General features: G+C 43.8%; 4 protein-coding genes across 4 annotated transcripts; 3 read left to right on the top strand and 1 right to left on the bottom strand.

Moving 5' to 3' along the window:
• The first annotated feature begins 293 nt into the window (after nt 1-293).
• LOC310875563 (uncharacterized protein) lies at nt 294-9,120 on the top strand. The gene is made up of 4 exons (XM_083788839.1): nt 294-367; nt 5,474-7,279; nt 7,738-7,899; nt 8,300-9,120. The coding sequence occupies exons 1-4, from the start codon at nt 322-324 to the stop codon at nt 8,383-8,385; spliced, it is 2,100 nt and encodes a 699-aa protein (XP_083644965.1). The 5' UTR covers nt 294-321; the 3' UTR covers nt 8,386-9,120.
• A 2,977-nt stretch (nt 9,121-12,097) lies between these two features.
• Nucleotides 12,098-35,631, top strand: LOC310876098 (serine/threonine-protein kinase DCLK2-like; the record flags this gene model as incomplete). The annotated part of the gene is made up of 19 exons (XM_083789544.1): nt 12,098-12,385; nt 13,095-13,190; nt 13,801-14,226; nt 18,793-18,996; nt 19,688-19,781; nt 20,006-20,123; nt 25,446-25,572; nt 25,691-25,804; nt 25,950-26,032; nt 27,262-27,331; nt 27,638-27,743; nt 28,393-28,450; nt 29,131-29,250; nt 30,398-30,544; nt 31,906-32,039; nt 33,927-34,004; nt 34,153-34,249; nt 35,116-35,196; nt 35,341-35,631. Coding segments are annotated over exons 3-19 (2,346 nt in total), but the record flags the coding sequence as incomplete, so codon positions are not given.
• Nucleotides 35,632-35,642: 11 nt separating this feature from the next.
• On the top strand, nt 35,643-36,506 carry LOC310875846 (uncharacterized protein). Its single transcript, XM_083789245.1, has 2 exons — nt 35,643-35,809; nt 36,030-36,506. The coding sequence occupies exons 1-2, from the start codon at nt 35,717-35,719 to the stop codon at nt 36,480-36,482; spliced, it is 546 nt and encodes a 181-aa protein (XP_083645371.1). The 5' UTR covers nt 35,643-35,716; the 3' UTR covers nt 36,483-36,506.
• Nucleotides 36,507-48,015: 11,509 nt separating this feature from the next.
• Nucleotides 48,016-54,824, bottom strand: LOC310876194 (proteasome subunit beta type-6-like). The gene is made up of 7 exons (XM_083789643.1): nt 54,667-54,824; nt 53,564-53,631; nt 53,040-53,105; nt 52,318-52,383; nt 51,933-52,062; nt 49,414-49,558; nt 48,016-48,294 (listed from the first exon to the last, which is right to left on the bottom strand). Exons 1-7 carry the CDS (start codon nt 54,745-54,747, stop codon nt 48,167-48,169), a joined length of 684 nt encoding a protein of 227 aa, XP_083645769.1. The 5' UTR covers nt 54,748-54,824; the 3' UTR covers nt 48,016-48,166.
• Nucleotides 54,825-55,371: the final 547 nt, after the last annotated feature.

Here is a 55,371-nt window from a genome sequence, read left to right as displayed (position 1 = left end):
TACTATATTAGTTTCAAAAGCTTTATAACATGTTGTTATTCCTGACAAGCAGTGACAGCAATTATAAGTGCATAATTCTATTGTAAGCTGTTTCTGTTAAGTTGTGGTGTAGCCTACTCTGCAATAATTATTCCCTTTTAATTGCATTCATGTTTTATTTTAGCTCTGGCAATGAAAACACATTTAAAGTCCCATTTAAAGTCCCATTTTGAGAAAGAATCGTGCAACACTATGCCAGATGCCTATAGATTCGGGGCTGTTATGACATTATGATATTGTCTTCCATCAGAGTGTGAATTCAAGAACAGAGTTGTAGCAGTGATGCAGACCACCATGTTGAAACCAGTGATCAAGTTACACAGGATAGGTATGTATATGTACTGTTTTACTAAATATTTAGTCTAAGGTTAACAATTAATCGAAAGTTCTGTGGTGCAGTCATTGGGCGGTTTTCTGTGAATGTAAATGCTGTCTGCGTGCGTGGCAGAGGAACGCGCACATGTGGGTCGGTTAATAAAAAAGTCCCCCCGACCTCGGTAGCCATGAACGTCTCTGCTTTTGCATGTGATGCGACAGACAGTGTAATACAAATATGCCATTGCCTGGCCCTGTATCTCAAATGGTCAAATAAATATTTGATTAAGGAATAGAATTGCCTTTTGTATTCTTTCTGTATATGAGCAAAAAAAAAAGAAGGAAACTCAGCTTATCAACTAACCGGTTAATCGATTGATAAGGTTATCAAAATATCAATTATCAATTCATGAATTGATGGATAATTCTCATCCCTATAATTTTGCCTAATATGTACATACTGTTTTATTATGTTCACTGTAAACATTTAGTCTGGTATGTATGTACTGTTTTATTGATTGATTGATGAAAATACATTATTTTATAATGAAAAACAGAGAGCCATTATGCTATGAATATGCATGATCATGAGCAGTGAGTCAATGATGAGGGGGTTCCAGGTGGTCACCAGCTGAATAATGCAGAGTTGTTAACCAAATTTACCCCTTATAGATCTTTAAAAAAAAAAAAGTTAAATTTTATTTAAGACAAACTAGCACAATAAAACATGTTAACACCATGAATGAATAAAGAAAACAAAAAAGTAACGCATACAACAGCAAAAGAAAGGAACACAAAAACAAACAACAAACAATCCCACCCACCCCTCCCCCCGGGACCAAAAATGCCACAAAATGCACACCTGTGTCAGGACTCCTACCACTGTGCAATGGGGGGAAAATAAATAAATAATGACTAAATCATGTCCTTGACCAAATCTGCAATACCAGACCAAATATTTATGTTTTCCTCTTTCGCTCCGTGCAATCTTGCCGTTGACATTTCCAGATAGATGATATCTAGAAAGGTCAAAGCCCATTGGCGAAATGTCAATGTATGAGGCGGTTTCCAGTGCGAAGCAACCATCTTCTTTGCGGCCGTTACGCCAGCAAAGAAGACACGGATACGGGTATTTAATGGCAATTGGCATACATCGTTTAATATGAATAGAAATGGGGAGGGTGTAATGTTAATTTGTAAAATAATCGAAATATTAGCAGCAACCAAATTCCAAAATGTGAGAACACTCGGACACTCCCACACCATAAGAATGTAACTATGGTGTTCGAAGTGCAGAAAGTGCAGTTGGGATTATTTAAAATCCTCATAGCACACAATCTACGGGGGGTCAAGTATGTCCGATGAACAAAATTTAGATGAATTTGTTGATGATCAGGATTCCTAGAAGACAGCATAACATTAGACCACACTGTATCCCAGCTCCAATCTCGAAGATTTGGTATGTCATTCCTCCATACAGTATCGATAGGCAAGGTCCCATAACTAGATTCTAATAAATAAGCAAACAATATGGAAACACAACCTCTTGATCTAACATCACAGATACGTCTGCAAGGGGGGTCTGCCATGGAACCCCATAAATTAAAAATATCCCATAAATTCTGGAAAGAACGTAAACCATTGTCATCAAATAAATCACCCAAAGTATGAATCCCCTTGGAACTAGATCTTTAATTCTTGAGAGTGTAAAATGAAACCAAATGGACCCGCAAGGATCCATTTGATTTCATTGTACGCTCTCAAGAGTTAAATTATTGTTAAAGATCTGCATTAATTAATTTACAAGAAGCCTACACAATTAGAGAGTGTAGAATAATTGTTATTTTGGTCAACATTTGCCTGTTATCTCCTATGGTACCAACATCAATACAACATGGAATTGTGGACAGAATCCTATCCAACGATAACAAAATATTCTAAGTTTGAGAGGCTGAGAGGCTAAATGTCATATCCTTGGCTCAAATGCAGAGTAAATAATGGACCTTGATAAGAAAGGGGGTGAAAACCACTGCCATACAAAGGGAAGGAGTGTTTTTTGGGCTCCTCCATGTATTTTCTATCCCCACAAAGTCCCATTTTCAGGCTTTCTCATCCTATATGCATATGGGATTTTATGTCAATTCTATGTAAAACGGTTCATCTGATTTGGTTGTACGGCCGACATCAGCCATGATGCCCAGACTCAGGTTTCTGTCTGATTTATTGTAGGTATTTTACAAGTAAGACGCGCAAACGCGTGAAGCGAACGCAGCTCGTGTGTGTGTGGTTGTGTGTGTGTGTGTGTGTGTGTGCTACAGCTGCGCCCTGTGTGTGTGTGTGTGTGTGTGTGTGTGTGTGTGTGTGTGTGTGTGTGTGTGTGCTACAGCTGCGCCCTCTGGTGGCGGGCCGGTGGTGTAACAGCGTGACACACACACACACACACAGACATTCAGCCCTTGCTGTCATAGTAAGTGGCTCACTGCGTTCGCAATTAGACTTGTCTTATGTGTGAAACTGAATGAAGGTTTGACCCTTTTTTTTCATTGATCTGTGCTCACCACCACCAAGAAATGTGCAGTATACCACATACTCTAAACTAACTAATATGGTTTTATTAACAGTTTGACTGCCGCAAATTGTTTAATCCAGGGTACGATGCATGCTTTTTATGACATTCCCGCGTTTTGTTTTATGTGTTTAATCCGCCGTATTGTAATAAATAAAAATAAACTCTGTCTTTGCCGCGGAGCTAGAGACTAGATGATTTCGTTTCGATGTCGAAACCGGAAATCAATGCTGTGGGCTGCTAGGGCTTCTGGGAAATTGAGGCCAATGCAAATGAACGGACTACAACTCCTCATGGAGGAGGGTCTTGTGCTGCGGTCTTCCGGCGCACCAAGATGGTGGGTGGTGCGATCGGTTCATAACAAACGGAGGAACCTTTTTTCGCCGGATTTTCACGGATCAAAAGCCCAAATAATTCAGCGTATAATCTAAAGGTAATACAACAATCTCGGCAGCGTAGGATATTTGATTAAAATGCGGGTTACGCGTTTTAATCAGTCAAACTGTTTTAATGTTATGCTATTCCATTCTACTAGGCTTACTCTACTCATAACTCCCATACATATTACACAATGAAAGAACTAGTAGCCTAATCTATTTTATATTATTTCCATGTTTTAATATAGCATTACATATTATATAAATGTTTTGTATTCATTAGCATATGTTTATTTTTCCATTGATATTCAAGTGATACAATATCACCATAAAATAATAGTGACAGTGCCTTTAAACAGAAGATAGCTAATTCGATAACCAGTCACTCTTATTTTGCTTTATTGTGGAATGTTTCTAAACACTATATTCATTGTGATGATGTTGTTTTGCACTGTACGCAAGTAGTAATTGCAACCAGAGGGCTACAGTCAGTCAGTCAGTCATAGATTATTAGACTCAGTGAGACTGACCCAAGTCGGACATTCGTTCACACTTCACACTTGTTGGCTGGCGGACCGGTCGGTCGGTCACAGCATATCGTTCAGGGACTGAAGGAAGAACGATCAATTTCGTGGTCCGTCTCTCAGTCACAGCACTTTGAACGAAGAATGACATATGCATGTCGTTTATCGTTCTTCTCTCGGTCATTCAGTCACCAGCCCCGTCTCCCCTGCAACTCAAACTAGCTGTTCTGTGTGCTGTGGGAGCTGGAAGAGCACGGCCCCGCCCTCCAGGCTTCAGCTCACACTGAATGAGAAGAGCAGCCGGCGAATCCCCGTCCTCGCATTTGCAAATAAACGGACGGCCTCTATGTTAGTGAACGAAACCGGGCCGGTTTCGTGCACCATGAATAACTATAGTTCATTTGATTTGTTCGTTCATGACCGACACAACACTAACAGGAATTTGTTCTATTAAAAAATAGCAGATCTTCAAGCTCATCCCTGAAACAACATATTTTCAGATGGGGGTCGGGGGCCGATTGCATATGATTTCTGGGGTCCTTGACATTAAATAGTTTGAGAACAACTGATATAGAAACATAGTTTTTTTTCAGAAAGCTGTCACGATTTATAAGATGTTTGTAGAATCTTTCCTCAGTTCTAAATGGGTTAATTACAAAAGGTGGCATTATTAATTATTAGTTAAGGTTAGTTAAGGTTAAGATGATAATATACATTATATACAACTCACATAGACTCAAGCTGCCAAAATTTAAGCAACTACAGAAATTAACATTTTCTAAATATTGTTGCATTAGAATTTGTACTAAAACAGAGTAGCAGTGGTTTCACAACTCTGAGTGATGAAATGTCAAAGATTGGAATATGAAACCTAATGAACCAATGACACTGGTGGCCACCATTACTTAAGCAATAAGCCACGAGAGGTCTCAGGTTACCGGGTATTTTACACTGCCTGGGAGCGTAGGCAGACCCGACGCGCAGCGGAGGGTCTTCTACCTCCCAGCCAGTGTAAAATACCCGGTAAGCTGGGGCCTCGAGTGGCTTATTGCTTTTCTAAAACGGTTACAAACATATAGCAATATTAAAACTATTAAATTCACAAAAGTATCTACGCTTTGTGCCACCAGAGCGAGCGACCCAGAGCCAAAACACTTCCTTGTTTTGCTCCGCAAGTAGCCTATGTGACGGGAGAATAGCGCTTGATGTATTTACGGGGCTGCCTGGAGCCACACATTCACAGTCATATGAGCCGGGCGGTGCTTAGACGCCCGCACGGCATGTGTTTGTAAAGCAATCAAGCACTCCCCTTCCCCAGTTCAGCTACAAGGCTGCAGTTTGATACAAAGTGATTGAAGGAGTGGGTTATCGGTGAAATTTACACCGGTCACGTGACGGTAACCAGCCAATCAGAATTAAGTATTGGGACTACCCGTTTTAGAATTCTCATTTTACACCCGGATCCTGTGAGAAAAGGGCTTGAATCATCATACTTCAAAGATTCCATATGGAAATCTTCACACTGTCTTTCTGGTGGAAGTGAACAACTGAGCCTATGTTTTGTTACATATCACCCCCACAATAGTGTCTGTTATTGATGGAATTGACTTAGTGAATCCTGAATTAATGCTAATTAAATTCCTTCATTCCAGATCTGTCTGTGGAGTACAGACTGCAGGTGAAGATGAACTCTCTACAACGTGGGAAAACCATCACCGGAAAATCTATTGTCGTGCGACACAAGAAAGTTCACACAGGAGAGAGGGCATTCAGCTGTGAAACATGTGGGAAGAGATTTTTTAGTGTCGGACACTTAAAACAACACCAGATTGTACATACCGGAGAGAAACCTTACAGCTGCGAACAATGTGGCAAAAGGTTCGGTATGGCCGGACGCTTAAAACGACACCAGACACTTCACACCGGAGAGAAGGCATTCAGCTGTGAAAAATGTGGGATGTGTTTTGCTCATCATAGCACCTTAAAATCTCATGAGCATATCCATACTAGAGAGGAACTTTACTGTTGTGACAAGTGTGGGAAAAAGTACCTTCACAAGGATAGTTTCAGAAAACACCAGAGAATTCACACCACAGAGAATCCCTGGTGCTGTGACCAGTGTGGACAAGGCTTCACTTCATATTATTATCTCAAACTACACCGGCAAATTCACACGGATCAGAAGCCTCACTGTTGCGAACAATGCGGCAAAACCTTCACTATAAAATCTAGCCTGTTGAAACACAATAGAATTCACACTGGAGAGAAGCCTTACAGCTGTGAAATATGTGGGAAGTGTTTTAATCGGTCTGGACACCTAAAAGTGCATTGGCGTGTCCATACGGGAGAGAAGCCGTACTGCTGTGACCAGTGTGGGAAGCGGTTTAGCGGTGAGGGTGCATTAAAAAGACACCGGCGAGTGCACACTGGTGAGAAACCGTACAGCTGTGACCAATGTGGCATAAGCTTCACACAAAACTCTACTCTCACAATGCACCAGAGACTGCACACCGGAGAGAAGCCTTTCCGTTGTGACCAATGTGGTAAAACCTACAGACAAATTAGTCACCTTAGGATACACAAGAGACATCACACTGGAGACAAACGTTACAGCTGTGACCAATGTGCAAAGAAGTTCTATGACTCGGGTAGTTTGCAGACACACAGGAGAACTCACACGGGAGAGCAGCCTTTCGCCTGTGTCACGTGTTGGAAAACGTTCAAGCAAGGGGGCTATCTCAAAATACACCAGAGATTTCACACAGGAGAGAGGCCTTATGGCTGTGACCAGTGTGGGAAAAGCTTCCATACCAGGAATGGGCTCAGTGTTCATCAAAGAAGTCACATGGAAGTGAAGCCTTTCTGCTGTGACTTCTGTGGGACAGGGTTCACTACAAAGCAATCTCTCAACTCACACAGAACAAGCCACAGTGGAGAGAAGCCCTACTGCTGTGATCAGTGTGGGAAAACGTTTACTCTTAAGGGTAGTCTAACAGTACACCAAAGAAATCACACAGGAGAGAAGTCTTACTGCTGTGAACAGTGTGGAAAAAAGTCCACTACATTGGGTACTCATAAAGAACACCTGAGAATACACACAGGAGAGAAGACTTACTACTGTGAGACGTGTGGGAGGATGTTCAGTGTACTGTCTGCTCTCAAACAACACCAGAGAATTCACACCGGACAGAAACGTCCCCGCTTCAGCTGTGACCAGTGCGAGAGAAGCTTTACTAAAAATTCTGGCCTCAGTCAACACAAGAGAATCCACGCCGGAGAGAAGGCTTACTGCTGTGACCAGTGTGGGAAGAAGTTCACTGCTTTGTCTGATCTCAAAGTGCACCAGAAAATTCACACTAGAGAGAAGCCTCATCATCGAATCCCTACTGGAGAGAAACCCGACCCAACCAGGACCACCTGTATTAAACAGGAGGAAGCTGATGACCTCCAGGACCTCAGTAAGTTTCATTGACCCTCATTTATAGTAGGATAAAGTAGTGTGTGTACTATAGCCACAGCGATGGTTGGTATAATGCGAATAATGGTATAATTTAAAAAAAACACCCGTGTGAAGTGAGGGGCGCTCTTATCATTGCACATCATCCATTAATTTTCAATGTGAATTTAATGTTTGTATAGAACAAAATAGCCGATTTGCTCGTCCACAAACTCCACATATGACCTGAATTCTCTGGGAATGTAATGTTTGTGTAAGACGAAAGTACACTCCAGAGAGCTGCTCTGAGCTGCTGTGGGCTAGGGATGGAGTTGGGACATTTTTTCACCTGTACCACTCGTTCTTGAATATAACAACATCAGATTAAGGGAGGAAAACAGTCCGGAATTCTGCTTTAAGAGATCTAAAATCATGGTTGTCGTGGCTTGTTTTTGCCTTCCCCTCTCTGCCTTTGTACAGAGAATCAAGATCCGGGGCGGAAGCGTGTCAAAAAGGATCCTACCAACACCCGGTTTGTTATGGGGATGCCAGGGATCCGGGCCGGGAATTTCCTTCTCTCCGAGCGGCAGCAGGTGGCCATGCTCGTGAAAATGGCTGCTGAAGAGTCGGCCAACAGTCCAGGTAGGTGCTCGTAATGGAGGGTAACATGTCATTGTTCCAACTGATAACCTCTTCAGAATGATTGGTTAAATGGATTAACTCCACAATTCATTCCCACATGTTTTATTGATTTATTTTGAAGACCTGTTTTGTTTAGGGGGGAAATCACACTCGCTTGAAGTGAGGGGCACTAGTCTTATTATCGTACATCATCATACTGTACATCTCATTCTGGCCAATCACAATTTGGGTCCTCACTTTTGTCACCAATGTCTGTGTTTACGCAAACACTCAAAACTAGTCGTAGGAAACGATAGTCCCAACAATGGTTCTGTTTACACAAACCATCAGAAAAACCCTGGTGCATGTTAATATTATGTCCTCCTGTCTTTGCCATTTGTTCTATTCACTTCTCTCACAGGCTCCGATGAGCAGCCTGGAGTCATGGGAGGTGTGATGTCCGACTACCAGTGTCCTCTGGACTTCCAGGAGGAAGAACCTGCGTGATCTTTCTACTTGAATTCACCATAGTTAATATAGTTAGAGTTTCCTTTCAGAGCTGCTGAGTTTAGAGGTTGAGAAATTACCTGGTTGAATTGTAAAAAAAGAAAAGAAGATTCATGCTGATTCATAAAGATGACACAGCTTTTTGGACATTTTCCATAATAGGCGTTGTATGACTTTGTGCCTGGTTCTTCATTCATAATAATTTGATATAGAAATAACCTCTAATGAATTGTGAATCATGTAATGTTTGTATGTTTCCTCTATCATCTTATTCATTCTTATCCCGAAAGATGTATTTAAACTAAGTTCTTAAAGCATTCGATGGAAATTGAGCCCAACATTACATGTCAACTTATATTACATCTTATTGTATCAGTCGTGGTGTATGCTGCAGTGGACTAACCTAAAAGTGTGTTGTGTTGTGTTGCATTGATCAAAGTGAAAACATTGGAACCAGGGCGCCGATTTTCGACATGGCGAAACATCATATCGGAGCTATTGTGAATGAGATGTCCAACAGACATGATTGTGATTATCATTATGATTATGATCATAATTGATTATTGAGCCCAGTGATCTAGTGGTGATTTTTTTTTAAATATGTGTGCGCAGACATACAGTACGTCCAACGCACGTGCATGCATTGGAATGTAACGCATGCGCACAGAACTCCATTATGCCATTTTACATTACGATGTAGCCTACTTACATTTACTTTACGAGTGCATAAATAGTAGGAAACATGTTGTGTAGGAAAAATGACTATAGTTTTAGTTTAGTTTTTGAAAATCTGAATTATTGATGCTGAAAAAGGTGGTATAGGATGTTGAAACTGTATGCGTACATAATAAACAGATGTAACAAAAACAATGTTTTAAATGTAATTTCCGTCTCATACAGGTAGTTAGGCCTGTATACATGTGCATTTTTATTATAATTTCTAGTTTAAAGGACAACTTTGTTTTTTTTCAACAAAGGTTCATGTTTTAGGTTGATATTAGAGAAAGTAAAAGATGTGTGTTAAAAATAATTGGCTGCTTTCTTTCGTTTTAATGATTTACCTGTTTTTGACAGGGGGGCAGGGGCATTTGAACAAGTGGCTAAATATGCACACATTTTTCATTAATATTTATTTTAATTGGCCAACATAAACTTGTGGGATGTCTAATTATAGGTTTGCAGGGGTCCTGAATCCATTCCAACCATTACTTCTTAGTAAACAATAACTCCTGGCTATAAATTTGGCCACGCCTACTTTTCAGGGATCCATCAAATTGTGGTCCAGAAATTAATCTATTACCACTGTGCCGTCGTGCAACCTCTCCTCTATAGTATTAATTCGATACAAATCTGGATATAACTGCATAACCTTTTCCAACTTCTAGAGAGATGATCTCTAATGTTTTATTTTTATCCCACGATTTTGTAACCCATTGCCAATGGAGCGTCGCAGTCCCACCCCCTTTCATGACGACGCCAGGCCCAGGAAATGAATCCCAATGCATTTTTCCCATAGACATTTCACAAAGTATTTATTTAAATACCTTTTAAGCGTTGTACGAAGCCAACTCAAGTCGTGACAAATCATGACAACAACATGAAAAATAATTACAAAGAAGAAAAACAACAAAAAAGTGTTGTAACCTGCCGTTCTTTGTTTGGCCTAAAACATTGTGTTTATTGTCATGATTTGTCACGACAAGAGTTGGCTTTGTCCGCGGCGTAAACGTCTTTAAATAAATACTTTCTGAAAAGTCTATGAAGAAAATGAACTGGGATTTCTTTTCCGGGTCTCTCGAGGGAGCGGGACTGCGACGCTTTATTGCCTAAACTGTAATCCTGGGCGCTAATCTCCCTCTGCCAACCTGGGGAGAGCCCCGAACTGAGCTCATGCTTCCTTCAATGCATGAGGAGTGAGCAGGCCGCTTCTTATCTCCTGACCTGGAGGAGTTTCCCCAGTATAGGACTTAACGCGTGGAAGTGACATGTTATTCCAACCAGTTCCTGTCCCCTCCATCAGGCGCCCCGGCTGACCAGGGGGAGGCAGTATAGAGACCAGAATTACTGCATGTTTTTTTGTGAGGGTACCTACCCTAGGCCGGGGACACGGGGAGAACATGCAAACTAGCGCTAGCACTCCACACAGAGAGGCCCTTTTGTCAACCGCACCTATAGGGTATGGGCGCTGATGACGTGGAAGAGAGAACACCCAGGCCCCAGCACCCATAGCATCCCCAGCGGGAAACGAACCCGGGACATGTAGGCTGTGAGGCGACAGAGCTACCGACTGCACCACCGTGACCTTAGCAGAGTCCCTCAGGTTCTATATACTGTGGTTTTGCTATACATTCAATATCGTTGCTGAAAATAGCCGATCGACAAGTTCATGATGAGTTATGTGCTTATTGGCAATGTGCAGCTGTGGAGGTTTTCCCAGAATAACGGGGTTTAAGTGGGTAATAAATAATGATGTCTTGTGTAGCCTGCAGGTACATAAAAGGAAAACAACACTGCTTGTTTAACCTGCATTGATGAAAATCTATAATAAAAATGTGAAAATTAAGCAGGCAGGCACGCACGAGCACACACACACACACACACACACACACACACACACACACACACATCTTCAGATCACACCTTAATGGCCGTAAACCCTGTTTAACAGCTGACATGACAGCTGTCAGTCAGGACAGTCAGAATAGCCACACCTATACAGATGACATGCAGCATCATCAAATATTTACAAATATTTTTTTTTAATAGTTCATAAATCCAGTCCTGCCTTATTATTTGTTTGTAGTTCTCAACCAGTGGTCCGGGGACCACCAGTGGTCCTTGAGGGGGTTCCTTCCAGGTCCCTTATTGGATCTTTACAATTGAGAGAGTAAAATAAAAAAGGGGACCATTAAGGGTACACTTGGTTTCATTTTACGCTAAAATTATTGTTAAACATTTACTTAATTTAGGTCTATACTCAATTAGATAATGTACAATAATATGTTATTTTGATCGTTCGCCTGTTATCTCTCGTTTAGCACATCAACGGAATTGTGGACAAAATATTTTAATTAAGTATACAATAGTTTTAGGTTAGAAGTTGTAATAGGCCTATAGCAGCAGTAGTATAATAGTAATAGGCCTAGTGATGGTGGTGGTGGTAGTAGTAGTAGGATAATTATGTTAGTTGTAATAATGGAATTATTAGTTAGCCTATAGGCCTAGATGGGTTTTTTTCTTTAGTCTTTACATGATTTTCTTTTCTTACATGGTGTTTTATTTTCTTTAATTGCATAGTAGCCTGCTGCCTATACTATACTGTATATGTCAAGTGCATGTCTCATGTGATTCATTGAAAATGGAGGAAGGTGGTGGAGCTGCTGGTCCTCTTTGTGCTCCATCCATCATTCACCTGATGGAGGAGCTGTCACACTGAGAGAGAGAGAGAGAGAGAGAGAGAGAGAGAGAGAGAGCAGCGCTGCAGACAGTGGGAGAGGCAGGCTGCCGTCAGTGCTGTGTGCGCGGTGTCTCGTGCTCTCTCTCTCTCTCTCTCTCTCTCTCTCTCTCTCTCTCTCTCTCTCTCTCTCTCTCTCTCTCTCTCTCTCTCTCTCTCTCTCTCTCTCTCTCTCTCTCTCTCTCAGCAGCGGCCATGCTGTCTGACGCCTCCTCGCAGTAGATAGAGAGCGCCGTGTCGGTGCAGTACAGTCAGAGGGGACACTCTAGTCACGGAGGGACCGCGGTACGTGTCGTCGCGTGGCGTGGCGTGTGTGTATGTGTTGTCTCCTCCCCCGTACTGCAGCAGCAGCAACACCCGCCACGACACAACGGGAAGGACCGAGCCGGCCGGCGCGTGACGTTATCCACGGGGATGCCGCCCGTCGACCTACTGTAGCCTACCTACTGGCCCACGAGCCTGCAGCCACACACCCGCACACCGGCGACCATCCGGGGAGGAAATTAGGAATCCTCCATAGCAACAAACACACCGCATTCATTATCGGTACGTGTCTCCCCCTCCTCTCTCTCTCTCTCTCTCTCTCTCTACATGACAGATGCAGACTAGACTGTGTGTGTGTGTGTGTGTGTGTGTGTGTGTGTGTGTGTGTGTGTGTGTGTGTGTGTGTGTGTTTGAAAGGCGATGTCAGCAGATGGATGGATGGATGGAGGCAGGGAGGGAGGGATGCTATACATACTATGTATGGGTGGATGGAGGAAGGGATGTGTGTGTGTGTGTGTGTGTGTGTGTGTGTGTGTGTGTGTGTGTGTGTGTGTGTGCGTGCGACTGTGCGTGCGTGCGTGGGGGGTGTTGACCGTAAACCCTGTTTTACCTAGCGACAGAGAGACAGTAGTTAATTATTTAACAGTAAATACAGCCCTGAGCCAACTATACTTAATTGGGCTACATCTGTTGTAGGCTAATCCGGTTCAGTTCAGATCAAGTAGGCTAACGGAAACAGATGATCTGATTTGAATTAAATATATAAGCCTGCGTATCGATCAAGACAATCAATCGATTGATTTGCACTGCAAAGTCAATATAGCGTCATGAACACATTGCCATTTGCCAAGCCTTAGTATAACATTATAGCATACAAGCATCATGTGGTCTATATTACAGGCTGCACATTATGTATCTTAACGTGTCTTATATGGTGGGATGTACATAGAGTCTGGTGATTGAACACTAAATATTGCCCCCCCCCCTTCAGGACCAAAGGGATCTCCATTGTAAAAAAAACAATTGAACCGGCAACAAAAGCAAGCCGGAGAGAGACGCAGCAGCCATCATCAGTCCCACACGGCCGGTACGAGCAGGAGAAGAGAGCGGAGGAGGAGGAGGATGGAGCCAGTGAACCTGGACCACCTACTGAGAGCACCGTCGTGTCCGATTAACGTTAAACTGCCGGGGTCGGTCTGTCTATGCGCCAGACGACTGTAATCCTGCTTAATGGAGAGGAAGAGGAAAGCCATTAGCAACATTAATAATAACATTAATTATTGCCGACGGTCCACCGGTAATAGCTACGGATACCGGCCACACGTTTTATTTTTGACATCGCGCTAGCCGAAGCGTCCGCTTCGGACTTTGCGCGTTTTGTGTGTATGTACGTATACGAGTCGAATGCAGCATGAACAGCCGCAACTGATTGAAGCGTAAGGCTGCAACTAATTACATGAATTTAAGAGAGACACGCTGGCTGTGTCTGTGATATCTTTTTAATTGTCACTATTGTCACTGTGCGGCGTTGGAGTGTAGATTTTGTCCCCACGTCGCCCCCCCGAGAGGAACACGGTGGTCATGAACACACAGGTTTGTGGACGTCTTGTCTGTGAAAACGTTGAGTCGCGGGAGTAAAAAAGAAATAAAAGAAATACGGAAGACATTTTTACTTTTAAAGCTCTGACCCCCTGCAGCCATGTCGCTGACCAACAACAACAAGAGCCTCGAACTGGAGCACTTCGACGAGCGGGACCGCGTGCGGCGCGGCCGCTCCACGCGCTCCAAGCGGGGCGAGTCGCCGTCGGGCCCCGGCTCGCGCGGGAGCAGCCTGGTGCCGAGCCCCGCGCACAGCGCTAACTGCAGCTACTACCGCACGCGCACGCTGCAGGCACTCACGTCGGAGCGGCGCGCCAAGAAGGTGCGCTTCTACCGCAACGGCGACCGCTACTTCAAGGGCCTGCTGTTCGCCGTGAGCAGCGACCGCCTGCGCTCCTACGACGCCCTGCTGGTGGAGCTGACGCGCTCGCTGGCCGACAACCTGCACCTGCCGCAGGGCGTGCGGGCCATCTACACCCTGGACGGCGCGCACAAGGTCGCCGGCTTGGAGGAGCTGCTGGAAGGTCACACACACACACACACACACACACACACACACACACACACACACACACACACACACACACACACACACACACACACACACACACACACACACACACACACACACACACACACACACACACACACACACACACACACACACACACACACACACACGTGGCGGTGGCTCAGGGGTAGAGTGGCCGGATGGTAACCGCAAGGTTGCCAGTTCGAACCCGGGCTCCCCCAGAGTTAGTGTCGAAGTGTCCTTGAGCAAGACTCTGAACCCCTAATTGCTCCCGATGTGTATAGGTTGGTGCCTTGCATGGTTTCCCCCGCCATCAGTGTGTGAATGATGGGTGAATGTAATGCACAATCTATGTAAATCTATATGTAAAGCGCCTTGGCTATAAATGCACCATTTTCTATTTACACACTCACACACACACACACACACACAGGGTTGTCACGATTACAAATGTAAGTTGAAGATTAATTGTCACACAAATACTTTTATTTTAACCGTGTACTGGTCAGCTCCCAGTGACCAACAGTATAAGACTGTGAGTGTACTGGTCAGCTCCCAGTACAACAGTATAAGGCTGTGGTTGTACTGGTCAGCTCCCAGTACAACAGTATAAGACTGTGAGTGTACTGGTCAGCTCCCAGTACAACAGTACAAGGCTGTGGTTGTACTGGTCAGCTCCCAGTACAACAGTATAAGACTGTGCTTGTACTGGTCAGCTCCCAGTACAACAGTATAAGACTGTGGTTGTACTGGTCAGCTGAGCTCCCAGTGACCAACAGTAGTAGACTGTGGTTGTACTGGTCAGCTCCTAGAGAAACAGTAGTAGACTGTGGTTAACTGGTCAGTTAACCACAGTAACAATAGAAAACTCTGGTCGGCTCCCAGTGTACTGGTCTGGCTACTAGAAGATCGATTGTACAGTGGTTAGATCCCTGTGTCCACCAGTAGTTGGTGGTTGTAGGCCTACTGGTTTTACATGATGTGTGCAAGAGAAGGTCTTCTCTTGTCCACAGACATTATGGCCAGAGAGACACTAGTACCAGCGTCAGTGACATTCACAGGTGCACATTAGCGTGTGATTGGCTGTAATGCTTGCTATTTGCCAATTTGCTAATGCATTTGTTACTGGTGGGAAGCTGTAGAGAGCTTCTGAGAGAGGGAGAGAAAGAGAGAGAGAGAGAGCAGCATCTTTAGAGTTACTGGAACTCACTAATCTTTCTCTCCTCTCTCCTCTCTCTCTCTCTCTCTCTCTCTTATATTAATTTGGGGGGAGTCTATAGCAGTGGTCAAAATGCCTTCTTCAGGGTATGTACTTTGTCATATGACACACTAATGGATTACTAGCCAAAACAGCTGATCTACAATCAATCAATCTCATGGCTCCCCTTGCTTGTTTGCTAATGCTTATTTTAGTGCTAGGAAGTAGGAAACCAAGACTCAGCCTTCAGCTAGGAGAAAGGCGCGTGTGTGTGTGTGTGTGTGTGTGTGTGTGTGTGTGTGTGTGTGTGTGTGTGTGTGAGTGAGTGTGAGTGAATTAATGAAAGACATGATATTTCTCAGTGTACAGAAGGGATCAGGCACAGAAAGACACAAACGTCCATGAGAAACACGTCCACACTACCTATGTAGTCTACAAGATCTACAAGCTCATGCTCATAGTGTTGCATGGTCCTAAATACTACATTAAATCAGGGTGCCCAGCGATTTGCAGCTCCAGGGCCTATTTCAAGGTGGCACGGCGCCATCTTGGAAGTAGCTAGAAGTAGCTATAGATGTAGCCAAAACACCCTCGAGGAGATCGACAACAACGGGAGCTATGCTTACTTATAATGCGATGGGACCGCGATGATCTCATCCACTAAAATGGAGGGGGACCACTTTTTTCCCAAACGGAAATTACATTGAATGTTGCTCAATAGACGCTCCCAGCATGTAGACCGGTGCGCTCGGTTATGATATCATTAAAGACGGAACTTTTGATTAATCTCCGTCCTGGGCGTCGAGCGGGATTATTTGATAGGACGGAGACCTCCGTTTTTGCCGCTCGGGGTGTTAATTATAATGTAATAATGATATAAATCTACAAAGTAAGTAACTAAAGTTTTCAAATAATAATTCAGTAAAAGTGCAATAATTGCCTCTGATATGAGTTGTAGTGGAGAGTGGAAGTAAAAGTATTGGAATTGAAAGGTACCTACCTACCTCAAAATTATACTTCATTAAGTAGAACAGGCAGGCCAGGTGGTAGGCAGGCTACCCCCAGTAACTGCAGTAGAGAAAGAGAGGGAGAGAGAGAGAGAGAGAGAGAGAGAGAGAGAGATAGAAAGTGTGTGTGCACGTTCTCATGAGAGAGACATGGGACTAGCCTAGCTGGCACCGTGGCACGTGTGTGATGAATGGAGGATGAGAGGAGAGGTGAATGGTGTGCAGACACAGACACAGCATGCACATAGCATGCACACACTGCACATGCACGTGCGTGCGTGCACGCGCTGCATGTGCAGTGTGTGCATGCTATGTGCATGATAACTGTGTTGAGGTGTTCCCGTCCTTATAAGGTAAAACAGGAAGTCGGCCGTACAGTAACGCTACTGTACGTGTGATTGGCTCGTTGTGTCTTAAAGGTGCACGTCTTAATTAGTGCGATAATACCAGGAAGCCATCACATCATGGCAGTTATGTTCATGGTTAATGCAACAAAACACAACATCCTGCCACACTAATAGCCAGCGCAACACCCCGTCCTTTGTCCGCCTTCTCCTACCAAACCACACCGTTTGCACACATCTCACCATGCACAACACCAACAGCATACCTGTCCAGATATCACGCACTACTTTGCATCCATGCAATATTGTGTCATATTTACAGTACATATACCCATTTCTATGAACCGCCCAGAAGGCGGCGAAATTCTAGTTGAACAAATTCATGTTTGGATGAATGTCTCTGTGTATGAATTAGCTGATTAATTAATGCACTTATTAATTGACTTTGAACTCAGTGTATAAATAGACCCTTAGAGGACATATTAAGTACAATTTAGCCCTCTACCTAGCCTGACTCCTGTCTCTCTTGCCTTAACATCTGCACTATTTTTTCTCTCTTTTTTAACTGCACTGCGAGTTACACGAGTTAATTGATTGTAGAACAGCTTCCCTCCCAATAACAAGTTACACAAGTTACATTTTCATTGTTTAATTAAGTTGTTTTAATACGTTTTAAGACTTCTATAAGGGTTTTAAGGGTCTCCATCGGACAGAGTGGGATAGGTGACACGTTTTGACGACGTCATCCGAAAAACATCCGTCGCATGGCATGCAAAGGGTTCTGGTAAATTGAGGCCCAATGCATTCCAATGGCGGCGGTGGCACGCAGCAGGCGCGTTCCTCCTCGGCTCCGTTGTTGTGATCACCACTTTGGATCGTTTTTCAACACTATGACAAGCGATTACACCATTTTAAAGCAGATTTTCATTAAAAGGAACGATGATGTCTGCACGGTCGTTCTTCAAATGTGGAATCCAGGCAGTGAACGTGGCATTGCGATGTAATTAATTCCGCAGTTAAACTTTTAATATAAAACTCTTTATAAATCGTATCCATTTGGTTCCCTTACGGGTCCAATTGGTTCCATTTCTTACACTCTCAAAGTTACACAGCTGTGAGCGGTCCATTTGGTTCATATCAATCATTTAGCTATCTAGGGGTGCCCTTGGAACAACTTCAAGGACCCCTGGGGGGTTTCCCAGACCGTTGAGAACCGGTGACTTGCATCATGTACTGTGTTGATGTTTGACAACTCCAGTAAAACCAAACACAGTAATTTCGCGATCAATTATTCAAATGACTGAAACGTTTCCTCTGCACTTGTGATGTGAATATTTCATGTGTTTGCCATTGGACCAGGCAGGGTAGTCATTAAGGGGTCTCGGCCAATCCGAGGGCTCCGTTCAGGGACGTTGCACGGAGGCAGACATTGCTTGCCAGAGTGGTTTGTTCCATCAGTAAAACTAGTTCCACCTGTCACCTCCATGCCACCCCCATGCTGCCAGAGTGGTTTGTTCCACCAGTAAAACTAGTTCCACCTGTCACCTCCATGCCACCCACATGTCACATCTCTGTAGTGTCTGACTGCTGACATTATCAGGTCAAACATGCATGCCGCTAGTTAAACTCAAACGCATGTAGGCGGAGGAGCTACAGAAATAAAAATACGTTATTTCTATTTACATTTGCAGAGCAGCGAAGATGTCATCACTCACACATTCAAATAACCAACCAAAGTGTGTGTGCACTTGTGCATGTGCGTGTGGGTGTGTCGGTAGCCCCCCCCCCCTCCTCTCTGTAGCTCCAGACTCAGTCACATAGTGTTACCATCCAGAATTGGGGGTGAAGGGTAAATATAGGTCATTTTCACCAGTTTTCCATAGGACACCTGTAGTAAAAACGGGGTGGTAAAATGATATTTCACTCCAAACTGTTTTTTTTTTTTTCTTTTTTTACAAGCTATGCAGGAATGTCAGTGTCTCCTCCTCTTCCTCTTCCTCCTCCTCCAGGTGAGAGCTACGTGTGTGCGTCCAACGAGCCCTACCGCAAGGTGGACTACAACAGCGCCAGCGCCCCCAGCTGGAGGCCAGGGGTCACGGTCACCACTGGGACCAGCAACAACACCTCCAGCACTGGGACCAGTACGGCCGCCGCCACGGCGGGCGCGGCGGCCGCGCCTCCCGGCGCCTCCGTGGGCAACGGCGGTGGAAAAGGTGCTCACATTTTTGAGGGGCCCTCCTTATATGCCCGGCTTTTGTGTTTGTGTGTAACGCTACCCCCATGGCGATGACGTGATTGTGATTGGCTGAATTCAACATTTGCTCGAGTACAAAGTACAATTATTGGCTCAGTACTCATTCTGCAGAATGTCCCACTTGTTTTCAAATGGATATTAACTTTTGAACATATGGCCAAAATGTATATAAGGGCTGACGTGGTTAATGCTTGTTTTGTTATAATAAACAAAATCTACAAAGCAACTAGTGACTACAGTTTTCAAATAATTGTAAAGTACAACATTTGGATCCGAGATGTATAGGAGAAGTAAAAGTATTGGAAATTGTAAATACTCGAGTAAAGGAACAAACACCTCAAAATCGTACTCAAGTACCAGCAGGACGGGAACCCCTTTTGGTGTTTTAAGTATTATGTTATTACTTTAGCTATTTAAAATCGTCCCTGGAACAACATATTTTCAGATGGGGGTCCGCAGCCAAATACAGATAACTCTGGGGGTCCTTTACATGAAAAAAGGTTGAGCACCACTGACATAGAAACATAGGTTTTTCAGAAAACTGTCAGGATTGAGAAGCCTTTATTTTTATTTTTATCTGCCTCAGGTCTAAATGGGTTGAGTAAATGTACTTAACTTTTTTTCTACTTTCCACCACTGTGACCGTGCAGGCTCCAGGATACGCGGCGGCGAGGCCATGGACTTCATCAAGCCCAAGCTGGTGACGGTGATCCGCAGCGGTGTCAAGCCTCGCAAGGCCGTCAGGTAGGGACAGGACGCTAATCGCTATTATCCTTTATCCAGATAAAAGAATACGCTCACCATATTATGATCGTATCCAGGAGATTTTAAATGTATCGTGAATGTCCTCCGTCCATACACTCTAATATTTTGAACCATATTTTGAATATAGCGGTATAATATCGTCAATCGCAATTATTGTTGGCCACTATAATCACGACACGCAATCCTTTCTATCGCCCCGTCAGGATCCTCCTGAACAGGAAGACGGCCCACTCCTTCAGCCAGGTGCTGGCCGACATCACACAGGCCATCAAGCTGGACAGCGGGTCCGTCCGACGCCTGTACACGCTGGACGGAAAACAGGTCTCACACTGGATTATACACACTAGTAGCTACAGTAGGCCTATACATACAGCAGCATTATTTAAAACAGGTCTCACACTGGATTATACACACTAGTTAGCTACAGTAGACCTGTACATACAGCAGCATTTAAAACAGGTCTCACACTGGATTATACACACTATACAGCATTATTTAAAACAGGTCTCACACTGGCTTATACACACCACTAGTAGCTATACGTAAACATCATTTAAAACAGGTCTCGCACTGGTCAATCAGATTGATTGATTTAAAATTGTATTAGCTCGAATGGGTACAGTCCAAGGAAGGTACAGGTGATTACAAAAAGACTTGTTTACATCAGGGTCCACCGTTTTCAATTGTAGTTCTAGACTATATAGCATTCGGAGATTGTGGAATAGTTGTCTGGCTATGTGAGACTACATACATTCTGAATAAACGTTGTGGTTTTTAAAAAAAAGTAAAAAAGTCTATATTATGCACACGGTGCGATCTGCTGTGAGCTTGTGGATCTGCTATTTTCAGTACTTCTGTATACGTTTGTCAGGTGAAACCTGAATAATGAAAGCTCATGAAATGTAGACGACCTTTTGAGGACCTATAGTCATACCGATGGCCTAGCCCGATTGGCTGCCACACAGTAAGCCAATGGGAGTGTAGTATGATTGCCTCGAAGCGACAACAGCTGCTAATGTTATGAGCTGGACAGCAGGAAAGCCACAACAAAGCACAGTCATTGAACCACGCACAGAACGTCGGAAACGAACACGGCCGCGAGGTTGCAACAGAGAAACATATATGTTACTAAAATCATAATAATATTATGGGGGGACAACAATGACAAAAAGGGGGACAACGGAGACAGCGCCTGTTTCACCTAACACATTATTACTATGTAATCATTCCTTGTTTTGTTTATGAAATTTCTTCGTTTATTTTTGTTGTGCAACCAATATAGACAGCTATATGTATCCCTGACTTGCTGGATACCTGGCTGGGTCCCTGGCTGGGTCCCTGGCTGTGTCCCTGGCTGTGTCCCTGGCTGGGTCCCTGGCTGTGTCCCTGGCTATGTCCGAGCACGAAAATAGCGCTTGGTTGGTTTTCACAACCAAGTGTCACTGTTGCGCAGCCTAACACATATTGATGATTTGGGGTGTTACAGACAGTGACAGTACAGTACAGTAGAGCGGCCCCCTGGGGACCCCTACAACACGGTAACTCTGTAATTTCTCAACCATTTTGGAACGAGGAGCTGCTTGCCGGAACCGGGCCGGCCCCCACACGGAGTTGCACCACTCACTTCACACGGGTGTGATTTTTTGTTTGTTTTTAAATGTATGCATGAAAAAGAATGTCTGAAAATGTTTGATTTAACGTACTTGCGGCCAGCAGTGGATATAGATAGCGGGACATGGGTTGCTTCCCAAGGTCGGTTAGCAAGGACAACGAGGAATTCCAGATGGCAATCACATCATGCCCGTAGACTTATTTAGACCTCTCTGATCTCGTCCAGGGCCGTGTGAGATCAATTATTGATTCCAACTGAAAATATGTTGCTTATCGTTTAGTTACTAACATGAAATGAAATCTATACTTTTAAAACACGTGTGTATGTGTACTTGGCTGCGTGCATGTGTGTGTGCGTGCTTGCGTGTTCAGGAATGTTGATATTCTACAATGACAGGCATGCAGACAGAATGGCCTTATTGTCTGTCTGTTTGTAGTGATGTTGAGTACAGGGTTGAATCTAAAAACTCGACATACCTCCTCCTGTGTGTGTGTGTGTGTGTGCCCGCGTGCCCGCGCGAGTGTGCCCGCGCGCATGCATGTGTGTCTGGGCGTGTGTCCTCTCTGTCCTTTCAGTTTCTCACTTCAAGCAATGGGGCACCAGAACCCCCCCGTCCCCCCACACACACACACACACACACAAACACAGCACTCTCTCGTTCCCATAGCAACCACTCCTGTTAACCCACAATCCCTCCCCATTCCTAGCCTCCTTCGTCTCTCACACACACACTCACACACACACACACACACACGCTGTGCAGTTCCGGAGGCGTTGAGACGTTGAGAAATGAGTGAATAGAGGGGGAATGGAGAGATTACAAGAGGAGAGGAGGGGAGGAGGGGAGGAGGGGAGGGGAGGGTAAAAGGGAGGAGAGGAGAGGAGGAGTGGGGGGTAAAAGGGAGGAGAGGAGAGAAGGGGACGTGTAGGTCATTGGTATGCTGCAGTGGTCCTCCTGCAGTGAAGGAGAAGAAGTGAAACATTGAAATATATAATGCTCATTACTGGAGAGGAGAGGAGAGGAGAGGAGAGGAGAGGAGAGGAGAGGAGAGGAGAGGAGAGGAGAGGAGAGGAGAGGAGAGGAGAGGAGAGGAGAGGAGAGGAGAGGAGAGGAGAGGAGAGGAGAGGAGAGGAGAGGAGAGGGAGAGGAGAGGAGAGGAGAGGAGAGGAGAGGGAGGAGAGGAGAGGAGAGGAGAGGAGAGGAGAGGAGAGGAGAGAGACATACTGACTGAGTTTAGAGTAGAAACAGCATGTCTGTCTGTCTGTCTGTGTCTGTCTGTCTTGTTTATGTGACCCCATTCCATGTCTGTCATTCCGCTCCTGTCTGATTTTAAATGATTTGACAAACACGGAGAGACAGAGAGAGAGACAGAGAGAGAGAGAGAGAGAGAGATCCATGGAGAGGGGGATTTAGAGAGATCTGTGTTAGGTCATTGGGTTGTCTGCACAGCACTACACGCACACACACACACGCACGCACATAAAATTGCACCCGGCAGCCGGTGAAAACTAGAGTTCTCAACAGGCCCCAAAATTAAGGGCCGGCCCTACCTGTCTCCACCAGCTATAGGATTTTTTTCCATCCAGCTCCATCGAGCCTCCATTTTAACATGGTTTTCAAAGCCCTGAATCTCTAAAGCTTTGAGCGCTGTCCATGGTGTGCCGTCGCGCATCCCGGCGATTTGTGACTTTGGCTCGCATCGCGCCGTAACCGCTTCTGACGAGAGCTAAGGCTAAGAGTATGAGCTAATAATACTGATCACTGTTCTCACAACAACAGCCCCCCCCCCCCCCCACCTCACTGACCCGGAAATAAAACAGAGGCGCGTAGAGTGAGAGTGGACGGAAGCTATTTGCTTATGCTACCACCTACCGAAGCCAAACAGAACCTTATCAGTCGACGTCACACAGATGAGCCGATGAGCATGCGCGCGCAGGCCGACAGCACAAGAACCCCACCTCTCATGAGATGCAATGGAAAAGTTCTAACTGCAATAGATACTTCCTTAACGTTAACGAAGTCCACACCCACAACACCAGAGGGAGTGCAACGAACCATGTGCAACCCAGATTCGGCACAAACAAGGGACTAAATTATTTTCGCTCCTATGCTACCAAAATGCAACCCGACGCTGCCAGATCCAAGAAGCTTGCTACACACACCTTAGCTCACGCTGATTGGTTCGAACCGGGATCGGTTCGGTGTTAGCTCAACCCCCTGAGCGATCTCAGATGGATGCTGTCTTGGGGAACATGGTTACTCAATACCGCCCCCATCTGGCAGAGTCAGGTTAACCTAAATGTGGAACGCCCTACCAACAGTCATTAAGACATGCGAATCCCTTGACTCCTTCAAAACCGCTCTCAAAGGGCACCTACAGACGGCTGCAATTCGAAACTGGCCCCCGTAAAATCTGAATCCCCCCCCACCCCCTTTTCCCCCCTCACTGTATATGTTTCTTTTCCCTTTTTACCTCCTTTATGATGAATTCCAGTTCTGTTCTTTGACTATATAGAAGTGTCTATTTGTACGTCTCTAAATGTTTTGATGAATTGAACATGGTGGACCCTCTTGTAAACAAGTGTAATTCCCCAGTGTGGGGAAAGAATCTCTCGCCCTTGAAATATATAATCCTTAGTTTCTGTTGTGTGTGTGAACAATAATAGCAATTCAAAGCAGTTGTCCTCAAAACCACACCTGCAAACGCTCTCATAACAACGCAGGGTATCGCTCATGATCACGGCAGCAGAGCCTGTTTGTGCATGGCTGCACACGCACCTGCAGCACATCAAAAGTATTATTTATGCTCCGTCCCGCAATAGCACACACAGACCTCTAAGCTTACAACAGTCGCACCCGCGACACGAGGTGAGCTTGTATATCAGCTGTTCTGAAGTATAAATGTCTCCTAGGGTGCACCTCACTAGCCAACACACAAGAGGAGGTTAAATGGACTGAAACCAGCGCTCCCCAAAACAACAGGTTTGGAGATCTGTTGGGAATTGATTACATGAAACAATCACCCGCGCCGCACAGTCCCAATGTTTGTAAACAAATAATTCATACCGTTCACGTATTCAACGACAGAAACTCAATTAAATCGTTAATCACAATGATTCTAGCGGCAATTAATCAGCAAGTAAAATGCCATAATGGAGACAGCCTCTCTGGAGTAGTGTGTGTTTTTCTATGAGCAGGCAGCAGTACAAGTATAGTCTGTCGGTGTTGTTTGGGCTGCATTGTTGAGCACTGGGAGAGAGGGCTCTCTCTCTCTCTCTCTCTCTCTCTCTCGGTATGGTTGAGTGCAGAGAAGTTGATCAAACAAAAACAGAGAGAGAGAAAGAGCTATCTTGCGCCACACCCCTTATCCCTAAACTTATTTGCCATTTTTTACTATTTTAATGCATTTTAAGAGAGTTCAAATAGCTGATCTACAAGCTCACAACGTGTCAATGCAGAACCAAAAGCTTCATACCAAATGGTTTAATACGAATAAGTGTATTGTTACACCATGCGCGTGTCTGTCTGTCTGTCTGACACTGTCTGTCATCAACGTTCTATTCTACAGACTCTTCTCTCTGTTCCCTGTCTTTTAATCCCTCTTTCCCCAGTTTCCTTCATTCATAGATTATTGTTTTGTTCAACTCCCCCCCCCCCCCCCCCCCTCTCTCTCATTATTTCCCTCTCAGTAAATCTGGGCCAGTTTGATGAATGACTTGCATTTTGTCCTCAAGACATTCATTTCTGTGTGCGTGCGTGTGCGTACGTGCATCTGCGCTAGCGGTGTTGTCAGCCGAAGACTGGACCACAACTAACACACTGTAATGTAAAAAGAACACATGTATGCTATTATAATTTTATGATCAATAATTAAACCTCCTCGGGTGACAGTGATTCTTTAGTTAAATCAATAATAAATGTGTGTTTGTGTGTGTATGTACTGTATGTGTGTGTGTGTGTGTGTGTGTGTGTGTGTGTGTGTGTGTGTGTGTGTGTGTGTGTGTGTGTGTGTGTTATTCTACCACTGTAGGTAACCTGCCTGCAGGATTTCTTCGGTGATGACGATGTGTTCATGGCGTGTGGACCCGAGAAGTTCCGCTACGCTCAGGACGACTTCCTCCTCACGCACAGCAGCAAGACGCCCGCCTTCGTTAACGGTATCGGACAGGCAGTGGTTCTCAAACTTTTCATTCACTTTCACATTTTCTCTGCCGGCCACTCTACCCCTGAGCCACTTCTAAGCACGGCTTAAAGAATCTTTCTCTCTCTCTCCAGAGGTGAAGTCCAAGGTGTCTCGCCCGTCAGCTCTCCAAAAGATTACAACTCCCAGGATTCCTAGCACCAAGACTCCGCCCAAAACGCCACCCAGAACCAAGTCACCTGGACCAGGTATATATATGAGCTAACCAAGACAAACAACGCTAACAAAAGATTGTTTCTTTCTCCAAGCTTCCTTGTGTATGAGCAGGAAGTGAAAGTTAATTGAAGAAAACTGTAATATTCTAGCATGGCTCCTCCTCTCCCTGCATTTCAGCCAATGAGGGATCCCAGGCGACACAGAGGTCATCGCGCTCAAGCCCCTCCCCCACCAGTCCTGGAAGCCGACGCAGCCTCAAGGTGAGACAGTTTAACTCTCTGAGCGGCCAAGGCGGGATTGTGTTTTTGACGGCCCATCGCGGTCCGTCGCTAGTCGTGTTAGAAGTAATCATACATAAGTTGGTTGCCAATCCTCCAAAGGGTATTTTGGCTACATCTAGCTACATCTAAGATGGCACTGTGCCACCTTGAAATGGGCTCTGAAGCTGCAAATCGCTGGGCCCAGACGTTTTATTTCCAGCACGGAGGTGGGGGGGAAATAGTTTGGGGATAAAGTTTGCGTGCTTCCATCTGTTACTTCTATGACACAGCACAATTCAACTGCAGTCAATAGTGGGACACCGCTGAGAGCCACACACAAAGCTGCAGTTAGGTTCTTAATTAAGGGCGCGTTCTGAATGCAATGCAAACTAATAGGCGAGTGCGCTCCGGTGCGGTATGCAAAGGGAAAGAATTACTTCTGTCCGTGACAATAATCAATCCTACAGTTTGAATTCTGTACACATGCAAGAGCAAAAAATATGATATGGGGAAAACAATTGAAAAAATATATTAATCTTTTATTGTTTTCGACTTTTGACTTCTCTTAATTTAAATCGACTTGTGTAAATCGGTGCATCGATTTTTTAATGAATGCCCTAGTATGGCACAGTTGGATACAATAGCTATTCACGAGATTATCTCGTTCTGGCACAGATTCAGTTAAGTTGCACCCATGAAAAGTTTGACAAAATTCGGTGTTAATTTTAAAAGATTTAGCTATTTAGTCGACCAAGACTAGACTAAGACAATTTCAGATGACTAAAATAGGACTAAAACTAAGTGGTGTGTTATTCAACAAAAGACTATAGATCAGAATTTGCTGTCAAAATGATCACTTATTTGCTCAATGCCAACAAATAATATATTATATAATCTATCTCTGTCTGTGAAGCAGTGGAACATTGTGAAATGCTCACTGCGAAACGGTGGTAAACAACGAGGAATGACACTGTACATTTCTTTCATTAGATTAGACAACAGGCACTCTGCTCCTAATTAGCACATCACTCTCTCTCTCTCTCTCTCTCTCTCTCTCTCTCTCTCTCTCTCGCTTATAGCGCCCTCTAGCGATATTGACATCAGACTTCGGTGCTCTATTGCTGCAAGTCAAGTAAATTAACTGAGATTACAGACATTAATAATAGACCTGTCTGTCTGTCTGTCTGTCTGTCTGTCTGTCTGTCTGTCCTATCTTCCTTTCTCTCCAGATCTCAGCTCATCATGGCTCCTCTGATTTGAATGGATCTCTAAATCAGACTGAAGACACCATCCCTGAAGGTGCGCACGCATGCACGCACGCACGCACGCACGCACGCAGGTCTTAAAGCCCCAAAAAATCCCAAGACTGAAATTGTTTTTTTTGCAAATCTGCACGGATCTCATTAAATGACCCATATGAAATCCTCAGGACTGAAATCAGTCCCCAGGACTGAGAACGTTAAGCCCTGTGCACACACGCACGCACGCACACACACATGTGCCTTGGACATCTGCTTCAATCACGCTATTTCTTCTGCCAGAAGTGTATGTAATTGTGTGTGTGTGTGTGTGTGTGTGTGTGTGTGTGTGTGTGTGTGTCTCCAGTAAACGGTAACAGGTGTGTGTCGTCCTCAACCATCAACGACAAGTACAAGGTCGGCAAGGTCATCGGAGATGGAAACTTTGCTGTGGTCAAGGACTGTGTAGAGAGGTATTTACCACGCACACACACACACACACACACACACACACACACACACACACAAACACACACAAACACAGGAAATTGCATACAAGGACATAAATAGTTTTAGGTGCAGCAAAGTTACATGCACAAAACCAAGGGTCCTCAGTCACGATGCAACAAGCATGTCATGTCACCCAGAATTCCATGGGCACAAAGAGTAGTGTTGGCATCCTAAGTTCGAGACCCCCTCCAACAACCAGTCCGCGGGCCGGGCATGTCCCAGGCTGGACGAAGGAACAAAGTTCCCAGTCCACTCCTGCCTTTCTGCCCGGTTTCATAACGCTCTCCGTAGCGTGTCCCATGGGCCCAAAGTCCACCCACTGTTGTTCTGCCAGCAGAACAACAGTGGGTTCGGTAGCTGCCCACCAGGCAGCGTCGGCTGTCGGTATACTCCTTCTTGTATGCAGGCTTGCGATCGTGTTGAAGCACACAGTGTCCACAGAGGTTGCAAATGCATCTTCAATCTGCACCCGCTACATTAACGGCGGTAGTTACAACGGAGCAGGTTAACGTCATGCCACGCACATGCACACACACACACACACACACACACACACACACACACACACACTCACCTAAAGGTTTCATGTTTGTTCAATGTTTTGATTGACAGGTCGACAGGTCAGGAGTATGCTCTGAAGATCATAGACAAAGCTCGCTGCTGTGGAAAGGTACACAACTACTATCTATCTATCTACTGTATACTACTACGATATTACTGTAACAACAACTAAAATTCCCCTATGGAGATTACAATGCAAATAAAAAGTTCCATGAACCAGTGGACTTAGCGCCCTCTGACGATATTGACGTCAGACTTCGGTGCTCTATTGTTACTGTTAATGGTCCATTTGGTTTCATTTTACGCTCTTAAAAGTTAAAGATCTATGAGGGTCCATTTGGTTCAGCCCTCCATCATTTAGGACCACCTGGAACCCCCCCAAGGACCACTGGTGGTCCCTGGAACAATGGTTGAAAACCATTGCTCTATAAACTGCCAGGGATCTTCCAAATTCACTTTAACATGACTGTTACTATTACTACTGTCTGCTGCTACTGCTACTAATACTGCTATCTACTAGTACTAACAACAATATGATTACCACATAAATCACTGTCGGTGTACACCACTACTTTCAAAATGACCAGCTCAAAAAGACCTACCCACCAAAGAAATATGATCTAATATTATCTCATCTTCTTGTCCTCTCAGCCTGTTGCACAGTTTTAAGCCTTCAATACATTGTACTCTATCTGTGCGTGTGTGTGTGTGCGCGTGTCTGTGTGTGTGTGTGTGTGTGTGTGTGCGTCTGCGCGTGTCTGTGTGTGTGCGTGCCTGCGCGTCTGACAGGAGCATCTAATAGAGAACGAGGTGGCCGTGTTGCGTCGGGTCAGACATCCCAGCATCATTCAGCTCATCGAGGTGGACGACACGCCCACTCAGCTGTTCCTGGTCATGGAGCTGGTCAAGGTATCTTCATGTCTGGTTGAAAACTCATCCACTGCAACTATAAATTCTGACCTGAGATCAGATTCTAAAAATGTCTTCTACATCCTGACAGTTTTCTGAAAAAGCTATGTTTCTATGTCAGTCGTTCTTCGTAGTAGATCTGCTATTTTTCAATAGCTAAAGCATAACATGATGCTAACACCAAAAGGGGTTCCTGCCCAAAATGGGTTAAAAACTCATCGACTGCCACTATTCATTACTGAATTGTTCCGCCAGTGCCACTGCCTTTTCCTAGAGGTACTTTCAGACGAGAATCGTTTATTAACGCAGACGTCGTCGCCTGGATCAACGACAGTTCTGCTCACGAGGGGCGCGACAACGCAAGCGTAAAAAAAAAAAAGAAGCTCAACAGAATCCAGGTCTGGTCGGTCAAGCACGCGCGCGACAATTCTACGGGGCCGCCCTCACGTAAACACGCTTGCCTTGTCGCCCCTCGACTTTTCCGCGCGTACAGAAAAAAACAACGCAGGTCTCATTGAAAATGAATTAGTAGGCGCGTTAATCGCTGCTCATCCTTTACTTTTATTTTGAAGAACAAAAACTGAACCGGAAGTAAAAAGTTAAAAAAAAAGTGTCCTGCAATCTTATTTTAAAGGTATAATGACATTATTCTTACCAACATTTTAACAACATAGTCTTTGTCATGGTCCTTTCAAAGTGTATTAAAAGGTTTAACAGAAAATCCAATCTAGTATGCCATGCCAGGTGTTTTTCTCTCTGGTTCTAAAGCTTCTTCAGATGCAATGGAAAAACACCTTATTTTAGCCAGCAGATGGCACTTTGCCTGTCAATCATCGCCTCTGCACACTTCCACACTTCCACACTCACTCCAGAGGGCCACTATATTTCCACACTCACTCCAGAGGGCCACTATATTTCCACACTCACTCCAGAGGGCCACTATATTTCCACACTCACTCCAGAGGGCCACTATATTTCCACACTCACTCCAGAGGGCCACTATATTTCCACACTCACTCCAGAGGTCCACCATATTTCCAGAGACGCTTTATACTTTTTGTTTGCATTTCATTTGGATATAAACATTTGCATGATTTTCAAAACCTCTCTCTCTCTCTGTCTCTCTGTCTCTCTCTCTCTCTCCAAGGGGGGAGATTTGTTCGACGCCATCACGTCGTCCACTAAGTACACGGAGCGAGATGCCAGTGCCATGGTGTACAATCTGGCGGGGGCCGTCAAGTACCTGCACCGCATGAAGATAGTACACAGAGACATCAAGCCAGAGAATCTACTGGTACACACTACTAGTACTACTAATAATACTGCATGAACATAGTACACAGAGACATCAAGCCAGAGAATCTACTGGTACACACTACTAGTACTAACTAATACTACTACATGAAGATAGTACACAGAGACATCAAGCCAGAGAATCTACTGGTACACACTACTAGTACTAACTAATACTACTACATGAAGATAGTACACAGAGACATCAAGCCAGAGAATCTACTGGTACACACTACTAGTACTACTAATAATACTGCATGAACATAGTACACAGAGACATCAAGCCAGATAATCTACTGGTACACACTACTAGTACTAACTAATAATACTGCATGAAGATAGTACACAGAGACATCAAACCAGATAATCTACTGGTACACACTACTAGTACTAACTAATACTACTACATGAAGATAGTACACAGAGACATCAAACCAGAGAATCTACTGGTACACACTACTAGTACTACTGCATGAACATAGTACACAGGGACAGCATTATTGCTTTCCGACCACAGTCGGTGAAACTCGCCCCACACTCTTCATTTGCGAGCTTGTTTGGGGATCAAAGAGGAGGAAGAACACAGAAGAGCATTAATTACCGTTGTAATGATATTGGAGCCTCTCGACGGGGATGTAGAGTTAAATAATCAATGAGGTTACTCTGCCGTGCCTCCTGGCCATTACACACTGCCTTAACTCTTTTTTTTTGCTGCTAGCAAATGGAGGTTTGACTTATGGAGGTTTGAAAATCCTGCTTTGAACCGAGGTGAATGGAGAGGAGTTGCAACGTCCCACAGCTGGTGGTGACGGAGGCGTTGCATAGCAACCGGATCAATGTTAACAGCTGCTCTGGGGCTCAACCACTATATACAGATTATACGAGGGGGTACGAACATGTAGCTGGCTGATAACGTCCCATAGCTGGAGGTACGAATATATTCGTACCTCGCAGAGAATAATTAATGACAGTGGTGGAAAGTACATTTTCCGTTTACAGCCTCCAATTAAAATAGCTGATCTACAAGCTCACAACGTGTCGCGCTGTGACATGTTGTGAGCTTGCAGTAGTGTAGTGTAAAATAAGTCATTACGACGGCATCAAGGCCCGCCAATATACATTTTAGTTGACAAAATGAACTGTAGATTTAGTCGACTAAAATCGTATGATATTTAGTCGACTAAAACTAGACTAACACCAAAATATTCCAGGTGACTAAAATGTGACTAAAACTAAATGAAAACTATTCAAGAGACTGACTAACTATTCAAGAGACTGACTAAACTAAGAGCAAAATTAGCTGTCAAAATCAACATCCAACCAAACCAACCAAGCCGTGTAATTAATGAATTGTGTTAACAGGTGTGCGAGTATCCAGACGGTACCAAGTCGTTGAAGCTGGGAGACTTCGGTCTGGCCACCGTGGTGGAAGGTCCTCTCTACACCGTCTGTGGAACACCTACTTATGTAGCACCTGAGATCATAGCTGAGACTGGGTGAGTTTCTCTCTCTCTCTCTCTCTGTCTGTGTCTGTGTGTGTGTGTCCAGGGTAAGAAATACCATCACAATATAGAGAATACTAGTTGTAGAGAGACTGAGAATACTTACAGTAATAACACCCATCAATAGGAGATAGAAAGCTAACAGTTTATGTTAAGACCGTTCCTCACCCAGTAATCAGCCCTGCTCCTAATCCAGACAACAGTCTTGTCAAAACTTGACTATTGTAACTCCCTCCTTACTGGCCTACCAGCATGTGCACTTAAGCCTCTCCAGCTGATCCAAAATGCCGCAGCTCGCTTGGTCTTCAACCAGCCAAAATTCTCACATGTCTCCCCGCTGCTCCGCTCCCTCCACTGGCTCCCGGTCGCTGCCCGCACAGAATACAAAACTCTGATGCTGGCATTCAAAGCAACCAAAGGTATGGCTCCCCCATATCTTGCAAGTATGATCGAACCCTACAAACCCTCCCGCGCACTCAGATCAGCCAACGCAGGGAAGCTGGAAGTACCCTCACTAAAAACGCCGGGACAACGATCCACACGTCCCAAACTCTTCTCCCTTCTGGCTCCAAAACTGTGGAATGCACTTCCCATTGCAGTCAGAACTGCAGCATCACTCCCAATCTTCCACCGTAGTCTGAAAACCCACCTTTTCAGACTCCATCATGGCCCATAGCACTTACCCCACCCCCTTAGATAGCATTTCTGTAGACTTATATAGCATTTGATACAGACTTATAGCATGTTATGTAGACAGCACTATAATTGCATTGTATGTAGTCATAGCACGTCATAGTACATATGTATAGCATAGTAGTATATATGTATAGTTTATATGTATAGCTTCATTATATAGATATTCCACTGTTACTTTCTTAGCTTACGCATGTTTCTTGATAAATGTTTTTATGTGATGTATTCCCATGCTTTTTTGTTCTTGCTTAATGTAAGTCGCTCTGGATTAAGAGCGTCTGCTAAATGCCTAAATTGTAAATTGTAATGTTGCGGAGTCACAATGCCCTCTACTGACAACATTGGTGTACTGCTGCTTTTGTATTTAGTTTGTCCATTATGAATATTATTATCATCTTTTATATTACTATTACTAATGCTGCTCAGCTGCAATGCTGTCTGGGGTCAAATCGAATCAAATGGAACCCTTTACTCGTATGCACCTGTACACATCATATTTAACCCATTTTGACCTGACGTAAAAAATTTTTTTTTTAAAGTCTTCTGAAAGAATATATACCGGTATTCAAAGATTTGTGCCGCATTTTTACGATTTTTCAAAAATAGCTAAAGCATAACATAATGCTTAAAACACCAAAAAGGGTTCCCGCCCAAAATGGGTTAAGAACATCTTGATCCTTGTTAACCCATTTAGGAGTAGGACTGAGGCCAGATTCTAAATCATGACAGTTTTCAGAAAATCTTGTTTCTATGTCAGTGGTTCTCAGACATTATATGTAATTGGCCGCCGACCCACATCTGAAAATATGTTGTTCCAGGGACCCCCCCCCCCCCCCCCCCGAGAAGCAAAGATTTGAGTTAAAGCTTGTAGATCTGCTATTTCTTTCAATAGCTAAAAGTATAACATAGCGTAAAACACCAAAAGCTCAATGGCACTTTGGTAGAGGTATGGACTTTGTAGTTACCCAAGTAGAATCATTGGGAAACAGAACAAGTACATGGTGAACATTCAGTATGTGAAACATACAGCATCAGTAAACATAATGGTATGTGTGTGTGTGTGTGTGTGTGTGTGTGTGTGTGTGTGTGTGTGTGTGTGTGTGTGTGTGTGTGTGTGTGTGTGTGTGTGTGTGTGTGTGTGTGTGTGTGTGTGTGTGTGTGTGTGTGTGTGTGTGTGTGCGCGTACAGATACGGTTTGAAGGTAGACATCTGGGCTGCAGGAATCATCACCTACATCCTGCTGTGTGGGTTCCCTCCATTCAGAAGGTCAGACATCACACACACAGGATCTACAATGTTTTAAATCATTCTAGAGGCCTGTAGCATGTTCTAAATAAAACTTCTAGAATGACCCAGAAGACGTTTGCCCAAAATAAATAACACACATCCTCTGACGTCCGTCATCACTCCTCAGTGAGAACAATGTCCAGGATGAGCTGTTTGATCAGATCCTCAGAGGCAAGTTGGAGTTTCCCTCTCCAGACTGGGATACCGTCAGCCTGCCAGCCAAGGTTAGAGCTTTTAACCACTTTAACGTCATTATTTTTAAACTTTTGCTGTTGACAAATAACCTATTTATTTTATGGAGATATGAGCTTTACAGCCAACAGCCCAGACATGAAGCATTAGGTGCGTCAGTGGCTCAGGGGTAGAGTGGCCAGTAGAACGTCTCGATGGGAAAACCGGGAGGTTCCCAGTTGGATCCCGGCACCTCGGACTCCTCCCAGAGCTGAATGAGTGAATGCAATGTACAATCTATGAAAAGCGCTTTGGATAACAGCGCTATATAAAAGCACAATTTACCAAAAGATGGACTAGACTAAAGAACTCTGCTGAGACTTGGCTTCACAGGAATATGCTGGACTTGCTGTCCAGTATGAGTGACAGGCAGGCATGTAACGATATAAACTGGTGACATTCTTTTATCGATTTAATAAAAACATGTATCGTGATCCAAGGATTTGAGATTTGTGAAAAGGGTTCCCGTCATTTACTAGCTAATCGGCTAAATAAGCTTTTCTCTCTCTTCAGAAGCATTCATATTGAAAATGCGAGGTAGCGACGATTTAGTATTGAGCCCTAAACATCCACGTTTTGGCCATCTTGAGGAGGGCAAAATGCACCGATCCGACCGTTGCCTAGGGACGGAGAACGCTGCTTTACGGTAGTGCTGTTAGTGTAGTGTCTGAGTCAATGAAAAACTACAAATTACGTCAATTACGTCAACGGTAAGAATCGTGTGATTTATTACGTCAATTATGGCAAGGGCTAAGCATTATGTCACACTAGTAGAACATACTTGGATTGGACTGTAAACCTGACCGCTGATTACCCGCCAATGGCCACCATTAAAGCTGACCTCTGACCTGTTCCTCAGATGCTGATTGGCCAGATGCTGCAGGTGAACGTAGACGCTCGTTTCACCGCTGAGGAGGTCCTGTCACATGAATGGGTGACGGTGAGGACACGCGCACACACACCGTTCTCCATCTCCTATTGATAAAATACAAAGACAATCTGTGCGTGAACCATACTGTAACACTCTCATCACTGTGTGTTATCGTTATATAAACGTTAACGTTATGCATGCGTATTGGTCCAGGACGAGAGCCCAGCGGGGAGCAACACTGTGACCAGTACGGATGACGAGCAGCCGACCGAACATCAGTCTCCCTCCGGACTGGTCACAGACGAGGAACTGGAACGCCACTCTCCAGAACTGGTCACAGACGAGGAAGCTGAACGCCAGCTACGCCACTCTCCAGTACTGGTCACAGACAAGGAAAATGAACGCCAGCTACGCCACTCTCCAGTACTGGTCACAGACGAGGAAGCTGTACGCCAGCTACGCCACTCTCCAGCACTGGTCACAGACAAGGGAGCTGAACGCCAGCCATGCCACTCTCCAGCACTGGTCACAGACAAGGAAGCTGAACGCCAGCCACGCCACTCTCCAGTACTGGTCACAGACAAGGAAAATGAACGCCAGCTACACCACTCTCCAGTACTGGTCACAGACAAGGAAGCTGAACGCCAGCTACGCCACTCTCCAGCACTGGTCACAGATCAAGGTTAGAACCGTTTGGGATTTTTCATTATAGTTTAGTTTTTAGTTTTCTAACCCTAAGGGCATTTTATCTGTAATTTTCAGTTCGTTTTAGTTTCAGTTTATTTCATTTTTATTATTATTGTCATTATTATTAGTTTTATTTAGTTCAGTTAACTCCCCCCCCCCCCTTTTTGGTGGGGTTATTACGTTAACTTTTGTTAACTATAATCTCCTTGTTACAGATGATGAACAGCATCGTGAACGCCACTCTCCAGCACTGGTCTCAGAGGAGGAAGGTACTGGACACCACCAGTCTCCAGGAGGACTGCTCAGTGAAGGCCAACAGACACCTGACTACCAGTCTCCAGGAGGACTGCTCAGTGAAGGCCAACAGACACCTGACTACCAGTCTCCAGGAGGACTGGTCAGTGAAGGCCAACAGACACCTGACTACCAGTCTCCAGGAGGACTGCTCAGTGAAGGCCAACAGACACCTGACTACCAGTCTCCAGGAGGACTGGTCAGTGAAGGCCAACAGACACCTGACTACCAGTCTCCAGGAGGACTGGTCAGTGAAGGCCAACAGACAACTGACTACCAGTCTCCAGTGCTGCAGACCAAACCACTGCCCTCACCACTGGTTTAGCCCTGATGAACTCTGGACCCCACCAATGCATAGTCACGGATCTTCTTGACCTTTGCCCTTGGTCTTAGGCAGTTCTGTGCGGTTCCTCTCAGACCTTTCCATTTCGATGACCCCTAATAGAACTGAGAGTGTGTACGATTGGAACCAAATGCACCCTTGCGCGGGTCCATTCGGTTCCATTCGTATACACTCTCAAGGTTACAGACCTGTAAGGGTCCATTTGTGAGGGTCCCCCGGATTCCTACTTTGAGAACCACTGGTCTAAGGTTATCTTAAGCATGTCTTTGATGCCAGATCTAACCCTATAACCCTTTATAAATGCCCTAAAAAGTACTGGTTCCATTTCTCCGCTGGGGGCTCAAAAAGTTCCCTCGTTGCTGGTCAAGGGCACATTCCATTTATTCTAATGGACCCCTGTGTGAGTCTGCTTGGATGTGTTCCATTTGTCCTTCTGGGCCTTTCTCTGACCTGTCCACCTTGCCTTGTTGTATGGGACAAGTCCAGTGGTGGAAAAAAGTACTTTACTTAAGTAAAAATTAGGGACGTCCCGATCACATTTCTTTTGCTCATGATCCGATTCCGATCATTTGATTTTGAGCGGCTTTTCCCGATCCGATATGTATATTTTACAGAACACGTTTATGCCATATCACAATAGTACAATATCCCAAATCACAGACATGGACATAATATCGATACTAGGGATGTCCCGATCACGTTCTTTGGCTCTCGATCCGATTCCGTTCATTTGAAAAGGACATGATCGACCCCACTCATGTTGATGTCCTCTTGACACTGAAGTGTGGATAACTGTTTCCTAGGCCGGGGGGGGGGGGGGGGGGGTTCTGTACGGCCATCTTCCACTGGTCTAAGGACATGTACCATTTCACCGCTAATTCCCTACCCCCCTTACCTTCTACTAGGTCAGGATATGTTGGGGCATAATTCCATTTCTCCTCCCAAGTCCATAAACTTGACCTTCACGGTAGCATCGACACTGGACAGCAGGACACGTCCCATTTCTGGAGAACATATTTCCCATTTCTGTGCCTATTCAAGCAAGAGACAAATTCCACTAAACGTCCTGAATCCTAACCCCTTAACTCCTTCATCCTATGCGTGCCACGTTTAAAAAAAGAAAGCAGACGTTCAATTTAAAGCATTTTATGTCGCATAACCTTGCACAGAGGACCCATTCTATTTAGCGTCCTCTTACCGTCAACAGCAAGTTGAAGTCCTAACGGAAGGACACCAGTTCCTGGAATGTTCCAACTCCTAACCTGCACCCTCAAATCCCCTTACTTCCTAAAGGGCGCATCTCTCAACAGAAATTAACCGAAGGACGCGTTGCATTCCAAACCCCCTAGCTCCTTGCTTCTAGGGCGAGTTCCAAACCTCAGTCAAGAGTGGATGGACATGTTTCCAAACCAAACTGCCATGCCATTGCCTCTCCCCCTATCTGCAGGTGAGGGGGGGGGACACATTATTGTAAATGTTGTATATATCGTGTGTGTGTGTGTGTGTGTGTGTGTGTGTGTGTGTGTGTGTGTGTGTGTGTGTGTGTGTGTGTGTGCGCGCGTGTGTGTGTGTGTGTGTGTGTGTGTGTGTGTCTCTGTCTGTCTGTGCGTTGTTGGTGTCTGTGGTGAAATAGAGGAAACCGTAGTTAAGAAGAAAAAAAAATGAAAATAATGTCACAGAACAAAGACATGGCCCTTCAGTGACGCTTTTCCTCCCCAGAAATTACACCAGTGAGGGGCGGCAGGGGGGGGTATAGATATACCGATATCTATAGCTATATATAACATATAAGCTGTTTGTTTCACTCATGATACAATTCATAACAGATGCATGTGCCAGATAATCACCACATACATACAAAACACCAAGAGAGTACAAAAGAATAATAAAAAAATAAGTAGTAGTAAACCAAAGTAGTAGTAGTTGTGAATTAGCAAACTGGACATTTGGACCGAATGTTTCCTTTGTCCTGATGCACGCAACCGTGTTCCCATTCCTTCCCAGCTCCTCCCACCCATCACTGCTGAGATTTCAGGGAGGAAAATCTATGTGGCTTCCGCTTCAGTGACCTGCACAAGTCTGTCACATCATCCTGAGCGCTAAAGCCACAGTCAGGAGGACAGGAATCCATATGATGTACTGTATATCCTGCCCGGGATTCCAAACCTGGGTCCCCTATGCAAACTGTGCTTACATTTCTACTCAAGCCCTTAGTTTGAACTGGGGAGATATGACCCGTATTGTGCCGAATATAAGACGACTCACATTTTGCAAGACTCATTTGTGAAAAATGAAATAGTCTAGTCCCAGATTTTTAGGATATTTCTATTGGAAAAAAAAGTCTTATATTCAGACCAATGGGGTACACTTTGAGGATTTATTTTATTTTATTACACTGACATCTGTTTACACTGGAATTGGCTCTATGCACATATGCCATTTTGGAAAGAACTTGGTCCTCTACCCTACTTCCTTCAAAGGTGTTACCGATGCAAAGATAAGATACGATACTTGTACATGTTGGCTCACTGGAAACACTCTGCAGTGCTACACCAGTGGGTCTCAAAGTGTCCTTGAGTGGGTTCCAAATGACCCCGTACGGGAGTATAACTCTGAGAGTTATGGGAATCCATGAAATTAAAAAGGTTTGAGAACCATTGTACACTAAATGGAACAGAGCCTTAATTAGTATCATCTGTAACACCTGAAGGAAGTAGGGAAGGGGCCCTGAATTAGGAAGATCTAATCTGTGCGCATTTATCAACAACACTGATTGGTTTCTTTCTAGTATTAAATTCACTGTTAAAAGTGATTTGAAAAAGCATTTAAATGTTCAGTCATTACAGATTAATCACAAAATATATACGTTAAAGCCATGAAACAATAAACATCTACTGTACAGCAGCGGGCGTCAGGTACGGTCGCCCATAAGCCATCTCGCCCTCGTGCCGACCGACCTCATGCCGACCGCTCGGTGCCGCGGTTCTTGTATTCTTTATTTTGTTTTACAGAGAATAAGGTTAGAAATAAGTTTAGGTTTAGGCGTAGTCTTACTGGGGTTAAGTTTAGGTATAGGGTTAGGTTTAGACATAGTTTTTACGCCGGGGCGAGTTGGTAAAGGGGCACCTCGTCTGGTATACACCTAATACACAACAGTGGTATATCGGTTGTTCTAGTAGGCGCGGGCGGCACTGAAGTCAAAACAATAGGCCTATATAACTTCCTTATATGGCCATGTCTGAGATCTGTGACATCATGGGGACAACCACCAATCACATCACCTAATTCATACCTCCATCATCTAGTCTATTGTTATTACTGGTTATTGTTAGCATACTCGTTTCATTTTATAATTATTCGTTCTACGGGCAAGACAGGTGTGTGTGTGTGCTGTGTGTGTGTGTGTGTGTGTGTGTGCGCGTTGGGGAGGGGGGTATTTGATGGTCTAATAGACTATTGTGAAATGATGTGAAACACTGGAGGGTATTTATGTGTGCACGTGTGTGTGTGTGTGTGTGTGTGTGTGTGTGTGTGTGTGTGTCTGTGTGTCTGTGTGTGCGTGCGTGAAAATCTTTTTAGTATAACCTGAAAAGGAAAGTCCTGGGTGGGACACACGCATTGAGCTGACCCAGTATTATGACCTTATCATGACCCCTTGACCTTATGACCTTTCCATGGCCTTGTTTGAACTTTTTGACCAGAGCCATACATAGACGGACACAGCATGTACTGTAGTACACGGTACATGCAACACACACACACACACACATACAGTATGCATTTTGAAGGAACACGCCTGTTAAATAGATGGGGCAGTTTAAAGGGTGACCCATGTTTAATCTGAATCCTCTGGTTCTGTGGTGAGGACATGGAAGCTGTCCTAAAAGTACCAAAGGTATAGAAAGTACTCATTATGCAGAATGTCTCATATTTCGAAATAAGCAGATCTACTGTACCTAACCCTAGAACGGCTATTTTTAAACGGCCGAAATGTATATTAGAGCTAATAATCAAATATAATAATCAAAATCTACAAAGTAAGTAACGTTTTCAAATAATTGTAGTGGAGTAAAAGTACAATATTTGCCTCTGAGATGTCGCCTCACAACAGAACTGAGAGGATTCCTGCTCAGAATAGCCTAACGTCGGCCTTTAATTGGCTCTGTGAAAAAGACGCTTTTCAGAAGCCCAGTGGCATATAGCCTACCCATGAAGCTAAATGGTACTGGACCCGTTCCAGTTCATTTCCCCATTTAGCTTCGTTTGATTGGCTTAGCAGCAGATTTGAACCAAAAACACATACGACACCGTCACATGTGTGTTTCCCGGTTCAAACCTGCGCCATCTGAGCCAGTCAAACGAAGGCACGAAAGGAACAGGAAATAACTTTGCCCACCTTCTGGGTGGAAACCTGGGAATATACAGTTAATGGAGGTTGGATTCAATCACACCAACGAAAAGAGGCTCACTGCCTCGTGGTCGAAAGTCAACAACACCCTTAAAACACTTCCATGTTTACTGCCAGTTCAATCCTCTAAATGTAGCCTAATCTATACTCCCGCCCCATGACGTAGTAGCACTTTTTAAGCTACTGTGACGTGGCACGAGGCATGCAGTGAACGGTGTCTGTATGTATGGCTCTGTCTATGACCTGCTAAACGAACCCAATAGTCTTAATACTGTTTTTTGCTTTAAATACCAAACCGACAGCAGCCTTCTGTTGATGTTTACGTTTCCGAGTGGTTCCATCCATTTGACTCACAACGAGTCAGCAGTTACACATTCAAAATGACTCGGATAACTCCAGAGTTTTGAAGCTGAGAAAATCCTATAACTTTATCTCCCCAGGGTATTGTAGTCTGTTAGTAGCATTCGTAGGGTTACATTCTAACCCCATCATCATGGCCGTTACTTGTTTGTCATCGTAGGACAGAACACCGTATAGTACAGTGGTTTTCAGCCTTTTTCATATCAAGGAACATTATTTATTCTGCATTTGAGCAATGGACCACCATTTGATGGAATTAAGCCTCGTACACCCAAAACTATAAGGATTATTTTGTTATCTTTGGATAAGATTGTGTCTACAATTTCATGCTGTATTGATGTTAGGAGACATTAACAGGCAAACGTTGATCAATTGTTTACAATCTCTAATTTGTGTAGACTTCTGTCAAATTAAATTATTATTATTAATAATTGTGTAGACTTCTGGTGAATTAAATTATTATTAATTGTGTAGACTTTTGGCAAATTAAATTATTATTATTATTAATTAAAATGTGACACTCTTTAAGAGTTAAAGATTCATAAGGGTCCATTTGGTTACTAGCGTTCCATCATTTAGCTGGGGACCACCTGGAACCCCCTCAAGGACCTCTGGTTGAAAACCACTGCCGTAGTATAGGTCGATTATCTGTGATTTTGCTTCAGTTACTCCAAAGAGCACAGTGACGACAACATGCGCTCTAGAAGAGTCCCAATCCCGTTCACACCTCTATAGTCTATGGAAGCAAAGCGGTGGAGCTTCCCGTTGAGGCACTTTGACGTGTCGCTTTCATGTGTCTGAATTTCTGAATTAGGGCCGTCGCGATTACAAAGTTGTTAGTTTAATTTGACGATTACACAAATAATTGCGATTAACTATTTAATTGTGTTGTTTGTTTTTTTTGGCATCGGAACATTATGAATAGAAATTTCTGTTTGGCTTTTAGCATTCGTAATCACAAATTGCACAGGGCGGATATGATAAATGACTTGAATATACAAAAGAATACTGACACATTTAATAATTTTATACTTTATACAAATTTACAAATAGCGGAGATGGTTTCTGCTATGTTCGGAAAATGTTTGAAAATGTACGGACATTTCTCAACGTGGAAAACGATTGATGGTTATGCAAGAATAATCGCGATCATCTCAAATAATTGCGCTTAGACGGTTTTGTAATAATCGCGACAGGTAGTCTGAATGGAGGAGTATGTTGGAACTCCCAAAGTAAACTGGCACTCAACCACGCATGGCGAACGTGGGAAAGTGATGCGTCTGACGTCTCTGTGTGTGTCGCATGTGTTCACGCCAATCTGTGACCTTTAGGTATGACGCCTCTTCTATTACTGACTCCACCACCCTCAATCTCCCTTTGCCAGGCTCCCCTCCCACTTTTCTGTAACACATGCAGCAGTTTAATAATGTAGTTGGATGACTGGCTGGGGGATGATGTACAGGACATCATCCTGTACACAGGACTTACACTGTGACATCACTGTTTAATACGTTTGAACGACTGGAGGTTCCACTGTGTGTGAGACGGGCGTAGTGGATGGAAAAGTAACTGAAATCATTTCAAAAGTTAATTGAACCCAGGATGAGTTGTGTGTGTGTGTGTGTGTGTGTGTGTGTGTACGGCTCTTTTTAGACAGGATCATGAGTACAATAGGCAAGATAGGTTTCTGAACCAAGCTGGGCTGTACTTTCCTTGAAAGTATCTATTAAACTACCATAACCGAAGTCTATTTCTGCCAATGCAATCCCCCCCCCCCCCCCCCCCAAGATTAAAATAGACATTGGCGTTGACATGACGTCATTTCATAACGACAAAGGTTGGATGGGTTGCTGAAGCAGCACATTTCAGGCCTTAAGTTCCTTACATATCTGGAATGTTTTTTCATGGATTAATGTTTTCGTACAATATGAACAGTTTGATGTGAAATATTTGCCAACATCCCCCCCCCCCCCCAAAGGTGGGTAAAGACCTTTACACACTTCAAAAAAAGTGCATTGTAACTTTTGGTTGGACGGAAACCTGGCCATGTTGCTGTGTTTCAACAGGAAGTTAAATATCACTATCAAACGACTTCTTGTCCCACCAAAAGTGGTGTCGCTACAGAAGTTAATAGTTTATCTTTTAGAGATATGTATGGTAGATTTATGGAGAACATAAATCATAGAGTTCTGGAGTGATTTCTTTCTTAGATACTTGTGAGGAAACAAGTGAAATACAGTAATGTAGTGAACACAGCAGACAATGTAGACATATATCTGTACAGTATATTGTCTATTAGATGGAAACCTTGTTTAAAATAAAAAATCATAAAGTGGAAAATGTAATCTGTCCTCCCAATGGATCCAATGTTATAATTTTGTCACAAGCTCTCGTTAACTATGTAACCAACTTTAACTTTTTGGTGAAATAGTTCATTATGAAACCCACAGACAAACATTATCATCTACTATTTTGGGCATGACGTCATTATGGCAAATGTTTTCAAATGTACCAACATTTTCAAAAGTGAAATTAGAATTTGCCCCCGACTCAAACTAGTGAAAATAGCAGATCTACATGCTCACAACGCATCGCTGTGCTTGTAGATCGGCTATTTTCACTATTAACTTCTAATTTATGGAATTTATCTTAACATTTTCTTATATTTCTATTTTCTTCATGAAATTACTGGAAAATAAATTGTTGACTTTGTTTGGAATTCATGAAAATGAGTTTTTCTTTGTTTTTCTTTTTTTTGGGGGGGGGGGGAGGTTTTTTTGAAAATGTTTAGAAATAATAATAAACACAACATGTTGGGGAAACCAAAAATAAAGGTTCCCAGTAAAGGAACCCAGTGTTTGGAACCAGTGAGCTAGTAGATTGGTTCTTTCGCTACCTGTGGACAAAGTAGGGCGGATGTGAGAAGATTTAAGATACAAGGTTTCTGTCCGACACCGATGATGATATGTTTGCAGATGTGTGCTAAAGAGGCTGTGCTGTGTACTTGTGTGTTGATTTGAAACGTTTGTTTGATTGTTGGGAACAGCGACATTCATAGAAGTGATAAAGAAAAGAACCTCCACCCTGGTTTGTAAAATGAGAAAAGAGCTGCATTCAAACTGAAAAATTAAAAACAAACCGAGTGAAACGTGACGAGTCAGCTAGATTCATTCTACTCAATCTCATCTCTCTTAATAGGGCCTGCTGCCACTGCTGCCAGGGGCGGCCTTAGGGTTCGGGAGGCCCCATTCGTAACATAATATGATTTTTAATAATTAATTAATTCATAATTAATTCATATATTTTTTTTTTACCACTGGCCTGCAGGCATTATGTGCGGTGTGACTGTGTATTATCGGACTTCAAAGCCTAAACAGCATACAAGTAGAAGAAAACACAAAATCAGCTTGATTAAAAACAATAGGAGGGCCCCTGGTGCGTGCGCGATATTTTCGTGTTTTTATCATCTTTTTTTTACCTAATTTTAACAAAAGCAATGGCCAATTTCAGGGGCTCAAAGTACCGCGCGGTACAGTTTCCTCGAAGGGCCCCTGGTCCACGGCCTAATGGCTAATTTGGCCCTGAGTCCGGTGCATCACAGTTGCACAACAGTTGCAGAGGAAGGAGAAGACGCAAGCCTTTTATTTAATTAGGTGCTATAGTATAAAACCTGACGCCCCAACGTCTTGTCCTTCCTCTGCAGCTTGATTAAACTATTACTTTACTTTTTCTTGAAATTACGGTACAACTGAATTAGGCTATAACTGGCAGGCTGCAGTTTGATAATGGGATGAATCTAGAGTTGCAATACTAATACTATCCATTGACTCCCCATTCATCCAATTTGCATCTGCGATCTGCTTGTATTAAACTACATTAAACTCACCAACATTGCAGCTGTAGCTGTAGGCCAAGCTTGAATTATCCTTTCAATATGCAAAGGTTTTATACACATAACATAACATTGGATGTCTCTAAAGATTTCTGCTACCTGCTTCCTGTTACCTGTTTCCTGGTCATGTGACCGGAGTAACCAATACATGACAGCAGCGTGTGTGGCAGCCAATCAGGACTAGGTCCTCAGTATGACTCATTGTACATTTCAGGTTTCACCTGAAATCTAGGTTGCCTCTGCTACAGACAGTTGGCAGGTTCAAGTCCCATGTCATCAAGGTGCTGGAGGACCATCGGGAGAGGTGCACTCTCCCCCTGTTTCCTGAGAAGTAACGGTTGGGACTTATGTTTGAAAGAATCCTGTCCACCTAACATTTTACAGATAAGAATTAGGTAAAACGTTTTTTTTTTTCTTTTTAAATAGCTATTTATTTTAGCCCATCATCTGACAGAATAGTCTGTGTATGTGCATACACATATGTCGATTATAATCGTCGACAACGGCATACTATGTCATAGTATGTCATTTTTCTTGATTTGAAAAAAATTGTGTAGTTTTTTCATAGTTTTCATCTTTTCTTTTAATCGTCGCAAAAACCATGAACTGTGGGCAGTTCAGAAACCCGTCCACCAGTGACATCATCAAAGGGGAATCCAAGCTAATAGAAACTGCAGGCTTTCTAGTCCTGAAGTTGCAATGCGAAAATGGAAGCCATCGTTCTCACGATAATACAAATCTGAACATTTTTGTAAAGAAATCTTGTTTAAAAGAATATCTGCCTAACGATGATGTCACTGGTGGAAGGGTTTCTGAACTTCCCACATCCCTCCACCTATGAGACACAGACTGGAGTGGAAAAAACTGTGCCATTTTATCATGATTATTAGTGAAGACCTATTATATGAAGATAGGTTGAAAAGTGGTCCTTTAAGGCAACCGGCCGGTTCCACGAGCTGCACAAGGTGCCCTTTTTTCACTTGAGCACCTGTCCCTCTAAATGTCTGTGCACGCCACTCTGTAGACTCCAGTCTCCTCATACTGGTCCCAGTAACCCTCGATACAGCTGATACAGTAACTGTCCACAGAGCCACTGCCCACTGGTTCCTTTAGAAGGTCCAGACAGACAGGACAGCAGAAGGTCCTGGTCAGGCTCATATCCCTGTTTAGTTGTTGTTCTGCCATTTTGACACACAGCCACACTCACACTGAGAGAAAACACACAACACTCTCTTTTACACTGAAGATAGACTGGGAGAGAGCAGCTCTGTTTATGGCTTTTGTGCCTTTATTGATAGTTACATTGAAGACAGACAGGAAAGAGGGAGAGAGAGAAGGGGAGAGACACGCAGCAAAGGTCATCATGAACGGGACTCGAACACGCAGCGCGCTGTCAGGCCAGAGCCTATATTATGTGGCATACGCCTGGGGGGGGGGGGGGGGGGGTACTTTTATGCATTTTATTGATAGGACAGTAGACTGAAAGGAAATGGGGAGAGAGATGGGGAATGACACGCAGCAAAGGTCGCGACACGCTGTCAGGCTGGTAGAGCATCCTAAACAGTGGCAAGAGGAGTGGAATAATGAAGAGAGAGGGAGACTGTATTTCTCAGCGCAGGCATCTGTCAAAAGAAAAAGTATGTATATGGGAGCCGCTGACAGAAGAGACTCTGTAAACATGACTTTGCTAAGATTTGGGCATTGTGGGCTAGCCAGTTGCTTCAAAACAGCGAGGAAACATCCAGATGGGGAGGAATTTCTTTTAACGTTAATTTTTTTTACAACCCCTCAAAATGATTACAGCAGCACGCGCGCGCACACACACACACACGCACACACACACAAAAGCATGCACACGCGCACGCACTGCGCCTTGGTCTGCCCCAGGGTCTCCTCCCAGTGGGACGTGCCTCGAGGAACTCCCTAGGGAGACGCCCGAGAGGCATCCTAACCAGCTGCTCAGGTGAAGAAGCAGCGACTCTACTCCGAGCGTAGAAATGGAAACCAAATGGACCCTTACAGGTCTGTAACTGTGTACAAATGGAAACCAAATGGACCCTTACAGGTCTGTAACTCTGAGTGTACAAATGGAACGGTTCAGGCTAGTAGCTCACAGCTGCCCAGTCTCTGGAATGTTGTTACACCGTTTCTTCAGCAGATGGCTCTAACTGGCATCTTTTCCTATGAGCAACAGAGAAACCACCTCCTCACAGCACATCCTCTACTGATGACATTACATGTGACATCAGTCTAAAGCTAAACCCTTTTCATATCAAGGCCCGTTGGACCACCATTTGATGACATTTAGCCTCTCAGACCCAAGACTAAAGAACATTTTGTCGTCAACAATTCTGTGCTGTTGGCAAACATTGATCAAAATAACAATACATTCTCTAATTGTAAATTTGTAATGTGTATTGTAAATGAAGTAATGCAGATGTTAAATAATAATTTAACTCTAGAGTTTCAAGAGTTAAAGATCTAATTAGGGTCCCTTTGGTTACCAAATCCATCATTTAGCAGGGGACCACCTGGAACCTTCTCAAGGACCACTGGTTGAAAACCTAAAGAGCTGCAGCCATTTATGCAAATGTAATAAAATTGAATTAATTTATATAGCCAGGTCCATTTGTTGACCTGGCATCCGATAGATTCAATTGTGATGTGAAATTACGCCAGACTTCAGCACTATTAATTAAAAACTACAAGTTCAACAATCTTTTTGATTTTCTTTGGTGAAGAACTTTGCAAATGAAAAATGTAGAATCTTCTCTTCCGGGGGTCCATGGCACCAAACATGTTCAGAGGACGGGGGTCTGCGGCCTAAATACATACATATCAATTTGGGGGTCCTTGACAGACTCCAGTGGGTTTAAGTGAATGAACAGTAAAGAAACCAGGATATTTCCAAAAAACAAACTTTTATTGAATGGATTAATTACTGTATGTTTTACTTTTCAGTACAAATTAACACGTATAAGTGTGTGTGTGTGTGTGTGTGTGTGTGTGTGTGTGTGTGTGTGTGTGTGTGTGTGTGTCTGTGTGTGCACGCACATCAGTGTGTAGAACACTTGGGCAGCTGGTCTCCGGTCAAAACTTTTCTCTCCACTCCGCCCTCGTTGATGGCAGCCAGTCTGATCACCCCCCCACTGGACCCGTCTCTTTCCATTGCCAGGGCCAGAGCTACACACACACACACACACACAGAACAATTCATCGTTCAGGTGTTCTAAGGACAGCATTCGTCCAAATCCGATCACGTGATCGGAAATCGGGGCAGATCGTCATTTTCAAATGATCGGAATCAAGAGCAAAAACAAAAAATCATCATCGGGACATCCCTAGTGTCAATATTATATATCCTGTCACGGGGCAACCCGTGCCCTATATACAAACACACATGAAACTGTTGCCTATAACATGCAAGGACTATTGTTTTAACCTTTATTGAAATTGTAATCACTGATTGGTTAGTTGCACTGCTGGTGGCATTTCCCTTGATGAGGAAGGGGCTATGCAGGAGAGGGGTGTTTCTCTTGATGCTTTGAGTAATTGTCATTGTGTTCATTCTGTTTTATACTTGTTTAATTGTAACACATTATTTAGAATGTTTAGGTTACTGTGTATTCAAGGTGTTATTTATGGAAGTATTTATATTGAAAGTATTTATTGAGAAGAAATGGTGCCAATTGATTCTGTGTCCTGTGGTAGGATCCACTCCTATTTAAGGGAGGCTGCAGGGACAGACAAGGTAGTTGGATGTGGGCATTGACACAAATGACATCCCTGAGGGAGAGCTACAGGGCCTTGTGTGATCAGGGTACAGCCTGAAGAGAGCTCTCATCCTGTTTGGGATTTGTTAAGGAGTGTTGCCTAAGTATTTATTTATCTTTTTGTCCTTTATTTCGTTGCCAGTATTACAGTTTGCTATTGATAATTATTGCACTGAACAATTCTGTACGACTGGACTTTTGGTGGAGGAGTTTGGGGAGAATAAACGCCCTTAACTACCATTCCTGACTGTTCTTGGAGCCTTGGCCGTTCGGGCAACTTTACATATCCATATCATGATATTAGACTGGACATTGTGATTCTGGATATTCAATTAAAATGTATTTATTCAGACTCAGGTCCAGTTAAAAACAAGCAACCTAAAATACTACATACAAACAGGAACACCCCTAACGCATAAAAACATCAGTTTTACAATAAACAGTCATACCAGTGCTTCCAAAAAGCAGACAGATACCTAGTGGTACTCAAGATATTTGTGTGTGTACGTGCGTGCGTGCGAATGCGTACCAGAAGCCGTCAGTTCCAGACATTGGTCTTTGGTCATCCCAGGTTTGTAGTTTGAATCCATGAAGCCGTAGATGTAAGTACTGCCACTTCCTCCAATGGACACAGGCTGTCTGACCATCATGCCTCCTATTGGTACAGAATACACCTGGTAGGGAAACAGACAATATATAGAGAGAGCGTTAGACTCGTGGCTCAAGTTCGCTTGAGACAGCGCCCCTCCGTCGCGGTCTAAAACTGTACTATATCCCGTACCGATAGGAGGGGGGGGCGTGACCATTTCATCAAATGCAAAGGAGATTCCATGCTCGCGTCCTCCACACTTAGTGCTGTGATGTTTTTTTTTTTTTTTAAACATATGTTTATTGATTTTCTTTAAAGTACAAAGAAGTATTTTCAAAACAATTTACATATATTTCCCCCCCCCCCAGCAGCACAAATACAAACAAAATCTTATCACAAAATGATTTGACAATAAATACAGAACAAAAATGACAAAACTAAATAAAACGAAAATAAAACACATTACATACAGTTAAACAAAACACATTACATACAGTTAAACAAACAAATGCACAGTTCCCTACCCCCACCCCACAGCTGACTACTCCAATTAACCACTATACATCCAAAGCCTCTTCAATATCACCTCGCTTAATGAAGTCCAAGAACTTCTCCCATATCTTATAGAATACCGCAGGTTTCTTCCTAATTACATGTTAGTTTCTCATGTGCCAAACTGGTTGTTAAGTTCCTCAGCCAAAAGCCGATCGTAGGGGCATTGTGCTGTGATGTATTTACTTATGTTGTACATTCTGTGCTTTATGTACCGTACATCCATCTATAAATGCACCACGTCTCTGTATGTCTGTCTGTGCGTGTGTACGTCTGTAATGCACGTAACTGCAGTGCCCGGTGTCAAGTCCGTCGGACCCACGGCTGTCCAGAAACGCCACAAAAGGCCTCTGCCCGGACTCTGGACAGGGCCCCTGCCCAGGCTCCATATATGGAGCTGTTCTGACATCACAACACTCCATACTTGGGCATGCCTGACACAGAACTCCATATATAGGAATAAAGGACGCCTAAATAATCAATGTTTTGAGTCATAATGAGTGCATAGACACGAACACACACCGCACAGCTAATGACGGCCAACGAGGATCAAGAGATGGAGGTCACCTGAAACCTCCATGTCTCAGGTGACGAACACACGCACACAGACATACACGCACACACGGTTCTACAAAGTTCAACAACAGTCCTTTCTATCTCTTCTGGACCCGTGGGTGACATTTGATTTGATTGACGACGTTGCTTGTGGCCGCCAGACAGACAATTTACAGTAGACACAATGAATTAAAAATAAATTACCTACTGTAAAAAATAAAAAATAAAAAAATAAAAAAAAGGACGCAGACAGACAGATACAGAAATCTCCATATATGGGCATAAAAGGGAAACAGCCAGATGGGTGGAACAGGTAATTCTGAGACATAGATTATATTTGGGCATGCCTGACAAAGAACTCCATATATGGGAAAAAAGGGACACAGACATAATAGGTCCTACTTGGATCTTACATCGTTCCAAGTAGGCCAGTGCCCGATGGGCACCACTTTAGTTCCTATAAAGTCAGTAAGTAGGTCGGGAGAGGCTTGTCAGCCAGAACGCAGGACTCCTTTCTTCTTGTCCCATCCTATTAGGCGTGTAGTTACAGGTTGTGTAAGCCAGAGCTTGTAGATCTGCTATTTATTTTTAAATCGTGAAAACGTGTGCAAATCTATAATATATATTCTTTCACAAATTCACAGTGAACGTTTTTAACTCTTATCTTTGCGGGGGGGGGGGGGTCCCTGGAACTACTGTACATATTTTCAGATGGGGGTCCGTGGCCAAATACAGATAATTCTGGGGATTCTTGACATGAAAAAGGTTGAGCACCAGTGACATAGAAACATAGGTTTTTCAGAAAACTGTCATGATTTAGAAGACATTTGTAGAATATGGTCTCAGTCCTAAATGGGTTAATCTGCGTCCTAAATACAATATTGGTGCTTTGGCTATCAGCGTGTGCGGCCACTTTATTGTTTTTTCAAGACTCCCTCTTCAGTTTATTATCCCGTGGGCCGGCACCGCTACTCTTATCACCAAAAACTGTATGTATGTATGAGCCTTAAGAATCCTTGTGCACAATGTGGGCTATCTGTCCACCTTTCCTCTTGTCCCATCCTGCTACAATGATCCCAGCAGACAGACAGGTTGTGTATTTTAATGTGGGCTACCTGTCCACCTTTCCTCTTGTCCCATCCTGCTACAATGATCCCAGCAGACAGACAGGTTGTGTATTTTAATGTGGGCTATCTGTCCACCTTTCCTCTTGTCCCATCCTGCTACAATGATCCCAGCAGACAGACAGGTTGTGTATTTTAATGTGGGCTACCTGTCCACCTTTCCTCTTGTCCCATCCTGCTACAATGATCCCAGCAGACAGACAGGTTGTGTATTTTAATGTGGGCTACCTGTCCACCTTTCCTCTTGTCCCATCCTGCTACAATGATCCCGGCACTCAGCTCTTCTCGGTACCGGTAGCAGGAAGCTTTGAACAGATTGGCTGCCGTCTCCACCAATGGGGCCTCGTCGAGCTCGATGCTGCCGATGACAATAATAATTTGTGTTAATGAGCGAGTGTCACTGTACTGCACACATTTAACTGGCGTTCACAAAAGAAATACAATTGTTGTTGTATGGTTAAAAAAAAAATGTGATCTTTTGATTTATGTTACATTCCTGAGACAATAACCTGCTGAATCGGTCAGTGTGTGTGTGATCTGGAAGTCCAGCTGGTATGCCACCACTTCAGTTTGTGTGTGTGTGTACTGTGTGTGTGTGTGAGTGCGTGCATACCTATGGAAGCCCAGCTGGTACGCCACCACTTCAGCGATAGCCTGAGTGTCAGCAGCAGAACCAGACCTTTCACACACACACACACACACACACACACACACACACACACACACACACACACACACACACACACACACACACACACACACACACACACACACACACACACACACACACACACACACACACAAACAATGGTTAAGAGGGTTAAGAGGGATAACAGCCTTATGGTCTACTGTCGTTATTATAGTTTATTGTGATAAAAGAAAACAATCGCATTGTGGAAATTTGAATTTATGGTGCAATTGTGCTCCGTCATACACTAGGATGATGAATTAGCTTTAGTTGAGATGCAAATTCAGCACCACTTAAACCCTCTATATAGTTGATAAAACCCTATATCTATAAATGCACGATGTCTCTGTAGATGGGTGGAACGGGTACTCTGACACGGGTACAACATGGATCTCCAACTTCCATCGTTACCGACTGTGCTTTACAACCGGGCACCAGTCTAGTATAAAACACTAAACCCTCTATAAGTCTATATAGTTGATACATTTAAACCCTCTATATAGTTGATAAAACAGACCTGTCAATAAAAGAGTGCATTTGGTACACAATTCCATTTGCCTAAAATAGCAGATCTACAAGCTCACACCAAGCTACAAGCTCACAATGCGATATTCGGAGCAAAGATAGAAAATGAGTGGTGGACTGACCTGCAGCAGAAGATACGGTCGTGGATGGGAGTCAGTTTGTCTGTCACTCTGTTGGCAATGTATGCCCTGGATGGATGTACAGAAACACACACACACACACACACACACACACACACACACACACACAGGTTGTTGTAATACACAATATATCATGTGCTTTTTTTTCTAAATATTATTTTTAGCCCACAATTTTGTAACCCGTTTTTCACCCCGTGTCAATTATCTAATCCCGATTGATCCTGGGCTCTACACACCCTCCACCTCCACTAAGCTGTGGACAGCAACGGACTTGAACCCATGCTTCCTTCATGCATGAGTGTCCAAGTCGCTTCTTTACACCTGACAGGGGGGAGTTATCCTGGTTGGACGTAGCGCATGGAAGGAACACGTTATTCCAACCAGTACCTTTCGCCTCCATCAGGCCAGGGGGAGGAAGTTTAGAAACCAGGATTACTGCATGTTTTGTGTGTATATCATGTGCTTTAATGATGCGCGCACGTGCACACACACACACACACTCTTACCCAGTGGTCGTACGGGAATCAGCTCCCATCACAACACCTTGATCATATTCTACCGCCATGATAGTAGTCTGAGAGACAGAGAGAGAGATCAAATTAAGACATGATTACAGACAGATTCCACAATGTCAAATTATACGATATAAAATTATAAAGAGGTGAAAGCGCTGTGAAAGTGACAACAGCTCACTGGAGGCTGGCTTTAATGTTACGTACGTTATATGCACTTATGCAGCATACTCTCGTAGGTGTATTTCGACAGTTTAAATCTTAGGCTAGGCAAATGACAATCACTTGATAGGCCTACTGACATTTGTGTTTTCCCTTCACTGTATACGTTTCTTTTCCCTTTTTCTCTCCTTTATGATGAATTCCTGTTCTGTTCTTTGACTACCGGTATATAGAAGTGTCTATTTGTACATCTCTAAATGTTTTGATGAATTGAACAAGGTGTAAACAAGTGTAACGCTTAATTGGGTCGTCCACTCAGAGTTAACAGTCTTTGTATTGAGTTTGTGCTTGAAATGTACTGTGATTCTGTAAACTTTTAATAATTATTTAAATAAATAAAAAACAGACTGTCCACATTCCACATACATTCAAGCCACGGACCACCATTTGATGACATTTAGCCTCTCAGACCCAAAACTTGTCTTAGAATATTTTGTTGTGTTGGATAAGATGCTGTCCACAATTCCACGCTGTATTGATGTCTGTTGGTACCAAGCGTTTCCACATTGTTTGACAACAGATTATCTCTCTCTCGACACACGCACGGACACACGCACGTTAGCCTAAACTTAGCTACAGAATGAGCGTAGTACTGAGGGAACATACTGGGGCTAGCCTAAACTATGCTAAGTGGTGTTAGCTTGGTGGTCAACAACAGCATCTCCCTTTCATCATGTAACACAAACACCTAACAACCCTAACAAACATAATAATTATTATAATGATTAATTTGGACTAAACCATGTCTATAAACACATTCATTGTTGAACTTGTCATTCATTGTAAATAAGTGCTGTCTCATTGAGAGCCGCTAGCATCTTAGCTTAGCAGTATAAACCCTATTTTAAAGCAGCGTTTTGGGGGTCATAACTCACTCCTGTGGTGACTTCAGTACCGCACCAGTCTGGAACCATGTCGGTGTTAAAAACGTTCATATTATTCTCTCCAAACTTCATCGTGTAAAAACTAAGCTGTGTGTGTTGTTACTGAGGAGACAACTGCAGTATGCACTATGCAGGCAAGCGAGGAGTCGCACGAGTGACGTCACGACTGACGACTCACAAGTGGGCGTGCTGCAAACCAATCCAAATAGTAGAGTACTCCCTACTCCCAGCCACCCGTGTGTGTGTGTGTGTGTGTGTGTGTGTGTGTGTGTGTGTGTGTGTGTGTGTGTGTGTGTGTGTGCGTTTGTGTGTGTGGAGTGGAGTGTGTGTGTGTGTGTGTGTGTGTGTGTGTGTGTGTGTGTGTGTGTGTGTGTGTGTGTGTGTGTGTGTGTGTGTGTGTGTGTGTGTGTGTGTGTGTGTGACGCAACTTAGCCTGTTGTAGCGCCACCATGAGGCTGATTTGAAAACCGTCAAGTGGCATTTCTTCCTCAGCCTATAGTGGGAATAGGCCTGGAATAGGCATGCATGGCTTGAGAAGCCGTGGATATGCACGGCTTGGGATAGCCTATCTGTGGATATACGGCATGGGATATCCGTGGATATGCTCCTGAGGAGGAGAATTCTAAAAACGACTTATAAATCCTAAAGCCTTGTTTATACTTCACTGCAGCAACGGTCCTATGCTGGAAAATAGCA

This window comes from Protomyctophum parallelum (genome assembly GCF_964188405.1).
Source record: "Protomyctophum parallelum genome assembly, chromosome: 18".
NCBI classification, from domain to species: domain Eukaryota; kingdom Metazoa; phylum Chordata; class Actinopteri; order Myctophiformes; family Myctophidae; genus Protomyctophum; species Protomyctophum parallelum.
This window is presented reverse-complemented; position numbering and strand designations above follow the sequence as displayed.

What these genes read in the sequence shown, in the direction of transcription:
- LOC310876194 (XM_083789643.1), bottom strand. Translation starts at nt 54,747, where the DNA reads ATGAAGTTTGGAGAGAATAATATGAACGTTTTTAACACCGACATGGTT. An exon ending in TACCAGCTGGGCTTCCATAG is followed by an intron (nt 52,063 to 52,317) that starts GTATGCACGCAC and finishes TGTCATCGGCAG; the next exon opens with CATCGAGCTCGACGAGGCCC. An exon ending in TCTGGAACTGACGGCTTCTG is followed by an intron (nt 48,295 to 49,413) that starts GTACGCATTCGC and finishes GTGTGTGTGTAG; the next exon opens with CTCTGGCCCTGGCAATGGAA.
- LOC310875846 (XM_083789245.1), top strand. Translation starts at nt 35,717, where the DNA reads ATGAACGCCAGCTACACCACTCTCCAGTACTGGTCACAGACAAGGAAG. An exon ending in AGCACTGGTCACAGATCAAG is followed by an intron (nt 35,810 to 36,029) that starts GTTAGAACCGTT and finishes TCCTTGTTACAG; the next exon opens with ATGATGAACAGCATCGTGAA.
- LOC310875563 (XM_083788839.1), top strand. Translation starts at nt 322, where the DNA reads ATGCAGACCACCATGTTGAAACCAGTGATCAAGTTACACAGGATAG. An exon ending in TGATGACCTCCAGGACCTCA is followed by an intron (nt 7,280 to 7,737) that starts GTAAGTTTCATT and finishes GCCTTTGTACAG; the next exon opens with AGAATCAAGATCCGGGGCGG. An exon ending in AGAGTCGGCCAACAGTCCAG is followed by an intron (nt 7,900 to 8,299) that starts GTAGGTGCTCGT and finishes CTTCTCTCACAG; the next exon opens with GCTCCGATGAGCAGCCTGGA.